At 41.3% G+C, this 72089-nt stretch overlaps 1 protein-coding gene across 3 annotated transcripts; it reads right to left on the minus strand.

Moving 5' to 3' along the window:
* Window positions 1-39531: 39531 nt before the first annotated feature.
* Window positions 39532-54997, minus strand: LOC148031528 (Inositol monophosphatase family protein). Of its 3 annotated transcripts, none has more exons than XM_087685060.1 (3): window positions 54395-54997; window positions 53719-54115; window positions 39532-40023 (listed from the first exon to the last, which is right to left on the minus strand). In XM_087685060.1, the coding sequence occupies exons 1-3, from the start codon at window positions 54806-54808 to the stop codon at window positions 39728-39730; spliced, it is 1107 nt and encodes a 368-aa protein (XP_087541186.1). In that variant the 5' UTR covers window positions 54809-54997; the 3' UTR covers window positions 39532-39727. The 3 variants fall into 3 exon arrangements, with proteins under 3 accessions (XP_087541186.1, XP_087541185.1, XP_087541187.1); XM_087685059.1 differs by lacking the exon at window positions 39532-40023 and adding an exon at window positions 41591-42315 and having other exon boundaries at window positions 54395-54943; XM_087685061.1 differs by lacking the exon at window positions 39532-40023 and adding an exon at window positions 41591-42315 and having other exon boundaries at window positions 53719-54168; window positions 54395-54532.
* Between the last annotated feature and the right edge of the window lie 17092 nt (window positions 54998-72089).

Below are 72089 nucleotides of genomic sequence, written 5' to 3' on the forward strand. Positions count from 1 at the left end.
AAGCTAAAATCTATGCAGCAAAATGAGATTGTGCTTGGACTACCTAAGTTCAAGTATCATGACTTTGGACATGTATGTGATGCATGTTACTTTGGAAATCAAGAAAGGTTTCCATTTATGAGACATGTACATAATAGCTCATGACCCTTGCAGTTGGTACATTCAAATGTATGGGGTCCATCTCATAATGCTTTGTTTGGTGGTGCTCATTACTATGTATCCTTCATTGATGATTTTAGCAACCAAGTATACTTGGCATTACATACTGAAACATAAGGATGATGTGTTTGATGCATTCAAGGACATTAAGAAGCATGCTGAAAATGAGTTGAGCTATTAAATTTCATGTCTTAGATCAGATGGAGGTGGATAATATGTCTCTAATTACTTTGATAAGTACCTTGCTAAATATGGGATCAAAAGATAGTTAACTTGCAGCTATACACTGCAGCAAAATGGTGTAGTAGAAAGGAAAAATAGGGTATTGATGGAATCGGCAAGAGCTGTGTTGAATGAGAAGAGTTTGCCAAATGGTTATTGGGCTAAAAGCAGTAGTGATTGTTGTCTATGTGCTAAATAAAACCCCTATAGCAGGGATTCATGATGTAACTCAGTATGAGAGGTTGTATGGTTATAAGCCTAACATTTCACACTTGAATATATTTGGCAACATTTCATATGTGCATGTTCCTGATGAAAAGAGGAAGAAATTGGATCCTAAAGCTATCAAGAGTGTGTTCGTTCGTTATGCACAAGACCGAAAAGCTTATAAGTGTTATGTATCGTCTACACATGAGACATTGATTAGCAAAGATATTGTTTTTTATGAGCTAGCATCGTGGTATGGTAATCCGGTTGCAGTGGGCTAGTGATGGATCAGCCAGCACTAGTAATGCTAAAAATACACCTACATTGAGTTCATCTATGAGAGTGGTCCTACAAGTGATGGGTCACCTACAGTAAGTCCTTGGTCAGGATGCTTGCGAAGTCGTACTCCTATGTCCATTGACACGGATATGTTAGTGAGGGGGAGATTGGTAAGGGAAAAGAAAATATGATTGAGGATGTGACAGGTCCACTTACAACAGGTTATGAGTCATCTAACAGTGATAGTTTGGATAATGAGTTGGGCATTCCATCTGTTATGATGCCTAGAGCAAGGTAGAGTCGTTATGTACCACCTCATTGAGAGGCAAGCTCAAAGTAAGCCACAGTTATAGAGATCTAAGAGATTCAAAAAACCAGTTGACAAGTTTACATACACTGGTTATTCAGCCCGCCATTATGCATATATGGCTAGTGCGATAGGTTACAAAGAACCTACAAAGTTTGATGATGTAGTTACAGATGATAATTAGTGTGCTGCCATGGATGAGGAGTATGTAGCCCTAGCTAAAAATGAGACATCGAAATTGGTTGAGTTGCCTGAAGGTAAAGTCCCCATTGGCTACAAATGGGTGTACAAGGTTAAGTGCAAGTCAAATGGTTCATTAGAATGCTATAAGGCCAGGCTGGTTGCAAAAGAGTATGCATAGCAATATGGCCTTGGCTATGAGGAGACTTTCAGTTCAGTGGCTAAAATGGCAATAGTTAGAACTGTCATTGCTTTGGCAGCATGCAAAGGCTGGAAATTATAGCAAATGAACATCAAGAATGCTTTCTTGAACCGTAATTTGGTTGAGGAAGTATATATGGAGCAGCCTGAAGGCTATGTTCATCCAACTTTCTACACATGTATGTAAGTTGAAAAAGGCTTTATATGGACTAAAACAAGCACCTAGAGCATGGAATGCTCGGATCAACAGTTATCTACAGCAACATGGATTTAGATTGGGTGATGCAGATCACAGTCTATTCACAAAGAAGACAAAACATGGATATGTATTTCTAGTGGTTTATGTAGATGATCTTATCATCACTGGAGATGATGAAGAGGGCATTGCTAAAATTAAATCATGTTTACAAGCTGAATTCAGAGTCAAATACCTTGGTGAGCTGAAGTACTTTCTTGGGATTGAGGTAGTCTTTACGCCTTAAGGTATGTGACTGTTACAGAAGCAGTATGCTCCTAACATGTTACAGAAGTATGATATAACTAAATGCAAGCCTATGGAGACACCTCTTGATCAAAATGTCAAGCTGCAGATTGATGTTGGGAATGACATAGAGAATGTGACTATGTATCGATAGATGGTGGGCAGCTTGATATACTTGACTATTATCCATCCTGACTTATGTTATTTAGTGGGGCTGATTAAACAGTGCATGCAGAAGCCTCGCAAACCACATTTAGATGCAGTCAGGAGAATCATGAGATATGTAAAAGCTACTACAAATTGTGGGTTGTTTTATGCATATGGAAAATCCCTTGACTTGACAGGGTTTACTGATGCTGATTGGGTTGGTTGTGCCCATGACAGGAGGTCAACCAATGGTTATGCATTTGGATTGGGTAGCAGTATGATCAGTTGGCAGAGTAAGAAATAGCCTATTGTTGCATTGTCTAGTACAAAAGCTGAGTATAGAGGAGTTGCCTTAGCGGCTTGCGAAGCAATTTGGTTGATGAAACTGCTGAAAGACTTGGGAATACAGCTGGAAAGTAGAGTGAGATTGCATTGTGATAACCTCAGCAATGTTATGTTGGCTAGCAATCTCGTCTACCATACTAGGTTCAAACATATTGAGGTCCACTACCATTTCATCAGAGAAATGGTTCTTACAGGACAGATTGACTTGATTCATGTGAAGACTGAAGACCAGATAGCAGATATATTTACCAAGTCTCTTGGTAAAGAAAATTTCATATACTTCAGGCAGCTACTTGGAGTTTATCAGATGGTTTGAGCTTGAGGGGAGTGTTAGAATATCAAGCTCCCGCTACTCTTCAATCAATCTATCTTTATGTGTGTGACCGACATTAGCTGGATACAATTATGCATGTGTGTGACACTTAATAAGTCGGTGTAGTCAGTGACTTAACTATAGTTTGTCTTGGTTAGTCATATCTATGTGTGTAAGTCTCTTTCAATTAGCATGATGGAAGAATAATGGAAGAAGAACAACAATGAGCTGAGGCTCATCTTCTACTCCACTCTATCTCTCTCCCTCTCTTCTAACAGCTATGGAGAATGGAGCTTGGAGGAAGAGGCTTGAAGATGCTTGAGCTTGCATCACGAATTATGGAGCTATCAGAGTGCTTGAGAGGGGAAGCAACTCAATCGAGCATCAAGGTAAGCTCACTACACTCATAGAGAGGGATAGCATGTTGGCTATGTGAGAGGTAGCCATTAGTGCTTGCTTGAAAGGCTTGAAGGAATAAGCAGTCCGTGGGTCTTGGCGGTTGAGCGAGAGAAGCCTCAACATTTTGGTTCCATTTTTGGGACCGACGAATTCAAACTTGAGCGCGTGCATGCTTCAAATCAAGCATCAATGTAAGGGTTTCATCCCCCGAACCAAAGCTTGAGATAGGTAGGGAGTTTTGGGTTTTTAATATTCACGACAAGTAAGTATTTGGGTTATTTTGATGGTTGGATGAGTAGGAGAGTAGGAGAAATTAGTTCAGTTCTTTGATTTTAATCTTGTTGCATTTAGAGTAGGTTAAGGTTAAGAGATCGATTGGAAAAGCATAGGGTTTACTATTGTAAAATAGGCCAAACAGGGCAGAAATTAGGGAAAAATAGGAAGAAGGAATGCTTAAGGGGGTTGAGGTCGACGAGTGAGGAGGTAGGAGTGGCAAGAACCTTGCGGGGAAGGGGTTTAATAGCCAAGAGGCCAAGGGAGAGCTCATTTGAAACCCTGGTATAGAGAGAGAGAGAGAGAGAGAGAGAGATCCATTGCATGGATCTGCTTCAATCGTGCCGCCGATAAGTTTGTTGCCCACTAGAGGTATACCCACACCTTCTCCTTCATGCATAGGTAGGATCTAGAAGTGCTTAGCAAGTGTGAAGCCCACAATCACTCGGCCCGACAATTTTTTCGTTGTTTCGAAAAAAATGTATCGCGTTCGACCCGTTCGAGTGATGACGATTCTAGGCCGAGTCCCAAAATCGGCCCTCGGCCCTCTTGTGTTCGACCGCTCAGCCCATCTTACTCGGACATGTGAAAATTCAGTCCTCATCCCGACTCGGCCCAACCCCACTCAAGCAAGCTAACATGGCCGACTTCACCATTCAGACCAACTTACATTCGGCGCCCAGGACACTTAGTACTCGACCCACCCAGACTCGTTCGGTCCTCGACCGAGTCATCCACTCGGCCAAATTAGGTACTCGGCCTTCAGCCACTCGGCCCGTTCGAATTCCGGCCTCAGCCCACTTGAGCCTTGTGATATTTGCCTCGGCCCAATTCAACCCAGTTCCACTCGGTCGCTCGGCCCGCCGTCCAAGTCAGCCACTCAGCCCCTATAATTCGAACATGTTGGGCCGAGTCTAATTTTTCCCAAATTTTTTAAAATTTGGACTAGACCCACCTAGACACCAGCCGTATGAACACCCAAAGACCATACAGACACTTGGGACGCCTTTCTAGCGGCATAAGGAACAAAGTAATAAGCAGGACACAGACGTAGAGGCGACACTAGTCGACCATCTAGCGACCGGATCTGTTAGCGACATCAAGCAAATTCATAGAACCCAAATAAATCTTGGCTGAGCGTAGGGCATAGTGGAGAACACTGTGAACTAGCGAGGACAGCCAAAAACTGAGCATATAAGCCTATCAGGCTAAACCCATGATGAGAGTGCTAGAGTTGCTTAGACACTTTGTTTTCTCACACTCTGATTTCTAGCCCTTGAGACACACTTGAGAAGAGCTAAAAGCCTAATTTTGCACAGTGCACAAAAAAGAACACACACACACATGCATAGAGTGAGGGTAAGTTGAGGATTGTTGTAATTAACAAGGAACTCACCCAGACATAAGAACTTGAAGGAACCCCCTAGTAAGAGAAGACCCCAAGGCATAGATGGGTAATCGAATCCCCAAGAGTAGGACCAGCCGAAGAACGTGACCAAAGAGCCGAATACAACAAGGACCGACACTATCGGGGAAGTGGATCTACGCAACCTCATCAACCTAATCGACAAGTTGGTACAATAGGAATTCTTAGACATGGAAGAGGGTAGTTCATGCCATAGAAGTAACAAGGAACTTGACCTAGGAGACTTTCTTGAGGCGATCCAGCAACAACTAGTGAGCGAATATGATACCCAAACCTGGGCTACAACACCACGGTAGACCTACACCAAAGGACATCATAGTAGATCTTGAGGAGAAGAGGATGCCTTAACAACCACGGCATCCCACAATAGTAGAAAGCATTATAATGTTGTTAGTGGGATGGGAGGAGTAGGAGATACTAATAGAGATTATCATAGGCACTAAATTTGGTTTGAATTTTTCTACAACTGAGTGCAATTAAAATGCCTCAATCTAGAGTTATTTTTCGTTTTGCTAAATGCCATATCAAGATGAGATTATTGAAGAAACCAAGGGGGATTCTCAATTCTTGTCAACTAATGAAGAACCAGTGGGATATAGGCTTAATCCCCAAAAAATTGAAATACAAGGAGCTAAGTTTAGCCAATTGACAACATGGTTAAGTGGTGGAGAGCAACCCAATCCTTAAACAACTCAGAAAGGAGTGTGGCTTATACCACTACATACAACTATTGAGAGGTAACATCAACCACAAAATTTGTATAAAGTTTCTAAAATCCTACAAAATAGAGATGAAGATTGGTATTATCAACATGGAGACACCACAACTCATGATGGAGCATCCTGTCACACTAATAGGATGGATAATAAAAACGACACTAGGTTTAAGCAAAAAGTCAAATCTTACATTAAAGATGGTCTAATTGATTGCCATAGAAGACAAAGAGTTGAAGCTTCACACCCAATTATTCCAAGCACTATTCTTTGAAACACGTAAAAATCCTCATGGAGGATATCTTAACACGAATTATCATTGAGCAAAACTTGAACAATCACTTAGATAGAAGTTGTCCACAAAGCAACTGCAAGACTACATGAGTACTTAGGGGATGTGGATAGTGCTTCACAAAGAAGAAGGGAAGCACATTAACTAAAATCATTAGAGGGATCCTTAATGATACTCATGCCCTATCTCCATTGCATGAAAGTCCTTATATAGCAAAAGAGTAGAGAACCACTTCATCAAGGGAGCTTAGGACTAAAAGAAGGAATGAACTATTAAGGAAGTGAACCCGAAGTGGAAGCACATGAGCAGAAGCAAGAGCTATGGTGCAAGAAGAGAGAGAGAGAGAGAGAGAGAGAGAGAGAGAATGTGGAAACTCTAAGATTCACAATGTGTGACCAACCTTCCCTTTATTCAAATGTCCCTAATAGAATAAAAAATAAAGTGTTAGTGCTAGATGCCCGCCACCTACAGTGTACATGTGTGGGAGTACTATTAGTGTAGTAATACATGGGTGGCTAAGCACATGTACCTTTTGCCCCCCCAACAATGTCCCACTTAAAGGTGAATGTGCCCCTAGTTATGAGGAGAGAACAAGAAAAAAGTGACAAAGTACAAATGTACATAAGTACAACATGATGAGAAAAGACGTCATCTCATCCTACATCCATCAACTCCCTAAGAAAGACAAAATGCTCCGCTAAGAGACTTTTCATGAGCAGATCTATAGGATTTTGGTGAGTTGAGATCTTAAGAAGTCAACAAACCTATCCTTAACAACATCTCTAATGAAGTAGTAATGCCCCTCAATATATTTCATCTTCACATGGAATATCGAATTCTTGGCTAACTAGATAGCACTCACAGAATCCAAATGCAGCGTAGGTACTACATCAGTAAAGCCAAGGTGGTCTAATTAGAAAGCCTCCTTGCAAGCCTCAATGGCTGCAACATACTTGGCCTTAGTAGTAGAGAGGTCCATGCATTTTTGCAAGAAATAGCACCTCCAACAAAGGTCAAGCCTATATGGACTTCCTACTACATCTACATGTCTTGCATAATTAGAGCCAGTGTACCCCACAACTCCTATATCATGACCACCATAACATATGCACATAGTTATTGTGCCCTTTAGGTACCTCATGATACCCTTGATGGCATCCCAATGCCATCTGCCAAGTGTAGCCATAAAGCACGCCACAACTCCCACTATAAATGCTATGTCAGAACGAATGGCTATCATGGCATACATCAAACTGTCCACTACACATGTATAAGGGATCTTTGCCATGTTAGCCTTTTGCTCATCAAACTATGGACAACTTGCCTAACTAACCTTCACATGAGAAGGTAGAGGACTTCCAATAGGCTTACCATCCCACATATGAAACCGCTTAAGAACTTTCTAAATATACTCTTGTGAGAAATAAATGAGCCCCTTAGAGCAATCATGTGTAATGCACATCCCAAGAATACGCAAGGTCTATTCAAGGCATCCAGCTCATCATGAGCACTTGCAACTAATAAGCATATCATCTACATAGAGTACCAAAATCATAAGGATGCCATCACGAGCGTTCTTCATATATAAACACGGATCCATATCACTACAACTATATCTCTAAGAATGCATAAAAGCATCAAACTTATGGTACCATTCCCTAGGTGCCTCCTTAGCACCATAAAAGTCGTCTTAGCATCCATCCAATAAAGGTCCTAAGCAACCAATGCTAGTACCAAGCATAACGTTGTTATTTTGACCACAAGAGAAAAGATTTCATCAAAGTCAACACCATATTCTTGCTTGAAACCCTTGCCCACTAATATGGCCTTATAAGCAAGCTTGGGACGTCTAGGTATACTTTTTAACTTGTATACCCACTTGCATGGCAATGCCTTCTTGCCACTAAGAAAAGGAATCAAATCTCACATATGGTTTTTCTGTAAGGAGTCAAAATTTGACTGAATAACCCTATCCCATGAGTGACTATCATCTCTATGCATGGCCTTGTCATAAGAGAAAGGCACATTTGCATCTATCACCATAATATAATCCATCGAGGGCATAAAGCACTCAAGTTGACATCCCTAGCTCTAGTACAGAAGCTCAAAACATGATGATCATGCACAATAGGCAAAGCCTAGGCCACTAGAGCATCAACTTCTACTGCAAGCTAACTAATTAGCTATACAGTAGCAAGAGGCTCCTCTTGAAAGATAACCCTACATACCTCAACCACTTGCTCAAGCCGCTTATGCATCTTTTCCTAATGGAAAACTACATCATGGCCATCTCACCTACATCCCTATAACCAAGAAAGATGCATTTCACAGACTTACCATCCTACTTATTACACTTGTCCTTGGGAACATGATAAAATGCCTCACAACCAAAGATGCACAAATGAGCATATGATGGAGGTTTTCCAATCCATACTTTGTCTACAATCTGGCAATCAAGAGCATTGCAAGGGGACTTGTTAATCAAATAGATGACAATAGTAACTGCCTCATCCCAAAAGTGCTATGGTAAAATTGCCTATCTAAGCATACTATGGACTTTCTCTTGAATCATCTAATTCATGCATTCGGCATTAACATTCTAGGAAGGGGTGTAAGGAGTGGTCAACTGATACTTAATAGCCTGCTCATTACAAAACTACTCAAAAGCTTTCAAGATATACTCACTCCCATTATCTAACCTTAGATATTTCAACCTATACCTAGATTGGTTCTCGACAAGAGCAAGCCAATGCTAAAAGGTAGACAATACATCCTATTTCTACTTAATAGGGTAAGCTCAAACCTTACATGATCAATCATCAATGAATGTGACAAAATACTTCACACCACCTAGATAATGATAAGGCATGGGACCACATACATCCAAATGAACAAGAGGTGAAGGCTCACCCATGCACTTCATGCTAGACTTCTTATGTGTACTACATCTCTACCTACCATATAAACAATGATCACAAGACTTAAAATACTTATAGTCTAGAGGCAGAAGATATTATAAACTAGTAAGAATTTTCATTCTTTCAACAAGGACATATGCCCAAAGTGACAATGCCAAAGAGATACATGTGGAACCATAGCCACTATCAAAACATGGTTAATTGACCCATGTACAAGCAAAGGATAGAGGATACTAGACTTGGCACTACATGTAATAACAATATGCCCACATGTAATCTTCCATGAGGAATCACCAAAAGAGACAACATAACATGCATCATCCAAGGTGCCAGAGATAAGACTCTTCGTGAGAGCCGATACATGATGTACATCATGAAGAGTGAACATGTTGCCTGAGCTAGCTGGACATCACTAATACTAACCATCTCCAATGCCAAGTCATCACCCAAATGGATAGATCGAGTCATATTGCAATAGGAGTGAAACCACTCTCTGTGAGAAGTCACATGAAAGGAAGCCTCTGAATCTATCAACCAACACTGAGTATATCTTGAGAAAGCATCAGTCAACTGTGAAGCATCCAAAGAATAGGCTACCAATATAAGATCATCAGGTACATTGGGATCCACCACATTAATCTCCTCAATCTTGATGCTAACTTGCTAGGAACAATGATGCGATCATCATTCTTGTCTTGCACTTTACCTTTTTCCCTTTCCTTGCACTTGTCTTCATGCATTTTATGGCACTATGGCTGAATATGACCGACTTTCCCACAATAATGACAAGTAAGACCAAACTGACGGCCACGGGACTAACTACAAGACTATTATCCATATATCCTAGACTAAGACCTGTTAGAGTCTCTACCAAAGCCATTTGCATCCTGTCGGCCTCTCATAGTCAATGCATGTGACGCATGTGAAGTATCCACATTCTTTCTATTCACCTCTTCTATCAAGAGGGCACTCTTAACATCATACAATTTCAGCCCATCCTTAGTACATAGAGCCATATGGAAAGTGTCCCATGACTTAGGTAGAGTACCAAGAAGAAATAAAGGATGCAAAGTATCCTTGAACTCAATCTCTTGCAAAGCTAAATGGCTAATGATGGAGTGAAAATTATTCAAGTGTGCAAACATAGAAGTCCCTTCCTTCATGCAAAGGTCCATCAACTATTTTAGCCAATACATTTGAGGTCCAAGACTCTGCTTATAAAAGGATTCTTAATCTGTGTCCAAATCTCATATGCAGTTTGATTTTTAGTTACAACATTGTAGTGAACCTACTTAGAGAGTGATAAAATGATTATGGACTTGCATAGCTTATCCAATTCATCCCAATCCTCGATCACACTATTTTCGAGTTTGGCACCCCCATTTTTGAGTGGTCTAACCTACAATTTCTACACTAAAACCTACCATATCTAGGTCTTCCAATAGTTGTAGTTGGTCCCATCCAGTTTCTCAATATTGAATATAGCAATCTCACTACAACCACTAGCCACCATAATGAGACCAAGCAAGTGCACAAAAGTGCAAAATAGACTACCATAATACCCTACAAATCAGCCCCAAAACCACTGCTAAATCAAGCAAGAGACAAGAGATACTACCAAAGGAATGAGTTGCCCACAAACTATAAGCAAAAGACTGTCAAGTCCAGTGATTGCCCTCAAATAGAATCCATAAACTGAAATGACAAGCTACTATAATAAATTGCAACAATATACCAACAACCAATTATGAGCAACCAAGAAGGAAGAAGGCAAGAACAACTAACACTGAAGATTTGTCACAACTACAATGTGTTAGTAACCATACATACAATAGGCATAGACATGGTAGGTCTCAAGGGCAAATGAAGATAGCTGTCAAATGCATAACCCATTGAGCAAAGCTCAATACATGACCTAGAAGAATATAAATACCACTGACAACACCCTGACATATGTAAGTACTAGGTCCAAGCCAAGAGATCAAATCAGCCCGTGATAAGGGAATGCATCCAATACATAACAAGAGAGCATGTACATGGCACAATGAGTCCCATTGTCTCACCATAATAAACTCAAGCTCAACTGATAAACCAAATGATTTGTAGTATATCCAAGTGCCAATGTGGCTTAATATATAAAGTTGAATAGCTCCTACTGGAGCATAAGTCAAATGCCAAAAGAGAAAATAAATCTCAAAACATCATGGTGATGACATACATACATCCAAGATCCATATAGCATACATTCAAATGCATAAAACCCAATATGTGCTTCAAGCCTCAACTGTATAGCCCACTGAAGCAACCAAGGCATGTAACCATAGTCAAGATGAATTTTGCCTAGCTTAAGAGCATCCAAGAGCATATTCGAGTACATAGACCAATGCTAGTATCAATAAATTTTTATGAAGCACCCAAATGACATCCAAGAGCAATAGGCATTTAGTGTTCCCTAAGAAAAGCTTACTATCCACTCTATATCATTGTTAACCCTAGTGCAAAGAAAGTAAAAAAGAAAATTAAAAAGACATAGGACAAAGCATAAAAAGGTAGCCCTACTAAAGAAGTAGAATGAAAAAAATGCCAAAAGTGTAATGATAACCTTAAAAATTCAGTGCAAGTGCAAAAGAGGAAAGGCGTACTGTAAATTTTTGTAAGAGAGTGTCACGATCCCTCCTATACAATTTGTAAATGTAAGTAGCATGGGTGAAGGTACAATGCAAATAGGAAGGAAATAGGAAAAGAGAACCTAGGCTAAATGGCTAGGCATGTAAAAAAGAGATGGGTGCCCAAAGGGGATTAGGGTTTTTTATAAAATGAAAAAAGTGAATGAAGAAGCTCATTCTTGTGTGTGGCCAAAACTAGCTCTCCTCTTCTTTTTCTCCCTGCTTTCTTGAGCTTGTGCTTGAGAGAGGGAGTGTGAGGGAGATAGGAAGTGAGTGTGTGAGGGTGAGGAACTGTGATGGAGCTCTCCATCTTCTCCTCTCTTCTTCTTTTCTCTTCTCTTCTCTTGTCTTGTGTACGGCAAAGAGCATGGAGCTTGGAGCTTGAGAATCAATCTTGCTTGAGCTTGCATCTTGGATAGTGGAGCTATCGGAGTGCTTGAGGGAGGAGGCAACTCAATCAAGCATGGAGGTAAGCTCACTACACTCGTAGGTGTGAGAACGCATATGGCTATGTGAGAGGTAGCCATTGCACTTCGCTTGAAATGCTTGAAGCAATAAGCGGTCCATGGATTTTGGCGATCACGAGTGATAATCTCCCACATTTTGGTTCCATTGTCAAGATCATTGGATTCGAGGTTTGAGTGCTTACGCACTTTGAATCAAGCATTGAGGTAGAGTTTGCCCCAGACTGATACTTGAGATAGGTAGAAGTGAGGGAGTTGATCTCCTTTGCAAGCCTTTTTGGTTTTTTGGATTTAGGTAAGTAGGTTGGATTATGTAAGTGGTTGCTTGTGATTTGGATGCATTTAGGTTTTTAAAAATTAGGAAAAACACAGAAACAAACAGTTTGGTTACTACTGTAAAAATAGGGCGGAACGTGAAGAAAAAGGAGCTTCAATGCATTGAGAGAGGAAAGAGAGAAAACGGGAAGTGGAATACTAAAGAACAAGGGTTTTAAGAGGCAGGGAGAGAAAAGGGGGATCTCATTTCTACATTCAACATTCCTGGACATATGCATCATATTGTGCCAACCCTGGCATGGTCGAGGATATGGACATGGTTAAGGCTTCCACCTTGGCCTTCTTTGGGTCCTTCCTAAACTCAACATCCATAGTGGCAGGCCTCTTAGTTCTTGGTATAAGGGCTCCTTCACTTGGTGCTGGTCCAAGTTGTTGCACCATGTTGACTAGGTATTGCACCTAAGCCATCATGTTGCTTTGGTCCACTCTAACATCGATGGTTTCTTGGGTGGTAGTGGCGGTTGGGACCATGACAGGTGGGGGCGGTTCCAATGGGGCCTTCCCTTTTCCTTCCACCATGGATCCTCTTGCCGCTTCTATTGCTATGGAGTTGGTTCCAAGCACATCATCTAGGCTCTTTCTTGCTAGCTCTTCAACACAGGAGGGTTACTCGACCTTCAATCTAATGGCATGAGCCATTTGCTCATCCTCTTCTCTCCTTAGCCTTTCCTCCTCCTCTTGTCACTTCTTCCTTCATTCTTCCTCCATCCTTTGTGATTCTTCTTCTACCTTCCATAGGTGTTCCTCCTCTTCTTCCTACTTCTTCTTCTTGCTTGGAATTTTTAGCAAGATTTTATTCTGCTTCCCTTGGCTTGATGGGACCGAACCCTCCTCACCTTGCTCACTCATGGTCCTTTCACTGGACTCCTCCTACTACTGTTGAGCCACTTGGGGTTGAGCTCCCTTCTTTCTTGAGGCTCACTCTACTTTCTCTTTCTATGGCGGCTTGCTCGCTTCTTTGTTGCCCAGCTTTCTTTCTTTCGAAGATGTTGATGGGCTCTATGGGATTGGGGAGAGGTGCTGCTCTTGGGATGGGAGTTCTCTCTAGAGTCTCCCCTACTTCCTCTTCCCTTCTCATCTCTCCCACAACTTCTTGGATGATGGCGGCCAGCACCCCTCCAAACCCTAATCAGGGATGCTTTTGATGCATGTGTTTTTTGGTCCAATCCAGTTGTGGTGGCTGGTGACTCCCCTCCTACAAATCTATGGTCTCTAACTTAATGACAATGCCTTGGCTAATGATTCAATCATCTTGTATACATAGGCATTCAAGTTTACTTCATCTAGGGCCCCTACTACAATACTTTCAAGCATCGGCACTGGAATCCTAGCCATGAGGGTATTGTATCAATGACTGTAGGATAGGACAAGTGCCATCTTGGCCGGTAACTAGATGGCAAGTTCAACGATGTCTACTAGCCTCACCCTATCATTGATATAAACCTTTGTCTTTAGCATCTTCAACATGCTATAAATGTCCTCTTTATCGTTACTAACCTCCTTTAGGTTTATTCTAGCAACCTTTCCCCTCACATCTTGGCTTTGTCCCGTGAAACTGACCTTGGCCAAGCTTCGAGCACTACCTCTTGAAATGTCCTAGTTCCTTGCAATAGAAGCACCTTGGATTCTCATTGATCCTCCTGGTGGGTATAAAGTTTCCCACTGTATTTGATTTGGCTTTCTTCGTCCTATTTGGTTGGTACTGCCCTTGGGCTCTTTTTGCATAGCCTTGGAAATTGCCCTTATTTTGACTATTTCTATTCCAAACTTTTGCATTCCTTGGACTTTGTTTGATCTCTTGAACTATTGGAGCTACTCAAATCAATGCATCTTGTAAATTCGATGGTCTCATTGATTCGAGACACATGTTCAGGGGCGGATTTAGACCATTATAAAATTTGGATACTTGTTGTGAAACATCCATCATAGGTGCATATTTTAAAAGTGTTACGAATTTGTAGTAAGCTTCTAGGCTTAGGCTCAACTACTTTAGATTGAAGAACCCATCATCTTCTGGGCTTGATATGTGGGCAAAAGATATCTCCCATGTGTAGCGTCTTTAATCTTGTTCCAAGTGATAGCGCTTTCAGACGTTCTTTGGTCCTTGCACCACTGTTTCCACTAAAGATGGGTATCTCCTATGAGTTTTAATTTGGCAATCATGGCTTGATTTGACAGTACAGTCCTTGTAGCAATGAAATAGTCTTTTATAGATTCTATCCATGTTTCTACTTCAGTTGGAATGTCCCTCTCTTTATTATCAAACTCTGGTGGCTTGTACTGCTTGAGAAGAAATTTCTTCTCTTGAACTTCTATAATATTGAGATTCGGGGTGATGTTTTGGGAAATTATGCAATTTTATGATCAATTTTCTCTCCAACCATAATAATAATAAAGATGTTTACTTGCTTAATCTACCTCATTATTATGTACTACTTGTCCTTTTAATAATGATCAAGATTTACACTTTTAAGAGAGAGTTTTAATTTTTTATCAAAAAAAAGATGTTTACTTGCTTAATCTACCTCATTATTATGTACTACTTGTCCTTCTAATAATGATCAAGATTTACACTTTCAAGAGAGAGTTTTAATTTTTAATCAAAAAAATCAAATGGATAATATATTCCACTATTTTTTATTATTAAGGATAGAAACATATGAAAAAAATAATTATTTACGTCAATAGGAAGAGAATACATTATTCAAGTAGTTTGTGAGCTCATATTATTCTTGGAAAATGTTTGTCTACCATAATCTAGGCATGGCATTGTGATACATCCATCGCATAGTAATTAGGATTCTGGGAATGGATATCTAGAAATCTATATTTTAAGGGAAGATTGGGTAATCCATCTTTCTTATAGTTGCGGCAATTGGAGCATCCTACAACCATGACACGATCAGCCAGTATAACCTTTGTAACTTCCTCATAGATGTACTGGTTTAATTTGATATGTCGCCCTCCACTGAACATGTTTGAGTTTACTATGGCCTCATAGAAGAGTAAAAAATTGGCAACCTTAAGGGCTTCCATCCACCTTAGCCTCTTTAAATTATTATGGAGGTAAGCAAGACGATTTGCATCAATGTAACAATACCCTCCACTTAACATCCACCGTCTTTCGTAACACAAGAGTGAAGGATTATATATCTGATCTAATTTTTGCATCATTTGGTTTCTCCAACTGAAACTAGAGGAGTGCATTGCTGACATAAACATAACTTGAAAAATCAAGAATCGTTCCCAAGGTTCATCTTTCTGCCACAAATCAAGAACATATATTAACAAGAGAATATTTTTCCTATTTAAGAAAAATATATTTTATGATGTAAATATAACTAGTTTTATTTACTTGCGGTGTGTCATATATCAATGTGTGCTCTGATACCAACTGTAATGTGCTCACCCAAGCTTTCCTTGTTGGCGGTACATTCTTAGTAGCCCATCAAGAGATGTCCTAGAAAGCGTCATCCAGGATTTTAATGAAAACTCATGGAGTTTGCTAACTAGGCTCGCTTGAGTCTACCCCACAGTGGAAGTTTCAGTCATTCCCATGAGGATCGACCTTGGTCTTTTTTGTCAAATAGACTACTAATGGTTGATTAGTGTTAGCAATTCGAGTTACCATCCCTTATAGAAATTACTGACTGAAATGGGTTTACATTGTGGTAGCTTCAAAGAGAATGGAAAACAAAGGGAAGTATGGGACCTTGATCCCATATGCCCATGGTTCTAAAGTGATGCAAGTCAAGCTTTCTGATTTCTAGTGATCCATCAAAAATGTAATTTTTATTCCTTCTTAGGAAATCTCTCGGCCTACCAAGACCTCCCAACTATAGGTCTGGATCCATGGGGAGTCCATCCTCCCACTTTCCTCAAGAGAGTATTTTTAATTACCTAATTACCTACCACTTTATGTTTAACATATAAAAATAGCTTCTTTGAATTATCTCGTGATACAAATTTGTTACACACCTTTAATTCACGACACAAAAATAGAGTAAAGCAATCCCTTCTCAATAGGTTCCTTTAAGAAAAATAATTTTTTTACAATGATTTGTGTTCTAACTAGAATGAGTCAACCCAAAGGTATTATTCTTTCCAAGTTCAGTTCCTCAACTAGTATTGGAACTTCTAGGAAACTGTCTAGAAATCGAAGGGTAGTTGGTAGTTCGTAAGAGCCTAAGGAGTTTATGACCAAAGCCCCCTGGTATCCTCACCTCGTCGTGCCAACTAGAGTTTCCTACGACACGACCTTTCACGTCATGATTGGTCTATAGTCACTAATGCAAAAAAAAAAAAGAGAAAACCCCTTAGAGTAGGTTTTATTCACTCTGGTCTAGCGGAGCTCTAGCACCATCAAGAACACTACCTCAGTCTTGGTGTTCTGTGCTCACCGGAATAGTGCCTCAATCGGTGATCTGTACTCAGTTATTCATCTTTTAGCCTAACGATTTCACGAAAGATCAATACTTAACTTACAATCACAAACATCTTATTTCAAATGCATTATGCATAAACTTTCCAAGATAAATCTTTTCTTTCCAAAAATAATAACATCAAGGAAAAACTTAGCGTAAGTGAAAATACCTTCCAATAGTCTTCTCGGATTTTTCCTTCCTCGAAATCTAGTTTGGACTAAACAATAAGTCTATTCTTGAGAATAACTCCCTGGAGTTTTGTGGGTCCTTACTCATGACAAAAGAAAATCTTGGTTAGTTTAATAACAAACAATATTCTTCAACAATTCCATCTCCACGTCTTTTATATACCGAGAATTAGCACCTGTGATTATCCATCGAAGGTTTCAATAGATCAATTAAAAATATTAAGTCTCTTAGGAATGCAAAATCTTCCTTGTACTCACTTAGGTTCATATTGTACAAACCCAAGTTACCCCTTGGAATTTGTGATTAAGAATTCCTTTAAAAGATGAATAAAATCCTATTTTATGAATACAGCTTTTGTTGCCAATTCATGGGATAATGACCTACTAGCTACTTTATTATAGAAATATATTACCTAGGGATCCATGATGGGTGCTTGATCGATGGTATTCACAGCTTTGTTTGTAATCGCAGTACTCACCATTTCTTTTGTAGTAATGGTATCCACAGTGTTATTGGTAGCTCCTACCTCCACGACCTTCATAACTTTCTTCTTTGGAGCCATAGTCTTCAATCACAAGATCATAGAGGGGATTTTTGGCAGAATAGATTGGGGTTGTCGAAATTGGATTGATGAAATTTTATTGATGGTGATTGGCGATCACTAAGAATTTAGAAAAATCGAGAAGAGTCTTGATTCCACAAGGAAGTAGGATAGAAGGGATGGAGGATTTGATTCCCATCCTCGTGCTCCTTTTGCCCCACTCCCTCTTTCTCTATACTCCTGAGAAGGGCCTCTCCTCTCTTGCTCAGGCTGCCCCCCAGTGGCTCCTCATACCTTGTATTTATAGCTAAATTGAAGAAGAAGGGTTGTGGCCAAGAAGAAGAGCTCTTTATGGAGGTTATCTTAGCAAATCAGCAATCTAGAAGCTTTCAAGATGCAATCTGATGCTGGAAATTTGATCTTTTAGGCCAAGAGAGGCTACCAGAGATGCATGACTTATTCGCTTGGCTCTCGAATGATGTTGCTTCAATCCAAGCCTCTTGTCAAATTGAGGGGGAGATTGCTTGAGTTAATTGCTAGAATACATAAGGAGAATTCAGGTTTTTTCATCAATAAACAAAAACTCCAAATTTGGGAGTTTACAACGTCATTTTTTTCCCGAATAAAATGGGGGATGGGGGGGCAGCCTATCATCGTTGTTTTCCTCCTCTTCTTCTTTTTCTTCATGAGCTTTTTTAAGCTTTAATGCTTAAAGCTTTGTGACTTGTCTTAGTTTGCCAAGTTTTAAATGTGTTTGAACAATTTTGACTTATGGCCCATGACTCACATTCGCGTAGTAACTTCCATGATGGATGGCTCTCTACAGTCCCTATCAATCCGAGAAAATGTTAGGTCACGATCCTTGTACTATTTTGCTCGAGACTTCCTCTATTTAATGGTTTAGAATTCTTCAAGTCCAATTTGCAAGAAATTGGGAAGATTGAAAATAAAATCGGGATATCACATATATTAAGCCTTTTGTATATCTTTTACCTTCTCATGTGAAGGTTAGTTAGGCCCATTGTCCGTAGTCTAATGAGCAAAAATCTTCAACTAATGAGAATATATTAGGGTTCCATCAAGGTGGAAAATTCTAAAGAAACGAAGCGATATGTTGTGGTGTGATGAGAATGCTTTTGATGACGAGGTTCCAAGTGATGACTCTGTAAATTTAGGGAGACACTAACATTACTAACTCTCCAAGACCCAAAAGCTGAGATGGCCAAGATCCCTTATGCATATGCAGTGGGTAGTTTGATGTATACTATGATAGCCACTCATCCTAATATACCATTTGCAAGGGGAGTTGTAGCAAGCTATATGGCTACACTTGGTAAGTGGCATTGGGATGCCATGAAGGGTATCATGAGGTACCCTAAGGGCACTCTAAATGTGTGCATATGTTATGGTGTTTAGGCTATATGAGTCATGGGATACACTAACTTTAACTATTCAAGACATGTAGATAGTAGAAAGTCTATCTTTGGCTATATCTTCATCTTTGCTAGAGGTGCTATTTCTTGGATGTCTCAGGTGCAAAAATGCATGGTCCTTTCCACTACATAGATAAAGTACGTTGCACCCATTGAGGCTTGCAAGAAGGCTCTCTAGTTAGGCCATTTAGTCCCAGACCTTGGTATTACTATTGTGGTCCCTACACCAACTCAAATTCTATGAGTGCCATTTAGTTAGCCAAGAATCCAAACTTCAATGTGAAGATAAATCACATTGAGGTATACTATCACTTCATCAAGGATGTGGTAGAGGACAAGTTTGTTGAGCTCATTAAGATCTTACAGAAGAGAATCTTGCAAATTTGCTCAAAAGTCTCTCAATAGAACATTTTGCCTTACTTAGGAAGACGATGTGTGAAGGATGAGATGAGGCCTATTTCTTATTGTGTTGTACTTTATGTACATTTATACTTTATCACTTTTATCTCATTGTCTCCTCACTAGGGGCACATTCATGTGGGAGGTTATTGGGGGTAAAGGCACATGTGTCTAGTTGCCTGTGTATTCATTGTATTGACAATACTTGCACACCTATACATTGTAGGTAGTAGAGGTGCCCATCACTATCACTCAATTCTTTATTTTTTTAGTGACATTTGAATAAGGGAAGGTTGGTTACACATTGTGACTATTAGAGTTTCCACATATGGTGTCCTGCTCTCTTGGTCCACCCCCATAGCTCTTACTTTGCTCTTGCTTCCACTTGTGTCCTTCTCTACCTTTTGAAAGGTGAGAAGGATCGAAGCTTGCACGCAAGCTATGGCGGGAGAGCAAGAGCAAGAAAGAGAGAGACAAGAAATGGGAACTCCAGTAGTCACAATGTGTGACCGAGCCTTCCTTTATTTACTAGTCACTAAAATAAATGTAAAGAATAAAGTGACGTGACGGGCACCCGCCACCTGCAGTGTGCAGTGGCGAGTACTGTCAGTGTAGTAATACACGGCGCGGCATGGCGAAGGCGCCTTTACCCCAACAACCTCCCACTTAAAGGCGAATCTACCCTAGTGAGAGAGAAAAGGAAAGAAAAAAGACAGTACAACTGTACATAGGTACAAGGGATGAGGAAAGGCAACATCTCATCCAACGCCCATCAATCGCCTGAGGAAGGCAAAGCGCTCAGTAGTGAGGCTTTTTGTGAGTAGATCTGCAGGATTCTCATCAGTGGAGATCTTGACAAGGTCAACAGACTTATCCTCCACAACACCACCATGAAGTGATACCTCACCTCAATGTGTTTCGTCTTCGCATGGAAGACCAGATTCTTAGCCAACTGAATGGCACTCATAGAATCCGAATGCAGTGTAGGTATAGCATCAATCCCAAGGTCAGTAACTAGATGGCCTAGCCATATGGCCTCCTTGAAAGCCTCAGGGCTGCAACATACTCGGCCTCAGTCGTAGACAAAGTCATACACTTCTAAACCGGGGACATCCAAGAGACAGCACCTCCAGCATAGGTGAATACATAGCCAGAAGTGGACTTCCTACTATCTGCATGTCCTGCATAATCGGAGTCAGTGTACCCCACGACCCCTGTATCCTGGCTGCCATAGCAAATACACATATCTGTTGTGCCCTTCAGGTACCTCATGATACCCTTCACGGCATCCCAATGTTTCTTGCCAGGTGTAGCCATATAGCGTGCCACAACACCAACTGCAAAGGCAATATCTGGACGAGTGGCTATCATGGCATACATCAAACTACCCACGGCTGAAGCATAAGGGATCTAGGCCATCTCGGCCCTCTGCTCATCTGTTTGCGGACAATCGGCCTGTGATATCTTCACATAAGAAGGCAATGGACAGCCAATAGGCTTTACGTCCTGCATGCGGAAGCGCTCAAGGACTTTATGAATATACTCCATCTGTGACAAGTAGAGAAGTCCCTAATGCCTGACGCGTCTAATGCGCATACCAAGGATGTGAGAGGCATGTCCCAAATCCTTCATCTCAAAGCTCTTCTTCAGCTGAGATTTAAGAGCATCTAGCTCATCATGAGCTTTCCCTGCTATCAACATATCATCCACATAGAGTACCAAAATAAGCAATGAACCATCACGGGCTTTCTTCGTGTAAAGACATGGGTCCATAGCACTCCTGCTGTAGCCCTGTGACTACTTAAAGGCATCAAACTTATGATACCATTCCCTAGGTGCCTGCTTCAAGCCATAAAGACTTTTCTTCAACTTGCACACTAGGTGCTCCCTGCCAGGTTCTGCAAAGCCCTTAGGTTGCTCCATATAGATCTCATCATGCAAGTCCCCATGTAAGAAAGCCATCTTGACATCCATCTGATATAGATCTAAGTCAAGCTGAGCAACCAAAGCCAAGACCAAGCGCAAGGTGGTCATCTTAACCACAGGAGAAAAGACCTCATCAAAGTCTACACCATGCTCCTCCTTAAAACCCTTTGCTACCAATCTAGCCTTGTATGCCGGCTTGGGGTGTCCAAGGGTACTTTTCAGCTTGTACACCCACTTGCATGGCAAAGCCTTCTTGCCCTTAGGCAAGGCAACCAAATCCCAAGTCTCATTTTTATGCAAGGAGTCAATCTCAGACTGCATAGCCCTCTCCCAAGAGTGACTGTCACCCCTACGCATAGCCTCATCATAAGTGAAAGGCTCTCCTGCATTTGTAACCAAAACGTAATGCATAGAGGGCTGAAATCTATCAGGTGGATGTCTGTCTCTAGCAGACCGTCTCACTGCAGGCTCTGTTGCCTGCCCAGCTGCTTGTCCAACACCCTGACCATGAGCATTTGCTACAGTTGTAGGCTGTCCAACTAGCTGTGCATGAGCTCTAGGCTCCTCCTGAAAGATCACTCTGCGGATCTCAACCACCTTCTCAGGCTGCCTATGCATCTTGTCTTCATGGAAGACTACATCATGGCTACGTACTATTTTCCGCGCCTACGGATCCCATAGGTGATAGCCCATCTCTCCTGAATCACCATAACCAAGAAAGATGCATTTAATGCTCTTTGGATCCAACTTACTCCTCTTGTCCTTGGGCACATGGCAGAATGCCTCACATCCAAAGACATGGAGATGCGCATAAGAGGGTGGCTTACCAGCCCAAACTTCCTCTGCAACCTGGAAATTTAATCCACTTGAAGGTGATCGATTTATGACATGCACTGCCGTACTAACTGCCTCAGCCCAAAAGCTCTGTGGTAGGCCTGCATGGCTAAGCATAGAGCGGACACGCTCCTAAATAGTCCTGTTCATACGCTCAGCCAAACCATTCTGGGGTGGGGTGTAAGGGGCGGTCAACTAACACTTAATACCCCTGTCATCACAAAACTGCTCAAAAGCATGTGAGACATATTCTCCCCCATTGTCAATCCTAAGGCATTTCAGCCTATACCCAGTCTGGTTCTCAACAAGAGCAAGCCAATGCTGAAAGACTTCCAAGATATCGGACTTTTGCTTTATGGGATAAGCCCACACTTTCCTAGAAAAATCATCAATGAAGGTAACAAAGTACTTCACGCCACCCATAGATATACACGGCATGGGCCCACAAACATCTGAATGCACCAAAGCCAAGGGCTCACTCATGCATGGCCTACCCGATTTCTTATGTGTAGACCTATTCTGCTTATCATAAAGTCAATGATCACACGAGTCAAAATGTGCATAGTCCAAAGGCGAAAGATACTGCAAACCAGATAACATTTCATTCCCTTCAAAGACATATGCCCCAAACGGGCATGCCAAAGTGATACATGTGGAATAGAACCCACTGCCAAAACATGGTCTACAGAAGACCCAAATACAACAAGAGGATAGAGGCTGCCAGCCTTGGCGCCTCTAGCAAGCACAAGTCTGTCTCTGGTAATCTTCCAGGCAACATCCCCAAAACAGACATGAAACCCTGCATCATCCAACTGTCCTGCAGACATAAGACTGCGCGTAAGCGTAGGTACATGACGTATATCCCTGAGCAAAAAGGAACTGCCAGTGGAAAACTGCAAGTGAATATCTCCATAGCCCACAATATCAAGAGATCTGTCATCTCCAAGTCTGATTGATCCAGATACAGTATGGTAAGAGTGAAACCACTCACGGTAAAGCATCACATGGAAGGACGCACCTGAATCCAATAACCAACACTGTGCATACATACTAGGTGTCTCAGTCAAGTGTGAGGCATCAGAAGAACTAGCTGCAAGTATGAATTCATCACCACCATCGGAATCCTCGGTCTGCGTGACATTAATTTCCTCAATCTTGACGCTGGACTTCGCAGGTACTATGTTGCGATCAGAGGACTTCTCCTGCACTTTCTCTTTCCCCTTATCCTTGCGCTTCTCATTGCGCAACTCATGACACTGTGGTCTAATATGGCCCTTTTTCCCACAATGATGACACGTGACATTAGCGTTGCGCCCACACGACTTTCCACAAGATTTAGATCGACCCTTCTGCGAGTCACGACCACGGCCATGACCACAATCATTCCTGTCATTCCTGCCTCTAACTGTCAAAGCATGTGAAACACGAGAGGCATCCAGGTTTTTGCGATTAACCTCTTCCTGCAGAAGAGCACTCTCAACATCATTCAGTTTCAGAGTAGCACTAGAGGCACATAGGGCAGTGCGGAATACATCCCATGACTCATTCAGAGTCCCAAGCAAGAAAAGAGGAGTTACTTCCTCTTTAAAGGTGATATCCTGCGAAGTCAGGTTCTTCAATATAGCATGGAACTGGCTCAAGTGAGCAGACATAATCGCATTATCCTTCGTGCGTAGATCCATAAGCTACTTCAACTAGTACATCTGACTCGCCGGACTTTGCTTATCATAAAGATTCTTGATCTTATTCCATAGATCCCATGCACTCTATGCTTTCTCAAATACATTATAATGTACCTGTTCAGTGAGAGACAATATAATCGTGGACTTGCATAGCTCATCAAGTTCAAGCCAGTCATCATTGTTCATAGTTTCAGGCTACTCCCCGCTCAACCGAAGTGGCTTAATCTGAGATTTCTGCACCAAGACCTGCCAAATTTGACTCTTCCAATAAGAGTAGTTGGTACCATCCAACTTTGTGATGTTAAATATGGCATTATCAGTTGAAGAGGACGCCATAATGCAAGCTGGAAATGCACAGACAATGTAAAACTGCTTGTTGTTTTACTGCAAAAAATGCCCAAAATCCACTGAAATGAGCTCCAAATGGCGAGAAAAGTGTTCCAAAAGATGCTGCCCACTTAGTACTAGGTGCGGTACACTAAATCAGGATATTTCAGCATAAAAAATATTGCTCAGTCCACCAATAAATGCTTGCTGTAATAAATTTTAGAACTGCAATAATGAGAGCAAACTGTCCCAAAACTAGAGCTAATGTCAACTAAACAATGCTAGGTCCAAATCCGGCATAAAGAGGACAAAGCAAAGCCAAATGACAGTGAAAATACATGAGCATAACACCGAGAGATGTCAAATAGCATCTGCCAGTAAGAGGCACACCCCCAAACAATCTAGGCAAAATGTACCTGCAACTGCCAAAACCTAACACAAATAGGTGTCTGCTCAAAAGAAAGCGGATCCAAAACTGAGACTCAGCTCATAAGCATCCTGCGAACCAAGACATATACTCAATGCAACATCCAATTGTCAGAGTATAATCCCAAAGTCTCAATACATCTGTAACTGCTCAATGACATAGACTGCTCCAATAGCATGTAATCCCTGCTCAAGGTCAAGTAAGCATGCAAGATGCTCCCACTGGCACAAAAGGCGTACAAACGAGCTCAAGGGCTCAAGCAACCCAAGACAAAGTACCAGTGACAAGTGACCAAGTCAATGTGTCATACGCATCCCAAGAGCATGACATACATGAAGCAATTGATGGAAGCAACCAACGAGCAATATATAATTCCAAAATAAGATCTATGTCAACTCAATGAATCAAACTGAGTCGGAGATGCTCAAATACATCCAAGGCAAAGCTCCCAATGTCGGTAAAGCATAGACGAACCAAGCGGCATATATCACGAACCAAAGCATGTAATGTATGAAGCCTAACTGTCAAGCATAGACATGAGGCATAAGCGGTCCAAGAGCATGCCAAGTCGGTCCAAATGCCAGTGAATACCAATCAAGATGGAGCTTATGCGTAGCTCAAATACATTCCATAGATTCAAACATGAGCTCAAAATCATCCCCAAATGTCAGATACATGATGGCAAATCCCAAAGCATACATCCGGTACCAATAGGTAAGTGACAAAGCATCCAAAGTACCTTCATCCCACTGTTATTACAACCAAGTTTGACTGTCAAAAGTGAGAAATTTCATCCAATATTTCAAGCCAAAATCATGGCATAATCATGCGCATACATTCCCAAGGCACTAGGCATCATGTAGGCCGCATACGGGCATCAAACAAGGTAACCGGAGTAGAGTATAAGCATCAAATGCCAATGCCAAGTGTGGCTGCCCTGTTTCCAGCACTGTATAATAGTAAAAATCTGATCAAACAAGGGCTCAATCCAGCTCCAAAATCCTATCCAAACAATGGCACATCATCCCAACCATATAGGCATTTACCGAGCACAAAAGGGGCATCATCAGACCATCACCACTTATCTCAGGCATGAGAAGCAGGGGGCTGCCCTGTATTACAGCATGTAGACCTGTGATTTTTAACCTATCTAAAAATGTGGAGCTCAAAGCTCAAAGGCTAAGTTCCATAGATCAGTATCAAAGGGCATAGAGCAAGGCCAAGGTGGTTATTGAGTGCCCAATGAGCTCCAGGAGGAAGTGGGAGCTTGAGGAAGAGGAATGCCACGTGTGTAAAGTGTTGCCACAACAAGGCGCAGCCTGCATGATCTCTGAACAGGCTTGGACTGCCACTGTGCTGGGGAAGACAAATGGGGAGGGTAGGTAGGCACTAGTAGTGCTCCAAGAAGCCTTGAGTGGGCTCAAACCACATGGAGCACAAGGGGGAACTGCTGACGGGCTACCCGGGGAAGCTTCAAATGATGGCTGCCCCTCTTCTTCCACCTATTTAAAACTGAGAACTGAAGTAAAACCCTTCAAAATTTGATGCAATACCTCAAGGGCAAGGCCTTGAAGAAGCCCAACAATGCCGGGAGGGAGTTCGGGAAGCCAGGGAGTGTCGGAAGCTCGGGAGATCGGCTATGGCTGCCAGGATGGAGACCCAATGCGTGAAGGGAGTCGATGCGAAGGTAGAGAAGCACCGATTCGAGCTCGAGCAAGAGGAAGCCAAGCTTTGATACCAGTTGAAAGGTGAGAAGGATCGAAGCTTGCACGCAAGCTATGGCGGGAGAGCAAGAGCAAGAAAGAGAGAGACAAGAAATGGGAACTCCAACAGTCACAATGTGTGATCGGGCCTTCCTTTATTTACTAGTCACTAAAATGAATGTAAAGAATAAAGTGACGTGACAGGCGCCCGCCACCTGCAGTGTGTAGTGGCGGGTACTGTCAGTGTAGTAATACACGGGGCGGCATGGTGGAGGCGCCTTTACCCCAACACCTTTCACTAGGTAGGTTATTTCCAAAATTTGATTCTCTCCCTTAGCTTGATGACCACCCATTTAAAACTCATTTGTTCACTAATATCTATAACAACTAGAAAGCCAAGGTATCTAAATAAATTGGTCATATTAATTATTTGGCCTAAGCAACCAAGGTTGTATAGTGCATATTTTACAACATTAAGGAGCTTGCAGTTTGGATTAATCTTTAGGCTTTCTACTTCTTCATATGTCATTGGAACCTACAAATGTGTTTCAAGGTTTTATCTACTTGTCATCAATGAGAATTAGGTCATCTACAAAATCTTGGCCAATGAGTTACTTTATTTTATACTTCATTCCTTCCATTTTCCCATCCATTGCTAATTTGTCAAGAAGACAAAATGAGTGTTGAATAGGAAGTGTGAAAAGCATAGGACTAAGGGGGAAGCCTTGATAGGCATCTCTCTTGATAATGATTGGTTCCATAAGGAAACTATTAGTCAAGATGTATGCCTACGAGCCTTGGGCTAGAAACATAGGAGACTTGCAATTTTGTCATGAAAAGCTAGTTTGATCGTGGTTTACATAATAAATTTCCAATCCACCTTTTCAAAAGCCTTTTCAATGTCAATTTGCAATAGAACAACTTTTTGCCCATCCAATGGTTGCATCCCACTCTATAGCAATCATTACATTCAACACATTGTTGACACATTATCCATGATCAAACATCCCTTCACAAACGCATATGATGAGGGTTTGTGTATCTTATTAAAATTGGAGTAAGTATGTTTGCTAGTACTTTTTGAGAACATTAGGTCATCTACAAAATATTGGCCAAGGATTTTCTTTCTTTTATACTTCATTCCCTCCAATTGCCCATCCATTATCAAGAAGATAGAATAAGGGGTGAGTATCAAGTGCAAAAAATAGGACTAAGGAGCGAGCCTTTACGGACATCTCTCTTGATAATGATTGAGTCTAGAAGGATTCCATGAGCAAGATGTATGCATGCAAGCCTTAGGCTAGAAACATAGGAGGACTTGTAATTTTGTCATGAAAACCTAGTTTTACCTAAATAAATATCCAATCTAGCTTGTCAAAAGCCTTTTCAATGTGAATTTGCAATAGAGCAACTTTTTGCCTAGTGATTGTAGCCCACTCCATGTCAATCATTACATTCAGCACATTATTGAGGCATTATCCATGATTGAACATCCCTTCATAAACCCATATTGATGAGGGCTTATGCATCTCATTAAGATTGGAGAAGTCTATTGGTTAGTGCTTCTTCTAACACTTTGTATACCACTCCTAACAAGGAGGTATGTATCCAATACTGAAGGATTGTGTGTTGTTTCTGTTTTGGCATTAGAGCTATGGTGCATCTATTCCATGACTAGGCATAACTCCTTCATCCCATATTCTATTGATAAGTTGTACAAGCAATACTAACGTGTGGCCAGATGTGGAGCATAAATTCTATAGTTAGACCATCGAATCTAGGAGATTTCTTGTCACTACAAGAGCTCCTAAGTCCCTTGATAATGAGGTCACATAGTTTCTAAATAAGGTACCTAGAAAATATTTTCATTTTGTGTAGTAGGTGATCTCACAACCCACCATGCCTATGTTCTATAAATTTGAGTGTCAACTACTACATTACGCTTGGCTGTTCGATCAAAACGGGCTCTTGTTGTCTCTTCTCAAATTGGGTACCAACAAGCACAAGGTAAGAAACCTCAAAATCAGAACCAAAGACAACCAAAATCAAAAGTAAAACCAAATCCAAACAAGTGAGACACAAGGGAACTCCCAGTCATCCTTGAAACATGGGTAGTAGAACATACCAAAGAAAAATTGGTATTGCCAACACTATCAAAAGACTAGCCATTTTGATGAGGATGATCAAAGGCAAGAGGTGCACAACCAAAACAAAAGACTCATGCCCCCACTCCTTAGTTGAGTAACCCCTAGCATGAGAGGTAGGGTGGTAGCAACCAAAATCAAGGACAATGGAGAGACCAAACCCACATTTCCACTAATCCGCCATCATAGAAAATATTGGTCTTAATGTCCAATGTGGAAACAACTCTTCAATCAAGTTCCATGGTCTAGGTCACATCAAGTTTCATACTAAGGGACAAGGGTTGGGATCTCGCTTTGCTAGACAATGTATACTATGTCCCCTAGAACTTATAGTCTATTTAGTAACTTTCCTGATTGGGGCAAGCAATTTTCTTTATATCAACCACAATTGAGGTCATAGAATCTCAGACTAGTTTTGTGATTGCTTACAGTGCAGCACATCCTAATAGCCTCTACATGATGACCCAGTTTCTTTCTGAGCCTCAACAACCAAGGACTCAGAGTTCCACTACTTCCAAGACTTAGCCACCACACAAGAGCCTATAAACAATGAGCACCTTGTTGCATTATTGCTTAGGACACTTTGGGTATGACTTTCTCTATGAGTTGTCTCATCGTCACATGGTTAGCTTGTTAGCTTAGGAAGCAGCACCACAATCCGTTTTGTCAATAGACCATGCATAGAGCTAACTCACCTCTTAGATTGTTCCATGTTGATCTTTGTGGGCTAACATCCATTGCACCATTAATGATACATTGTACTTTTTTTGATAATGGATGACTATTTTAGATACATGTGGGTGTACTTTCTAAAGTATAAATCTAATGCATTCATCTACTTCTCATGATGTGTACTACTTGTACCTAATCAAACTAGTGGTTGAGTAGGATGTACGAGGAGTGATTGTGCTGGTGAGTTTATCCCCCACAAGTTCACACCAAGTTTCTACAAGAACATGACATCTCTCACCAACTCCCCCTCTCAAAATAGATTCATAGAGCATAGGAACCAGATTGTGATGAATATGGCATGCTCTACGATGTTTGCAGGAGAGCTTCTTGAGTGCCTTTGGGTCAATGCTATTAATAGTTCAATGTACATCTTCGACTAATTATTGATTGCAACAATTCCTCAAAAGACTCCCTTCGAAGTATTTTTTTGGCACTCATAATAGGGATATTGTACATAGCACTACACTAGCATCTGAGCTGATCCCTCCTCCTTCCATATCGGAGATAATGACATCTGAGCTAGGTCTCTACCCACTCCTAGCTCACCTATAGAGTCTTCAACAACTAAGCCTCCTCCACAAGACCTATTATATCATTGGTACCAACAAATCATGTGAGATTCAGGGTTCCTTCCACGGAATTCCACTCTCAAGGGTCCTAGAAGATCTACTTGACTTGCACCTAGTGTCTCATTTGTGTTTGTCTTCATGGTGTATTTTATAGTGCACTCTGAGCAAGAGAGAGGCTCTAAAGCATCCCCATTGGTGAGACGCCATGGAAAAGTTAGTAGGCCACTTTCCTTTATGTTGTATCTTATCTATACTTTGTGTACATTGTATAGTGTGTGGAAGAAGAAGAAGAAACCAGCAAGAAAACATTTTGGCCTCCATCTCTCTTCTTGTGTTCTTGAGTGACCTTCCTCTTGTATATATAGTGTGTGTTTGGCATAGCAGCTCAAGCAAGTCCCCCCACCACGCGATTCTTGAAAGTTGTGTGGTTAAAGTTACTACAGATAGAGGAGAGGCGAGCGAGTGCAAAAATAGGGGGTGAATCTACTCATGGCTTAGCTCTTTATAGCCTTGAGTATTGCACATGTGGCGATTACATGTGCATTCACTACTGTGGCATGTGCAAGGAGCCTCCTTGGTGGACACGTGGTGTCTCACTCATTTGTTCACATACAAAGGGACCATTGTGGCAAACACATGGCATGCACTTTTAATTCTGACATGTATGGGTGCATGTTCTTGCTGACGTGGCATCAAGTGACATTGGCACATGTTAGCATTATATATAGCACAAAATTTGATAGTCGATTGATTTTTCACTTTGCACGTTGCAAGCCTCTCGAACCTCTATAGCATGTTGCAAGCCTCTCGAACCTCCATAGCTCTCAATGCTCATCTACTGTGGTCAGTCTCTCCCCTTGTGAAACCCACACACAATGCAATATGGCCTTAATAACGAGCTGCATGAGCACCCTCCCCTTGCATTGTGTCGGCCTAGGTCTTGCACAATAATGTGAAGAGGTGTGTGGAAAAATCTCGACTTGCCCCCCTCGTATTGTCATCCCCCTTGGGTTGGTGGCGGGCAATAGCCGCATAATGCAAGGGGGGGACCTCTCAATCTTGTGACCCCCTGCCCTCACATTGTGTCGGCCCACGTCTTGCACAATAATGTGAAGGGGTGTGTGGAAAAATCTTGACTTGCCCCCCTCGTATCGTGTCATCCCCCTTGGGTTGGTGGTGGGCAATAACCGCATAATGCAAGGGGCGGGGACCTCTCAATCATGTGACCCCCTGCCCTCACATTGTGCAGTCCTCCCCCAACCTGTTAAGAGCTGCACAATGCGAGGGGGAGGCCTCCTATGTTGTGACCCTACCCTCGTGTTGTGTGGTTCCCTTCGCCCTTGTGTTGTGTGCAGTTTCCTCCAGTCTCGTACACTGCGAGGGGGTGCTCCTAATTTTGGGACCCCCCTTGTGTTCTACTATCACAGGGGGTCCCAATATTAGCCGCCATGCCCCTCGCGTTGTGCAGTCTCGGGGACCGTAGAATGAGAGGGGGGGTTCCCAATATTAGTAACCCTACCCCTTGCATTGTGCGCTTCCCAGGACCGCATAATGTGAGGGGGGGGGGGGGGGGGGTCCTAATATTAGTAGCCCCGCCCCTCACGTTGTGTGGTCCTTAGGAACTGCACAACACGAGGGGGGTCCTAATTTTTGGACCCCTCCTCGCATTTTGTGTTCTAGGCCTCCTAATTTGGGGACCCCCCTACCCCCGTGTTTTGTAGTTCAGCTTGCCCTGCACAATGCGAGGTGGGTGGATTTTAATTTTGAGACCCCGCTCTCTTGCGTTGTGCAGGTTCGATCTCTTTTATCCCATTTCTCTAGCTTTTCACCCTTTCCTCATTGGGACTTCTAATATTGTGTTCTCCAAAGACTCAACCATTGTGCAATAGGGAGCATCCTCTAGGTAGAATGTGTAGATGATGCATTGCCCTTGGCCCAAGCTCGCAACATGGATCCAGTTTTGAGAAGATGACCCCCTTGCTGCAAACTAGAGCTCGCCGTAAGCAGTACTAGGAACATGCCTTAGTCCTTAAAGAGGTAAGGAGGATCATGAACTGCCACGAGCCTGCAATTGCAAATATGCCATTTACGAGGATTGTTAAAGATATATGTGAAATAAACAACCTGGACTTCCACTGGCATGCCTCAACATCACTGGATTGCATGCATGAAGTTGCCAAGGACTTCATGGTAGAATTTTTTTAGGACTTCTGCATTTTGGCAGCTCATGCCCATAGGGTGATAGTGATGCCTAGGGACTTCACATCCCTAAGGTTACTCATGTTCAGATACGACAAGTTGCTGGTCCCATAAGATATTATAGACAGGAAGATGAAGGGAATTTTAGAGACCCCTCCTCTCAAAAAGAGCAAGGAGGTGAGGGTGATTGATATCACACCCTCACATTCCTGCAACACAAGGCTAAATGCCAAAAAGGTTGCCTAGGAAGAAAGGGAGGCTCGTGAGATAGAGGCTGAGAGAGAGACCATGCACAAAAGAGAGAGGCATGTTAGCATACATGAGGACAATCGTGAGGCGTTGAGATGTTGGGTCCATTTTTTGATGTCGTGTTGCCTCTAAGAAGGCCACAACAGCAATAGCTCAGTGCCATCTACTTTTTCCAGGAGGATATTTGAGTCCTCTCAGACCTTCAAAAGGAGGTCAATGATCATGTAATTACCGCAGTCTTAAGGTATCATGAAACTCTAAAAATTTTGCATGTTTTCCTCGTATGCATATGGCCTAAATCTTACTATTTATTTGTTTTTGTGGCTTAATTCTTGTGAAACTCCTCTCTAATGTTCAAGAGAAGGTTTTTGTTATAGATTCTCTCCTATTGACAGTTTTGACCCAAGAGAGAACATCGTATCTGGACATGTGACCGTGGTACCAATATTGCAATTTGGATATTGTACAACACCTGGTTATGGCATACCATGAAAGGAAAGGCCTTTTTGGTATGTTTCTTTTAAGTGATCTCAAATCTTTCTTTTATTGCCAAACTTTATTGTTCTCCTTGCCTTATAGATCTCATTGGAGCCTGATTGTTTATGATGTTCCCACACGCAGATGCTTTCTAGCCAACTCAACACAAGGATACCATGACAATGTGAAATGACTTCCATTAAAATGGCAAGATTTCCAAAGTGTTTAAGGCATACACAACAAGAAAGCAGAGAATACGTAAACACACCAAGTATGCGCAAATCCCTCCAAATACAAGGAAGCAAAATGAATATTCATATCATCAGTTCTAGGGAAAATATCAAAGTAAGATTCCAATTTGGAAATCCATTCCTCTAGATCGGATGGTGAAGATGATTGACCATTGAACTTGGCCAAGATGATTGACCATTGAACTTGGCCAAGATGATCTTATCTTTCAGCTCTCTTTCATGGAAGGGTTGTTGTCCCAAAATAGACTAGTCATGAGTACTAGGCATTGAGCCCCCAAAATGAGATGGAACTCTCCCAATAGGTAATTGAGAACCAGTATGAAACCTTCCCGTTGGTAGGACCTCTAGGAAGTTTGGTATTCAACCCAAAAGCTTGAGAGTTGGCACCATTCAAACTGCCCAAATAGTCATCATGTCTTTGTGAAGTCTCACCTACTTCATATTGGCTATTTGGGATACCCTTTCATCCAATGATTCCATGACCTTGACCATTTTGTTTAGATGGCTGAAGTGGGACTGAGAGTTCACTGTTTGAATAAGCTTTCTCCTTTGCTTCTTTGGATCCCATTTGATTTGCATCCATTGGGAGAATTGAGCCATTATTTGAGCATTAGATTCTACTAACTTGTCAATGAAATCCTTTTTTTGGATAGTTCAATCCACTAACTTCTCAATGGAAGATTTCATTTGACTAGTAGACAAGACCATCTACTCCACTATTGATAATAGCTCAATATGACGTTGGGCATTCCTATTTTCATGTTCACACATGGTATTGTTAAGTGCTCTGATTTTTCCATGCACTTGAGGCTCTTCAAGGCTCTCTTTAGGTATATTATCCAGCCTATAATCTCTCATTTGCTGAGCATACTCATCCTGGGCCTTATTTTTTCCTTTATGCCCTATCATAATAGTGCAGTCCAACAGTACCCCCTATCGAAAAATTGGCTATAACTTGAGCTAGAAAGCTCTGATTCCCAAAAAAGTTTATTCAAATCAAAGCAAAAAATTCCCTCTTTAAGATAAGCTATAGCATGTCATAACAAGTTTAGGACAAAAAATTGTACAATTCAATCTTTGTGTCTAAACTGTCCAGGCATGCACCTTGTTTCAACCTGTAAATGCCCTATTTCCACTTGTAAGGGTAAAATTATGGTTCCAAATGGCTACCAAACCCTATGGGAGGCTGAATAGGACCTATGGGCACCTTGTAGTACCTACACCTATACTTCAATAATAAAGTTTGTACTTGTAAGGACCTGTAAATACCCTGCGGTGTCTTGTAAAGTCCTTGTTTTACCCTATTTTTCTCTTGAAGGTACTTGAGTCTTTGAAGGCAACTTCAATCTTCAAATCTCCACTCGTTGTACTTGTGTGATGGATAAAATGGCAGGACATGCTCCCTATACGGGCTCTGAATCACCGAGAGGTGGGCAAAGTTCCCCCCGAGTCGATTGGTTGCACCGCTTTGGGATCTTCAATAGTGAGGGAGGGTCACCTCTCTTTTGTCCCACTATCTCCCCCGGAATCCACCTTTTTGCTCGGTGGGTATATTAACATGGCAGTAGCATACTACTCTAATCAATTAGCATGAAATGTATTTCTAAAATATTCATTCAACCCCTTTCATGGAATGCAATAGGATAGAAATTTTGAAAGATTGGATGGGAAGAGGGTCTTACCAATGCAATTTAGTGACTCATTGATTACTAGTACTTACCCTTTATAGTATTTCAAGCTTGGGTAAAAGAAATCGCCCTATCAATGGATTAGAGTGAGCAAACTTATCAATCAATAGGCTTAATCAATCAGATTAAATGTAATGCTGGAAATTTTAGTTTGAAGCCTCTAATTCATTGATTAGAATCGATATGCATCAAGCAAACATTGCATTACATAAATGGATTGATTCAAGCAATGGTTGGCTGAGATTTGATGGAATTTATTCAATTATTTAATCTCTCAATCAAGTGGATTAAGCTCAATAAATGGATTAACGAGAGAGGTTAAAATTTGAAAAAGAGTACCTTTGACACAATTATGATGACTTGATTAATCCCCAAATGCTTGATGAAGCCTCCGATGGTCCAATTTTGCCAAAAAAATCTTCAAGGTTTTTGTATTTAATGCTTGGGAGCAATCTTGAAGCTTCACATGCTTAAGATTGAAGCATTAAATTTGTTTCCCCCAAATTTTGACTCCATGGAAGCTCTTGAGCTTCAATCTTTGACCATTTGTGCTTAATCCTTGCAATTTCTTCAAGAATCCTTACTGAAATGATCCCATGGGCTAAAATGATAAAGAATATTCAAGAAATTTATGAGAATTGAAAGCTTGGGCTGAAGCTTTCATGGCTACCATGAAAGCTTGGGCTGAAGCTTTCATGGACTACACATTTAGGATTTACAAGAAGGTTGAAGATTCAAAAATGGAGTACAATCTTTGGAGTTTGTTAAAGGATTTCACTTGCAAAGCTCTAAAGGAGTGCCAAGAGTGGAGGAATCAAAATAAACAACAAGGGGCAGGCTGAAATCAGCCCAAAAAATGTGCCACATTTTTCGGGGTTGTTCCTGGCTCCATAATTGAGCTTCTCTCTAGCAAATAGGTTGTCATCCTAAAGATCTTGAATCAAGGAAGTCAGTTCATGTGTTGTTTGGTCAAGAGAAGCAAGGATTTGAGAGATACGAAGAGATCTTGATGGTAGACTCCATAAAACCTGCAAGAAGCTCCAAGAAAGGGGAAAGAGAACGCTCTCTTTTCAACAACCCCAATTCATTTCCCAACTAAGAGCCCCGATCAACTTCCATTTGACCTAGTTACCTCCAAATTGTATAAAAGTTTGATGATAACTTGTTATTTTGGCCTTCCACTACCATATCTACCCTTGAAGATCTCCAAATATAGTCTCCTACTAACTATAGGTGTCATGCAAACCTCTACTAGTCAATGTCTATGTCAAGTACTTGTAATACTTGTCTGGAATTGGGTTTTATGGTGAAAATTTGGACTAAAATAGAAGGAAAAATGGATCAAAGACCAATGCTCTGATACCACTTGTCAAGAAGTGAACTGGAGAGAGAGAGAGAGAGAGAGAGAGAGAGAGAGAAGACTGTAGAAGAGAGAAGAAGTGCAGAAGAGAAAGAAAGAGTGTCGATGAGAGAGAAAGACTAGAATAGGTGAGAGAAAGACAAGAAAGAGAAAGAAGCCATTGAAGCTGAGAGCAAGGTAATGAGAAGGACAATAATGTATTAATGTGTCAAAAGATGAGAAAAATTACATGTCCCCTCCTTTTATACAAATGTCAATGTGGCATGGCATCAATATTATTTACACACTAAATCCTTATTCTTCCGAGCTTCTTACATTTTTTTTTGGATAATGTGTTCTCTTTGCCATTTCTTTGCTAACTATTATATCTGTTGATTACATAATTTTATTTAAGAGAGACCATCTTTTTTAAGAGTTGAATATAGTGTATCTCTGCTAGATAATATATTCTATTCTTTTCAAATAGACAGAAAAAGATGAAAGAAATGTTGAATGATTATATATATTATCAATGGATTTCTTGTATTTTTGTCAAAATTTGACTGTTAATGACTCATTTATTCAACTCCATTCAATTTATTTATCTGACTTTATTGACTTGTCAAAAGTTCATGTCATTTCATGTAGAGAACTTTGTATAACATCTTACAATACTCTTTAAACCATTTTCAAAAATTGAATAAGGTCATGAATGCTATAGAGTAAAGGAGATCTATAATCACAAGGATTGTGATAGATTTTTTTTTGTAAAATGTGAGATATTACATTTAAAGAAAGATATACAAGGATAAAGCATCAATAGTGTACTAATGCTTTCAATCCTAAAATCCGTGTGCATTAAAATCAAAGTTCTACAAGGTAAAAATAGAGTTCATGTCCTTTCTATTTCTTCTTACAAATCAAGGGGAGAGATCTTAAGGGATTGCTAAGGATAGAATAATGTAGCTAGCATCATCCAATGATATCAAGCCACCATTTAGGTACTGAAATTCGATAGTGCTACTAAGAATCATGATTGAGGGTATGATAAGAAAAGGACTCCCAAAAGCTAATATCAAGCAAAAGGTTGTACCTTTCATATTCTTTGAAACATCTTGCACACATGAGATCTTCTCAATCTTGAAGTAGATTTAACATACAATGTCACTAATACTTTTATTTATTGCTGGATTATTCTTTTTTATATTCTAATAAATTAAAAATTGACATTAAAAAATAAAAGAGATTTACCAATAGCAACATGATTGTTTGAATCAATATTTCTATCTACCAAAAATCAAAGTACTTCCTCTCTTCCAATCATAAGAGGTTACCCTTGTCTTATCTATCAAAAAGTTTAATATTACAATAAAGTATAATGAAGATCTTATATTTTCAAATGCCAAGATCAAGGTGAATCCTTTTCATTGCTATTTTATAAACTTAAGGTTCATCCTTAATATATCTATCCCTACCAGTTTGTGCCAATACCATGAGTCTCTCTTAATCATTTTCTTATGAATCAAATTGAAAATATGAAAGAAAAAGCTTGGATTCGGTTGAATCAAAACCTTGGGATACAAAGTAAAGATATGGCTTGGATGTCGTGACCTAGTCAAGTCCTGAAACTAATAAGCTGATCTTGTTTCAGCTCCATGGAGGGCCATCACTTTGTAGTTAAGTTGACAATCAAGCTAGGCAGAGACTCTTTTGATCGTTGATCACCTTCTCAAAGGATTTATGAAAGGAGATAAAGGGAGATCAAAGCGAACTAGTGATAAGAAATAGATATAATTTTGATATGAAAATATATGGCAAAGCACGATCTGTTATGAGAACTAAGAAACACAAGAAAAAAGGAGACCACAATGCTTCCATTTGTTGTAGACTAGAAAAAATGTGATTTTGATAGGAAAATGTAATAGTAGAATGTTTAACCATTCAAAAAGAAAGAGTAATGGTCAAAAAGTAACCCTAACATGAGTTAAGAACCTTAGGTATTTAATGGTCGACCTCTTAAATGAATAATACATTCTCTCATTAATCACATCTAAATGCCCAAACTTAGAGGGTTCATTCTTCTAAGACCTCAGCTAATTAGCAACTTAATCATTTTCTTACAAGTGTCTTTTTTGAAGTGTTTTAATCCTAATGTAGTCTGAATAATGGGTTATTTACAAATAATATGCCATTATTCAACTTTTTAAAAATAATGCATGTATGCTTAAATAAAAGTCTTTTTTATTGAAAAGACTTTGATCCAAAGCTTTTAGATTTTAAAAAAAACACATACACACACACATATACACATACATACGACTTCAAAATTATTTTGATCATTCTAGAAACTCTAACATTTCTATATTTAATTATTGCTTTATTTAAGTAATTCATTGTATTTAATTATTTTAATTAATTTTTTTATTTTGTTGATTTAGTTATATAACTTTTATTATTTATTTAAAATAATTTGATCATTTTAAATCATTTAGTTTATCTTATTATTTTAACTATTTAACTTTTTTCCTAAAGTGTTAAATAGCTTATAACACCCTTTTAAAAATCCATTTTGAATTTTTCAATTTTAATAAACCTTGCAAGATTCGTGCCAGTTCTAGCTAGATGCTAAAACATAAGTGCTTGCAAAGCTTGTGACAATAGGAGGATTTCTTGGATAAATAAACATAGTTTTTTAATGGAAAAGCTTTAGATCTAAAATATTTCAAGCAAAAACTATTTCCATCGAAATGTAACTAGTATTCAAGTGTTTCCTCAAATATTGCCTTGTCACCAAGTAATACACCTGACTTTTTGGGGCTAACATAAAATTCAGCCATTGTTTCCATTAAAAATGCTATTTGAATAATGTAAAATACCACCTAGGTTATCATGTCTTAATTCACGCTATCTTTGGTGCCATGATCTAGCTATAGATGAGTGGATTAACAAGTAAACGTATTTTTTAGGATTGGATGCATGAGACCATAACTAGATTATAGTTGCTTGAGATTTTATTTGTGTGACATTTGTGCAAATATACTCTCTTTTGGAAAGTGATCCTTATAAACCTTGATATTGGTCGTGCTCTAAAAATATATCAATGTATAAACATTTTCCAACAATGGTAGAGAGAGAACCTCAATGGCAAATAATGAGGGAACCCTAAAGTGACATAAGCTATCCCTTTAGATAGCCTTCAAATCAAGCTTACCCACTTCTTGACTTATTAGGCCATTGCAATTATGAAGGAATTTGACAACATCAAATTGGCAATTCTTGCAAATGCAAGCAATGCCAAAGTTGCAAACATGCTCCTTCTATGTTGTCGAATGTGACATGGCCAACCTGAGCAAAAAGTCATGATACAACATTCTACACAAGTGACGAGAGAGAGAGTGTGTGTGTGTGAGTGAGTGAGTGAGTGAGTGAGGGTGGTGTAACATGAATAAAATACTTTAAAAAGTATACATGTATCTATCCATCTCTTCCCTATTACATGCTAAGAAGAGGTTTTTTATATTTTTACATGTGGGAGCATAAAAGGAGAGAGAGTGTGTGTGTGTGTGTGCGCGCGCGCACGCACGCACACGAGCGTGTGCGCATGGTTTCCAAGTGAAATTTCAAATCAAGTCACTCAATTAATTGATCGTCTGCAAGAGAAAGTGCTGAATTTCATTTGTTTGTTCAATTTTGTTGTATAAACGTTTGAAGTGGGATCAAAATATAAACAACTACATGTATGCATACATGTGTTCACCATCATTCAAATTTGACAAATTCCATGAGTAGAATGGAGAAATAGCACTTTTCATGCAAGTCGCCATTAATGATTCCTCATTCTTTACTAGGCGTACAAGAGGCGCTTCTCAGATACTCCATGCTATGGATGGGAGAGGGAGGGCATGTGAACGGGGGTCCTCTGGAGGGATGAACCAGTGCACAGTATTGGAGCGGGTAGTAGGGCAATGGCAGCACATGTTGGAAGTGTGAGAGGAATAACGCAGTGGTTGGTTTAGTGGGTGGCCAGGCATTTGCATGCTAGTGACCTTTGGGTAAGACCAAGGACAGATGACTGTTGTTGATAGAAGCATTTGTTGATAGAAGCCTTTGCCAAGTATAGGCGATCTGCTTGGGACACGCGGAGTATCATCTGATAAAGCAACTGCAGGTGAATTCTTTGTTTCTTTAGATGGCACTTCTCAAAACACCTTGGCAAACACAGAAAACATCACGTCGCAATCCAATAACCCACTTGTCTATACTTGAAACAGGCCATCAAGGTGTTGTGTGATCATAATCACACCCTCAGCGTTTGATGCATTGCTTGTTATGATGGAACTACCCCATGCACCACACTACATCATTGGACAATCATAGCATTGGAGGAGTATGGATTATCTTCAAAGATTATAGGCTTTGCTACAGACCTTTGTCTTTTTCCATTGCAACATACAGCTTAGAAAACTACAGATGAAAATATCTTATGGGAATTTGACACATTCAATTGTTATCATTTAGTCTTCTCATACCTTTTACATGAAGAGCATCCATTGCATTCTCAACCTATTATTATTACTGACCTGAAGAAAGTTTGCTTAGCTTTATTAAGCCTACATAATAAGATGAGAAGCAAATAATTTGCACAAGAAGAAGATAAAACACTTATACATAGCTTTCACTTATCTTCTACATGCCCTTTACACCCACTATCTTAAGGAATCATCCTAATAACCATGTTGTGTATAATAATGAACCTTCTTCAAGGACTGATGACAACTCTCGATGATTTCTGCTGGGCTAGTGCATCTGAATCAGGTCTGCTAGGCTAATTCTGGTGATAGAGTAATCCTTATCACATCAGCCATTCAAGATGACAATTTTTTCTTCCTGTTGTTGCCAAGCGTGTGCCTCATGAACTTGAGGCAACTTATCAATTAGTAACCACATTCTTCATAGCTTGAATCGAACAACCATGGATCAATCTGGACTAGCCATAGGACTCAATGTACCAGCTACAAGCTGCACATTGGGTGGGTCTTTTGACATACTCCAAGCAGATTAAGATCATAAAAGAATTGTGCTGCAGGTGGATAAAGTTGGCAAAAAGCAAACGTGTTTGTGTGACATTAAGCAGCATCAAGTACACAAACATATCTATCAGCTGTCCTTAAGAGATATGGTAAAAGGCGGAAGAAAACATGTCCCACAAATTGGAATATCAATTGTGAATAGATGCAGGACGATATTCATCATTTTAAAAAGCTTTAATTCATAGATCAGCTACAGATTAATAGACTATAACCACCTAACAGATTTAGTTTGCTTGTGGTCAGTTCCATACGGGGCTTAAAAATAGTGGATAATTGCATTACAGTTAGGGACAGATCTGCTATATAGTTATGTACTTGAAACGTGGCATTATGAAAGCCCATGTTCAGTGCCATGCCAACAGTAGAACTCCCTTGGATTTGAGTTCACTTGCAAAGATTTTGGCATTAGGCTTACTTTAACCTGCAAATTTGGCTACAATACATTTTTCTAGTGAAAAAAATTCATGTGATGATTGATGTTTCAATGGTCAGTTTACACAGTCAGCTAGTAGTCTGGATATTATTGAAGCTGTATTATTTCTTTGTAAAGCTTTAGTTCCTACAGCACATGTTGAGCATGATACAGTATAAGTGATTCCTGTCAAGCAAGGAACATATTTGGACTAGAAGGATCGAGAATGCTCACTGAAATTCAATGCTGTAGCCAGCTTCCACAGCTTAACATCACACATCTATTCCAATCAATTATAAACAAACCTTACAAATTCAATGATATATTCAGGACAGTACCAGGTTTTCGTAATCAGCGGCATTCTGTCTCAAATTTACAATCATGAGGAATCATGCATACTGCAGGTGTCTTGCAGTTCTTGTTTGATATGGCAAAAGGGTCTCCAGTAACAGCAATGCATTACCACCATGTGCTTCCTTTTAGCCAGGGAAGCTTGGCAAGCACAAATAGGATGTTATGTACAGGCTTTGGTAGAACCAACCATCTCTGATCTATACTTCATACCCTGGATTTACAAGTTGTTGCACGTCTCCATAACTCACAAGTTCTGAGATATCCTCAGGGCTACCAAGAAAAAGGGGAAGTCGCTGATGCAGTGCAACAGGTTGGATATCAAGTATGCGACGAGCACCATCAGAACCCGTCCCACCTGCTTTCTCTGCAATGAAGCTTAATGGATTCGCTTCATAAACCAGTCTTAAATGTGCCCTTGGATTCATTGCCACACCACCATACAAAATGGTACGATGGAAATCTGCCACAAGTGAGCAGATATATCTAGCAGAGTATTTCTTTGGGTATTTTCCCTTTCCTTGCCTAACAGTATCTATATATTTTCGCAGACCTTGGGGCCAATCGAAGTACCTTGCATCATTCACCGAATAGATTTGACCTGTAACAATTTCCATAATCATTTAGTTTGTTCAACAACTGATGTGTCTACAACCTGTTAAGCAGTCAGAAAATGCCCCTGAAGAACTATGACAGTCCTCAATCTTAGAAAACTTAAAGAATCGCTCACATTTCCCTGGTTTTACCATTGTTGTGACAACTACTCCCTGAGTTGTTATCCTTGACAACTAGGTTCTCTATGGCCAAAGTCGGGTATCTTTTTTTAAGAGTCGTTCCAAAGAGCCTTCTTCTGGTCTATCCTTCCACTTAGCCAGATATTCTATGATGATCGTATGCTTCAATATGCAATCTCTAAAATCAAATATTTCCATTGGTTCGTGCAGTTGGATAGGAGGCTCAATATAATCCACCAGCACTTGCTCGTCAATGAGATTACCACTGGTGTTAAGACTTTTCTTCGGTCTATTCACACGGAAGATCGGATGGACTTGTGAAGTTTCAAACAACTTACATTTCTAGACCACACATCTCTTTGAGTATTGTGAATAGACCACAATATCTAGGGGGGTAACTTAGGCCCTGCACTTGTCTATCTTCAAAGATTCAAAGTGATTCAAAGTGTCCTAAGACTTTAAGGTAAACTTTTTCACCTTTCCTTATCTACATAATGCTTTCCTTGATCCTGCCCTCTTCACACATTATCATTAGCAATCATAGGCATAGTATTCATATCTTGCAAAAAACCTTCTAATGCTTTGAATCTTTTCTTTTGCAAATCCTAAGGCCACAGGAGCTCTAGGCTAAAACTCATACACCAACATGAATGGACCAAAGTCTGTACTAGAATGCTTTAAGCAAATTATAAGCCATTTCTAGTGAGGGTAAATACTCTTCCCAATTAGCCTGCTTTTTACTTGCATAAGCTCTAAGCCTATCTTCAAGAACTTGACTGAACTGCTCAGTCTAACCATCCATCTCTTTCCAAGTAGATCTTCTCAACAAACAGCCTAGCCACCTCTAGGCTTTTTACATCAGTCTTAGCAGAAATAAACGAACAAACATTGCTCAATCTACCCACGTTGATCAAGACTTAGTCATGGACACAATTAGTCCTTAAGTAAGCCTACTATGACTCTACTATGAGATCCTTAGAAACACTCCCATTTACCATTTTGAATTTCCAGAGATTGAAGTAAACAGCCTACTTTTAGGCACCCAGCTTTATTGACTTGGCACTTCTGACATTTAAATAGATAATCTTGTATGTCCTTACTTAATTAACCAAGAAAATTGTCCCTAAACTAGTGCGTAAGTCTTTACAAAATGGACTCGAGAGTCAAAACAAAGAATGCACTTACTATACAAATGGAATATGAGAGCTATGAGATGCAACAGGCACTCAAGGAGCCCACTCAAGCCTCTCTTTCTTGGGGAGCACGCTAAGCATTGGCAGAGGAGTGTGGCATCCTTTGATGGATCCCAAAAACAAGTAGGCAGCCATCACTCAATGCCTACATTTAGGAGCATGGTGTTTGCCAACAGCTACAATGTTCCAAGAGCACATGACAACTTCAGGGGTCAAAATCTTTCTCTGTGGTAGTGTGCTAATAGGTTGGCATGAATGAACCTATTGACCAACAAAATTCAAGTTGGATTTTAATTGCATTGATTTTATTGCATGGCAGGAAATATTGAGCTCCGCATCAGTATATGTAACCAGCCTTCCTCCTCGGATAGGGTGGTAAATAACTTGATTAAGCACTATTTACAGCAATTAACAAATTCACAAAACTGAAATGCACACTTTACCATATAATCTTGGACATTGGACACCTTGTTGGCCCCAAAACCGGTGCCCCCTTCGGTATTTATTTAACTTAATTGAAGAAGATGTTGATGTACAATGGGATTCTCCCAATCCCTTTTGGTATTCCAACTCCCCTTGCTATCCAAGATGACCAACAAATCTTCAATCTGATTTGCCCCTTAATTCGGCCAGTCAATTGGCCTTCGCCCGCTTTGATGGAGATGGAAAATGCCCCAAATTCAATGATTCGCTGGTCCCTCCACTTGAATAGGCTAAAAACAGCTTCAGCCCTGTTGAATCCAAGTCTTGGAGCTTCCAATTTTTGGCACGCTTCCCTATGCTACTACTATACTCTAATCTTGTTGAGAGTCATCTCTTGCCATGTGGCAGTTTTGCCACGTGGCTGCAATTGGACAGTCCGACTGCAATCGGCTGCATTAAATGCAGTCGACCTGGTTATTTTGGGTATTTTTCAGGTATTCTTTTCAGCCTTTATAAGGCTAAGTTTCCAGCAGACTTCAACAATTGTATCTGACAGATTTCAGCCTGCTGGTGCTGGTGGCGGAGATCGAGGTCCTCAAGGTGGAGACATACGCAGATAATCTCTCTACACCCGTGTATAATTCTACATCCTTATACAGCATTCTTCACTGCAAATTTTCTGCATTTCACTATCTCTTTCTCTCTCTCTTTGTTCACTCTCTGTCACGGTCATTCGCTTCCGCATTGCTTCACTCTGACGTAGTATCAGAGCATTGAAGGACCTAGGGTGGATCTAACTAAAGAGGAGTTTTCAGCACGACACAAGGCTGCATTTTTCAGCGTTCAAGTGTGAGCAGGTGGGCTGTGCATCAGAACAAGGCTGAGGCGACCGTGGGTGTGTGAGAAAAGAGAAGATTTGCTGAAGCAACTACTGTTTTTTTGCTGTTAGAGAAGGAAGAAGGCTGTGTTTTTGGCCTTCAAGTGCAGATTTTACCTTTTCATCGCCTCCGATGATTGAAGAAGGTTCGAGACGCGGATACAAGAGCCCTAGCAAGCTGCGTTTTCACAATCAGAGGGGGTTTCTTTTGCGTTTATGCAAGCATTGCACGTGAAGATGTCTACAAAGACTGACGTGGAGTTCCAAGAGATCATGGACCAAAAGGTGCCTGTTCCGGCTTGTCTTACCGGCTCTTCCATCAGATCAAAAGCTCGATGGCGACAATTACCGCATATGGTGTGTGATGATGTTGCCCATATTGGAGTCTTATGATTTAGCAGAGCTTGTGATGGAGGAGATCAACCGGCCCTCGATGAGATAAGTCCAAATTCTCTTCAAATGCTCGTGAGGAGTTGACCAAGGCCCAGTCTCATTGGGACAAGCTGAATGCTAGGATTCGTTCTTTTCTTTTTCTCTCTTGTACAACAGCTGTGATAGCCCATATAGAGCACTTGACAGTGGCTTGGGAGATATGGCTAGAGCTTGACCAGATGTACCACCGGATGACCCTTATGAAGAGGGTTTCTTTGGAGGTGCAAATGCAAACCTTGTCTGTGAATAAGTCTTCTTCGCTTCAAGAACACATCAACAAGCTTCGGCAACCTTACATACAGGTTCAAAATGCGGGAAAGCCCATTTCCTCCAAAGACATGGAGATCACTTTATTGTCCCAGTTGCCACCACAATTCAATACTTTTTAGTCCGCTCTTATTACTTCAGGACGAGAGTCGACTCTGCGTTGGGAAGAGTTAGTTCCTATGGTCTTGGACCAAGAGGAACATTTGAAGGGACAAAATGCTTCCAAATCGGAGGCATTGATTGGTCGAGCCTCTCAAAAGAAAGGGAAGGACCAAAAGAAGAAGGAGGAGGACAACAAATCCAAGAAAGACAATGAGAAAGAATCGACATGCCATATTTGTGGAAAAACCAGCCATTGGAAGAAGGATTGCCCCGACAAGGACAAGCAGGACACCAGGAAGGACACGAAGGATTCTAGAGCGGTGGCTACACCCTCATCAACTGCTTTTCTACACTTAGCCATCATTGAGGACTCCTTCGACAATTGGTGTTGCCCATCAGCGACCCTCGCGTAGCCAGATACTCATAGGAGACAGCTCTTCTGTGTCTATTGCTGTACAGGGTGAGATGCACCTGATTCCAAATGGACGTGGTGGTACCCACACTTCCAAGGTGTTGCATGTGCCAAGTTTAGGGTATCATATGGTTTCGGTACATAAGATTTGTTCTCTTGGCCTCTTGGTGAAGTTTAACAATGATGCCATTTGAGTTCTTGATCGTGGATCGAGGAAGGTTCTCTCTTCAGGGTATGAGGAGAATGGCATCTGTAACTAAAAATCTTCTTTCGCTTTTACCTCTCTTCTTCTTACCTCTCAGGCACAGTCCGAGCTATGGCATGCTTGGTTTGGCCACCTGAACTATAAGTATCTTCGGAAGGTGTCGCAAGGCTCGCTTATTCGAGGTTTGCCGGACATAGTGGTAAGCCAACAGCCATGCGTCTCCTACATTCGTGGGAATCAGCATAGGGATGTGATTCCCAACAAAGCTTTGAGACGGTCTACTTCACCTATGGAGCTTGTATCCACAGATCTTTGTGACCCGATGAGAAATGAGTCCTTGAAGAGCTTGTACTTCATGTTGATCGTAGATGACTACAGCAAGATGACATGGGCCTATTTCTTAGCACTAAAGTCGAAGGCTTTCTCCCACTTCAAGGATTGGCTTCTCTTCAAGGAGAACCCATCAGGCCGAAGATTGAAGACCTTGCGATCAAACAAGGGTGGTGAATTTGTTCCTAATGAGTTAGCTCGTTTTTGTACAGATAAAGGCATTTACCAGGAGTTTGCTAATACCCACACTTCTTTAGAGAGTGGCATTTTGGAGCGGAAGAACCGAAGTGTGATTGAGATGGTACGCACCATGATGGGGCACCGACAGTCACCTCAGTTTCTATGGACCGAGGTAGTGGCAACTGCAGTCCACATCCTAAATCGATCCTCTACTTCGGCCATTGACAGGATGACACCTTTTGAGGCTTACTTAGGGACTAAGCTTGATATCTCTTATTTCAGGATCTTTGGGTCTGCTACCTATGTACACATCCCGAAAACACGTGACAAATTTGAGGCAACTTCCCAACAACAAGTATTTGTTGGCTACAGCTCTAAGTCCCAAGGTTATCGCTCGTATGATCCAGTAGAGCGAGATGTCTACATGAGCCAAGATGTGCAATTCGTGGAAGTTCCAACCACAAAGGGAAGTGAGATGCACCCCGTACTTGGAGATCCAAGGGAGAGTTTGGCTCCTGAGACAATCTTTGGAGCCAGAGTCTCTTGATGTAGATTCTTCTTCAAATACCGAGTCTTCTCTTCCACCAACTACCCTAGTGGAGATCCCGCCGGTGGATGTACCCAAGCCTTCAGTAGATGTGAAGCGCCAAGGAGAGATCCAGCCTCCTCCTCGTTAGGCCCGTGACACAATCCGTGATTCAGGGATCGAGGTGGTCCTTCAGGAGTGGGAACCGCAGAATGGAACGCGGAGGTTACGAAGCCACCACATTCTATAAAGCTTGTTTGCACTAACTACTGTTTGATGTCCCGTGTTATGCAGGATAGAGAGGTTACATCAGTGAAGGAGGCTTTATAGTCTGATCATTGGCGAAAGGCGATGGAAGCCGAGTTGGAGGCTATTGAGTGGAATGGCACTTGGTTCCTTGTGCCTCGTCCCTCTCACAAGAAGGTGATTGGTATCAAATGGGTCTTCAAGACCAAGTATCATAGTGATGGCTCTTTGGACAAGCACAAGGCTCGCCTTGTTGCTAAAGGTTTTGCACAACGCCCAAGTATTGACTTCCATGATACTTTTGCCCCTACAGCTCACATGGCGACTATTCGTGCTGTTCTTGCCTTGGCTAGTCATATGGGATGGCCTGTTTTTCAATTGGGTGCGAAGTCAGCCTTCTTGAATGGTGATTTGAAGAAGGAGATCTATGTAGAGCAGCCTCCTGGCTTAAGTTCCTCAGATGGGAAGGTTTACAGGTTAAAGAAGGCCTTGTATGGCTTGAAGCAGGCTCCACATACTTGGAACGAGAAGATTAATTCATTTCTCCAAGCCAAGTTGGGATATTGGCGCTCTAGGGCTGATCCGCAGCTTTATGTGCACACTTCCGATGGAGGTCGTATGTTGTTTGTTTTGTATGTTGATGACTTGATTGTTGCAGGTGCTCATACCCAAAAGGTCGACGAGACAAAGGCAACCCTACATCAAAAGTTTGAGATAACGGATTTAGGACTTCTCCATTTCTTTTTGGGGCCATGAGATTTATCAGTCTCAGAGGGGGATTTTCATCTCTCAGCAAAGATATGTACAAGAGCTCTTGGTGTCTTTTGAGATGGAGGATTGTTGGTCCATTTCTACTCTTATGGATCTAAACTAGAAGACTACTTCACACACAGATTCTCCTTTGGCGGATGCTACTCGCTACCATCAACTGATTGGCTCATTGATTTGGCTCTTCAACACACGGGTTGATCTTTATTTTGTTGTAGGTCTCTTGGATGGGTTCATGAGTGCACCTCAACATGTGCATTGGCAAGCTGCTCAGAGGATACTTTGGTTTCTGAGAAGAACCTCCGACCTCGGGATTTTCTATGTAGCAAGTCTAGGTGCTTCTGATCTTGTCCTTGCAAGTTGGAGTGATTCAGATTGGGCTAGCAATGTGGATCAAAGGCGGTCTACCACAAGTTATTGTTTTACCTTGGGTGTTGATGCTATCTCTTGGAGTAGCAAGAAGCAGCCCATCGTAGCCCTATCTTTGACTGAAGCAGAGTATCGGGCTGCAACTTCTACCACATGTGAGACTGTGTGGCTTCGACGGTTGTTGGAAGAGCTTGGCTGCCCCCCGACTCATCCTACTATTTTGCAGTGCGACAATGAGAGTTGCATTGCCTTGGCACGAAATCCCGTATTCTATGCCCGAACGAAGCACATAGAGATCCGGTATCACTTCATCAAGGAGAAGCTTCTGGATGTGACCATTGATGTGGAGTACTATAAGACTGAAGACAATCTTGCAGATTTGTTTATGAAGACACTTCCCCAAGCTTTACTTCATTGACATTCCAGATCCCTACTGTTACCTTGTCCACGATCTGAGAGGGGATGTTGAGAGTCATCTCCTACCTTGTCAACAATGCCACGTGGTAGTTTGGCCACGTGGCTGCACTCGGACTGTTCGACTGCAGTCCGCTGCATTAAATGCAGTCGACCTAGTTATTTCGGGTATTTTTCACGCATTCTTTTCAGCCTTTATAAGGCTGATTTTCCAGTAAACTTCAACACTTGTATCTAACAAAATTCAGCCTGCTGGTGATAAAGATAGCACTCCGGGCTGACGGAGATCAAGATCCTCAAGGTGAAGACATACGGAGATATTCTCTTTGCACTCGTGTATAATTCTGCATCCTTATACAACATTCTTCACTACAGATTTTCTACGTTTCACTGTCTCTTTCTCTCTCTCTCTTCTCTCTCAGTTCACTCTTTGTCACGGTCATTCACTTCTGCATTGCTTCACTCTGACAAATTTCTGCTGCAAATTAGGGTTCATAGCAAAGAAATCTGAAATTTCTCAGCCTCTAGTGATCTCAATGTTGAAATCTTTGGAGCAAGGCTATAGAAGGTTGGGAGATGAGAGAGAATGCTGAGGAGAGAGAAAATTCAGACTTTCTTCGCAAAGAATTGAAGAAAATCTGTCATTTACTGCTGCTGCCCTGTCCCAACAGCTTGTAAATGCTGTTACCTACTGTTGATTGGTCTTCTCCTACCCCTAACTACCTCAAAAGGTCCTCCAATGGCTGCAAATCAGACCACAACTTCTCCTCCCTCTCTCTTGCAAGCTGAATACACTAAAATGCCTCTCTCCAACCTCTAAAGACGTTTTTCAGTCTTGCATGGGCATTTTTTATAAGTGGCAGTCTTTCCAAATGGTTTTTCCAGTATTATCCATAATTAAATATTAATTTTCAGCCTTTAAATACTGAAAATTAATCTAATAATTATTTCGGTGCCCTGAAAAATAATTTGACTTGCCAATAATTAAATTGGCTAGGCAATTTCCATTCCCGAGTGTCTCTGCGCCATCTTTGACCATCAGATTGTTATTAGGTACCATTAAACGCCACTCCCCTAGCGTTACTAACTGACACTTATGGCCAAATGAATGACCTAGGCCAACAACTAGCACCAGATACCACCAAGTACCTATGCGACATAACTTATAGCAACTTTTGTTGCTGGCATCCCGTGATTTCCTCAGGTCCCGAGCCCGTAAATTTACTCTAACCCCAATTACACCTCACATGTGCAACATTTACTTAACCATGTGATTGTTAAGTGAGGTTTCAAAAATACATGTCCTCATGACAGTACAAACCCCTCTAAATATACCACTATGGCACACTATCTTGCCCATATGCTAAGGGCATGAGAGATATAGATCCAGTCCACCCAATGATCCAAAGACTTAAGGTTGTTTTGGATGTTCAAAACTCGGCAACATAGAAACCAATAACATGACTTTAAGCCTGTTAGACAGAAAGTATGTTACAATCGTAACAAAGACGGAGGAGAGGTGTGTGAATGGATGAGACAACAGCCTGGAAAAGGCTGCAACAGGCTGTAGATGTGCTGGAATCACCAGAAAATGTCCCCCCAGGTCAGGAACAGCAAAGCAGGAGTTGTACCCAAGGCTACCATCTTTGTTGCCAGCTGAGAGAAGGGGTTTGACACTCTTAAACACAGGCCGTCACAGCTTGATGAGATGCATGATAGGAGGGATATAACCGAAGGAATGTCTACGTAGCAAGGTACTACAGCAAATGCAAAGCTACTGTAAAGGGAGATAGGCAGCCAAAGAATGAATGAAAACATGAACTTAGAAGCTGAAGAATCTCCATTGATGGCAGAAGCAATGTACAAGATACAAGATGGGAGCCCCAAGTAAGTCAAATGCGCAAGGGTGCTGTTGAGAGGGGTCTATCCCACAAGGGTGCTGTTGAGAGAGGGATGGACCAACAATGTGGTGTCCATGCCAAAAGGCAAGAAAGAGGAGCACAATCATAGGGCTCGCAACTAGGAGATGATGTAGAAAATGTATAGCATCAAAATTGTGAGAGTTGGGCAGGTCATTTCAAAGTTTGGGTAGCCCAATATGTTATTTACTGCTGGCTGATTATTAAATAATAAACAAATCAGTGTGAAATTTTGGCATGATGGTTGGGATCCAGGAAAGTGAAAATTGCTGCCAACTGTTTCTTCCTACCAATCGTTGCATGAAAGCCATTTTGGGCTGCACACAAGTCGAGAGAGCATTCTGAGGTAGGGAAGGTCAATCTTGCTATGTAGGTTCAAGGATCTGTTAGCATTGTACATATCATGGCTGTTCGGAACTTCAGGCACATGCTTTTAGTGCCAACTTTCTATGCACATCATTGTGCTATGGTCTAATTGCTTGTTCCTTTAGGCCCATTGTGGCGTTTACCCAGTCCACTCTCAGTGACCCATTCCAGGCTTGACAGTTATGAGGCTATCCCTTGTTGGAGGCCTGCCTTGGCACATTACATCTCCAAAATGGAGGATTTGATTCTTCATCTTCAGGACCCTTGATTACTTTTATGTGATTGACAATTATTGTTATTTGTCCTCAAAAGGTTTTTGAAGGTGGTCGGTTGTCCATGAGCAGCAGAAAACACAAACTGCGGCACCTCCAAAACAAAGATCACAAAACTGAAAGAAGATAGCAACATCTAATGAACCTCTAGATGAGAGGGTAATGATGCAGAATGGCTAAGCAACTGGGCAAAGTAGGTTGAAGGCTGGCGACAGCAAGGCAGACCTCTATAATGGCTAGCGACTAATAGGAGGCTGGTGTTGAGCCAATAATATTAGGGTTTGCATTCAGGCATAATTATGGTGTTTTAATCTCTAATCAACAGCCCCAAAAAGTGATTAATGCAAATTTACCAAAAATAAATTGCTTTATTTTTTATGCTAGGACAAATGCCCCTCTGAAGGACATCAATGGTTCATGGAGCATCATTGACTGCTGGCATAGCTGTTCAGGAGTTGTCCACTGCTGACAACCTGTTCTCAGATGTCACCTGCCTGATCTAAGCATACCAGAAACTAGGCATCATCATGCATACCTGCATTTACAGCTGCCTGCTGCCGCATGCCTGCCAATGCAATTCTGTAGCTGTTCCTGACCAGTTTGACCTGCATTTTCTCCAGTCTAATGCCACCCAGCACCTATCATCACCAGCAGCTGTCGCCTACACCAAGAGATCTGTGTTTCAGTTTTCTGCAGACTCATTAAAGCTGCTATACTAGCATTCACAGTCTAGACAGGCCGACCTACTGGTTGCCTGCCTGTTGGCGCAATTTCAAGCATTGACATCATGACCATCTTCTAGGAGATTTGCATTTTGTTGCCTCCACTGCCTACATCATCGTCATCATGCTCAAGTAGATTTTAGAATGTTGCTACCTGTTTGGGGTCTGTTTGAGTATGGCAAACTCCGACACCCCTTCCTTCAACGGCCACTACTCCGGTCCTAGAGACACAGAGGTTAAGGGTCCACTGATCGTATCATCTTCATATTCATTATTAATTGATTAGCATTCAGCATTCTATACATTGTGTTCTCCATACTGTCATACACTTTTGTGTTTCTATGTTAGCCATACCATTTCTTTATGGCTGGGGCAGACTTCCTTGGACCTTCACACTAGTGATGACCTCCAATGGGCCTGGACAACACCAGGATGATGACTAGCTGGTGGGGATGATCAAGGATGATCAAAGAATATGTTTTGGGGGACCCTCCCAGTTAGACAAAAAATAGATTAAGCATTACTCAAATAGTTATGGGCAAGTGTGTGAGAACAGAGTTAAGTGAAACATAAGCCACATAACTGCATTGGGCATCCAAGGGCCATGCTCTATTGCTATGCTTAAATAGCTGATTGGTAGACCAAAGATACTCCTTTTCCCATGTTTTCTAGTGTCATAACAATTGAATGGGCCACTGGATGGGCCTTAACCCTACAGTCCAATGCATATTCTTCCCCACTCATTTGAAGGATGAGCACACTACAGTACCTCAGAGGCAACTCATAATTTATTGGAAATCTGCTTTTGACGATTACTATTTTCAATTTTTGTGAAAGAAAAATGCCTTGAAGCTTTAGAGTGCCTCGTCCTAACAGAAGTTAACTCCTAGATGCATTGTAAGAAAGGGCCTCTCTCCCACTCATTAGTAGGGCCCTTTATAAGCCCCATTTTATAAGACTCTAAAGTTTGATTTCTAAAACATTCTTTTTCAGGTTTATGCCCTTGTTTATTTTAAAAAATATGCGACCAGCATTGGATCATGACACATCTTCCATATTTTCAGCCATTTTAGGCTTAGTTAACAACCACGTTCAATTAGTAATAGACACAAGCCAACCTATGGTAAATAGTTTTTGTTCATACACACACCTATCCACCCATCTCCCTCCCTCCCTCTCTCCACGCATACATGCATGAGTGTGAGAGTGAGTGCAAGGGAGAGCAAGCGGAAGGGTGAATGCAGTACCTCTTTCAGGAATGGTCAAATTTGGATGTGTAAGCACAAATTCTCCAGTTGAGCGGTCCAGTGTGAAAGCATGAGTCCCTGATCCAACAGAAATGCAAAGCACAGTAGCAGATGAGTACAGAGAATATGCAGCACCCACCAGCCTTTCTCCTCTTTGCAGAACGTTCAGTTGTGCCTTTTCATCCACAGGTAAAGCATCAGTTTCTTCCAGCCTCCTGTATATGCCAAATATGCTTCCAGTTGGAATCGAGGCATCAATGTTGCGTGAGCCATCAAGAGGGTCAAAAACCACCACATAAGGTCCATTGTCATTGAACCAGACTGGCAAGTCCTCCTCTTCTGATGCTACAACGGCCACCTTGTTTGAGTTCTGGAGTGAAGTCTTGATAATTTCATTCTGCATCCGGGAATTCTATCCAGACTAAGTACGAGGTCGAACAAGGCTCTTAACTACACATTGCCAGAAATTCACATGCATGTCTGAGACTCGCAGTGCAAGGGAGCAATATGTGAATTACCATTAAGTTTACTGACAGCAACAAATCCATTCCTATCTTAAATGCTGCACTTCTCACGCAGCTATGGAAATCCTATTGGCGACTTAGATTGTTTATCAAAGGTTAAGAACTTCAAAATAGCGAAGCCAAATCAAGTCTAACATATTTTCGCAACCTACCGAAAGGATGTCCAAGGGTTTAGGGGTATCTCTGCCATTGCTGGCGGCCGAAGAGGCAGGAAGCTGCTTTGATAGAGCTGCCTTTACACTGGACGGAGATGCAAGCAGAGAAGCAATCTGCTTACAAGCCGCTTGAAGGTGACTGAGAAGGATCACCATGTCATTGTCCACGGAAGGGCCGCCACCGCTTGCGAAAGAGAGCAGGGTGAGGTCCCCGTGCGCGTCTGCCATGGGGAAGTGCTTGGAACGGCTCGGCTCGTGCACGGAAGAAGTGATGGAGGCGGCGAGGCGGGGGGGGGCGCATCGACGGCGTGCCGCGGCACGAGTACTCTGCGAGGAAGGAAGGAGAAGGGCCAGCGATGGAGGAGGGAAGAGGGAAGGAGAGGCAGCCTGCCGCACCTGAGCAGATTGCATTTCTGACACCAGCTTTTCCGTCGTTAGTCCCGCGTGTCATCCATTTCGACTGCCTTTACATCAGTGTGGTTCTAAGCAGTGCTCACAAAAACACGGATTACACAAGCGACCTTTGATAACCCACGCACATGACCTTGCACAAGATCCTACGTGTCTTGGATATTCCTGGGCATCTCCGTTCACCATGCCTCTCTCCGATCACCACGGGGAGAGCCCGAGTTCCACCACACAACTGCAGTTTCACTATGCCTGCATCTCCACGCGTCAAAGCCCCATGCACAGTTCATAAAGGTGGTTTCGTTCATTCCTCCGCCGCTCCATCTCCGTCAAGAGGAGCGAGGCCGCTGCAGCTTCCATTCTGAGATATGATAAGAGGGTCGGTGTTTGCCATCATCTCCCTTGCCTACTCGTCCTCAATCATCAACGGGTAGGATCCCCTTCCCTCTCTCCCTCTCTCCCTCTCTCTCTCTGTGACATGCACGCAATCGTTGGGTACAATCTCTATGTCTCTCTCTCGTGCAAGACTTTGCATTCGCTATGAAGAGGAATTATTGTTAGTGTCATTGCTTTTGCAAGAAAAACGTCTTGTGTGTCCTCATCAATAGGTATGCCTCTCTCTCTCTCTCTCTCTCTCTCTCTCTCTCTCTCTCTCTCTCTCAAAATGATCGAAAGCTTGCACGCGAGAGCTGTGGCGGGAGAGCAAGAGCAAGAAATGGGAACTCCAACAGTCACAATGTGTGACCGGGCCTTCCTTTTTTCAAACTGTCACTAAAAGAATAAAGAATAAAGTGACGGTGATGGGCGCTCAGCACCTGCAATGTGCAATGGCGGTGACTGTTAGTGTAATAATACACGGGCGGCTAGGCGGAGGCGCCTTTACCCCCAACAACCTCCCACTTAAAGGCGAATCTGCCCTAGTGAGGAGTGAAAAGAAAAAGAAAAGAACAGTACAACATGTACACATGTACAACAGGATGAGGAAAGACGTCATCTCATCCCACGCCCCTCAACCTCCTAAGGAAGGCAAAGCGCTCAGAGGCTTTTCGTGAGCAGATCTGCAGGATTCTGGTCAGTCGAGATCTTGACAAGATCAACAGACTTGTTCTCAATGACCCCACGTATGAAGTGATACCTCACCTCAATGTGTTTCGTTTTCGCATGGAAGACCGGATTCTTGGCTAACTGAATAGCACTCATAGAATCCGAATGCAGTGTACGGATAGCATCAATACCAAGGTCAGCAACCAAACGACCCAACCAAATGGCCTCCTTGCAAGCCTCAGTAGCTGCAACATACTCGGCCTCTATAGTAGAAAGGGCCATGCATTTCTGCACCCTGGACATCCAAGAAACGGCACCTCCAGAATATGTGAATACATAGCCGGAAGTGGACTTCCTACTATCTGCATATCCTACATAATCAGAGTCAGTATACCCCACGACTCCTGTATCCTAACTGCCATAGCATATACACATATCTGCAGTGCCCTTCAGGTACCTCATGATACCCTTCACGGCATCCCAATGCTTCTTGCCATGTGTAGCCATATAACGTGCCACAACACCAACTGCAAAGGCAATATCTGGACGAGTGGCTATCATGGCATACATAAGACTGCCCACTCTAGATGCATAGATAATCTTGGCCATCTCGGCCCTCTACTCATCTATCTGCGGACAATCAGCCTGTAATACCTTCACATAAGAAGGCAATGGACAACCAATAGGCTTTACATCTTGCATGCGGAAGCGCTCAAGGACTTTATGAATGTACTCCCTCTGTGACAAGTAGAGGAGTCCCTGATGCCTGTCGTGTCTAATGTGCATACCAAGTATGTTAGCGGCATGTCCCAGATCTTTCATCTCAAAGCTCTTCTTGAGCTGAGCCTTAAGAGCATCTAGCTCATCATGAGCTTTCCCTACTATTAGCATATCATCCACATAGAGTATCAAAATCAATAAAGAACCATCACAAGCTTTCTTTGTGTAAAGACATGGATCCATAGCACTCCTATTGTAGCTTTGTGACTGCATAAAGGCGTCAAACTTATGTATCACTCCCTAGGTGCCTGCTTCAAGCCATAAAGACTTTTCTTCAAATTGCACACTAGGTGCTCCCTGCCAGCTTCTACAAAGCCCTTAGGCTGCTCCATATAAATCTCATCATGCAAGTCCCCATGTAAGAAAGCTGTCTTGATATCCATCTGGTATAAATCCAAGTTAAGCTGAGCAACCAAAGCTAAGACTAAGCGCAAGGTGGTCATCTTAACCACAGGAGAAAAGACCTCATCAAAGTCCACACCATGCTCATGCTTAAAACCCTTTGCTACCAATCTAGCCTTGTATGCCGGCTTGGGGTGTCCAGGGTGTTTTTCAGCTTGTACACCCACTTGCATGGCAAAGCCTTCTTGCCCGTAGGCAAGGAAACCAAATCCCAAGTCTCATTCTTATGCAAGGAGTCTATCTTAGACTGCATGGCCCTCTCCCAGGAGTAACTGTCACCCCTGCCCATAGCCTTATCATAAGTGAAAGGCTCTCATGCATCTGTAACCAAGACATAATGCATCGAGGGCTGAAATCTATCAGGTGGACATCTGTCTCTAGTAGACTGTCTCACGGCAGGCTCTGCTGCCTGCCCAGCTACCTGTCCAACACCCTGACCATGAGCATCTGCTGCAGCTGTAGCCTGTCCAACTAGCTGTGCGGAAGCTCTCGGCTCCTCCTGAAATATGACCCTGCAGATCTCAACAACTCTCTCAAGCTGCCTATGCATCTTGTCTTCATGGAAGACTACATCATGACTGCGGATGACTTTCCGCACCTGCGGATCCCAGAGACGGTAACCCATCTCGCATGCATCCCCATAACCAAGGAAAATGCATTTGACACTCTTAGGATCCAACTTACTTTTCTTGTCCCTCGGCACATGGCAAAATGCCTCATATCCAAAGACACGGAGATGCACATAAAAGGGAGGTTTTTGAGTCCATACCTCCTCGGCAACCTGGAAATCCAAACCACTAGAAGGTGATCTGTTTATGATATGCACAGCTGTACTAACTGCCTCAACCCAAAAGCTCTATGGTAGGCCTGCGTGGCTAAGTATACTACATACACACTCCTGGATGGTTCTATTTATCTGCTCAGCCAAACCATTCTGGGAGGGGGGGGTGTAGGGGGCGGTCAAATGATGTTTAATACCCCTCTCATCACATAACTGCTCAAAAGCACGTGAGACATATGTCAAGATTGTGGGAGAGAAGGAAGGAGTCTCACTTGTAGCTTTCCTGCTTGCACAATGGGGGAAAACACAAAAAGATGGAGGCTGAAAACAGTTTTCCTCTTCTTAGTTGTGTAAGCCAAAAGAACTCTCATACAAAGAAATAGAAGAACCCTATATATGGGTCTCAAACCAAACTCAACTAACTAAGGTGGCATACTAACTGAACCACGAACTAGAGTAGATAAGGATAACTATCATCTAGCTATTATTCATGGGCGGTGTACCAACCGCATCTGCAACTAACAAGTCGGTGACATAAATACACAACGGTCACCCTGGCATATCACGAGTGGAGCTCGATATCTCAACAACATACTCACTCCCATTATCTGTCCTTAGGCATTTTAGCCTATACCCAAACTGGTTCTCAACCAATGCAAGCCATCTCTGAAACACAACCAAGACATCGGATTTCAGCTTAATGGGATAAGCCCAAACTTTTCGTGAAAAATCATCTATGAAAGTAACAAAATACTTGGCACCACCCGTAGACTAACAAGGCATGGGCCCACAGACATCCGAATGTACCAATGCCAAGGGCTCACTCATGCGTGGCCTACCAGACTTTTTATGCATAGACCTAGTATGCCTGCCATAAAGACAATGCTCACATGAATCAAAACATGTATAATTAAGGGGCGGTAAGTACTACAAACCAAAAAGCATTTTCATTCCCTTCAAAGACATATGGCCCAAACGGACATGCCAAAATGATATATGTGGGATAGAACCCACAGACAAAACATGATCAAGGGAAGAAGTTGATACAATCAAGGGATAGAGGCTACCAGCCTTGGCACCTCTCGCAATCACAAGTCTGCCACAAGTGATCTTCCATGCGGAGTCTCCAAAAGATACATGATAACCTGCGTCATCAAGCTGTCCAGCTGACATGAGACTGCGTGTCAAAGCAGGTACATGACGTACATCCTGCATAACAAAACTGCTGCCAGAAGAAAACTACAGCCTAACATCACCAATGCCCACAATATCAAGAGAGCTGTCATCACCCAAGTGCACAGAACCCGAAACAGAATGGTATGAATGAAACCACTCTCTGCAAGGTGTCACATGAAAGGATGCACCTGAGTCCAAGAGCCAACATTGTGCATACATAGAGTGTATCTCTGTCATCTACGAAGCACTAGAAGAAGCTGCAAGGATATAATCATCATCATCAACATCCTCAAGCTGCATAACATTGATCTCTTCAATTTTAACACTGGACTTTGCAGGCACTATGCTGCGATCAGAAGACTTATCCTGTACTTTGTCTTTCCCCTTATCTTTGCGCCTTTCATTGCGCAGTTCATGGCATTGTGGCCTAACATGGCCCTTTTTCCTACAATGGTGACAAGTAACATTTGCATTCCTGCCACAGGATTTGTTACGTGACTTCCCACGAGACTTGGACCGAGATTTCTGAGAATCCCATCCAGGGCCACTACCACTGCCACTGCCATGCTTTCCATATCCATCATTCCTGCCTCTAACTGTTATAGCATGTGACACACTAGAGGCATCCAAATTCCTATGGTTAACCTCTTCCTGCAGAAGAGCACTCTCAACATTAGATCATTTCAAGGTAGCAGTAGAGGCACATAATGCAGTGCGGAATACATCCCATGACTCATTAAGAGTACCAAGCAAGAAAAGAGGAGTGACATCCTCTACAAAAGTGATGTCTTGCGAAGTCAAGTTCTTGAGTATAGCATGGAACTAGCTCAAGTGAGCAGACATAGTCACATTCTCCTTCATGCGCAGATCCATAAGCTGCTTCAGCCAATACATCTGACTCGCTGGACTTTTCTTGTCATAAAGATTCTTGATTTTATCCCACAACTGCCATGCACTCTGTTTTTCCTCAAATACATTGTAATGAACCTGTTCTGTGAGAGATAATACAATAGTGGACTTGCATAACTCATCAAGCTCAAGCCATTCCTCATCTGGCATAGTTACAAGCGGATGCCCGCTCAACCTCAAAGGTTTGATCTGCGATTTCTGCACCGACACCTGTCAAATCTGGCTCTTCCAATAAGAGTAATTCATACCATCAAGCTTAGTGATGTTGAAAATAGCATGTTTAGTGGACGAACTCGCCATAATGTAGGCTGGAAAGCTGTAGACAGCTCAAAACTGCTTGCTGTTTACTGCAGAAAATGACAAAAAATCACCAAAATCGAGAGAAAATAGCGGAAAAAGTGTAACCGAAGCTGCTGCCCACCAAGTACTAGTGACAGTACATCATTTCAAAATTTTTTAGCATGAAAAATCCATGTCAGTCCATACATAGATGCTTGTTGTAATAAATTACATATTTCAGTAAATGAGAGCTAACAATGCCAAAATCGAATCCCAAGTCAATCAGATACTGCCAAGACCAAAGTCGGCATCATACGGGCATAACATAGGCATATGATAGTCGATAAGCACGAATCCAATACCCAAACATGTCATACAAACATCTGCCAGTGAGTAGGCACACCCCCTAGTCAACGGGGTAAAGTGTTCCTACCACTACCAAGACTTGACACAAGTAGACGTTAGCTCACAAAGAGAGGGACCCAAAGCAAAGAGTCAGCTCATAAGCATCAGAGGAACCAAGACATATGAACCATGCATCATCCTGAAGGGTAAAAGATCCCAAATAGTCTCAAAAGCTCAAAGAGCATAGACTGCCTGCTCAATGGCTGTTAAGCATCCAAAGACGCTCCCACTGGCACAAAATCCGTAAATATCAAGCAACAAAGCTCGAACAAAGCATGTACAAGCACCAGTGAGACAAGTGTCCAAGATCAAGCATCAATGGTACATCTCAAACATGTAGGCGGTAGAGCATCCGTATGTAGCATCCATAAGCATGTAAGACATCAAGTACATCCCAAGATACAACTTTGGCAAGCCAATAAATAGCTCAAGTAAGCTCCGGGAATCCAAGGTCAAGCCAAGATCGAGCTCCAGTAGCAAAGGCTCCAAACAATGTAACTAGCATGTAGTAATGGCATAGGCTAAGCATGTCAAGACCGTGACATAAGCAACATATATGCCATAAGTACATCCAAGACAAAGCATCCAAATGCTTTCCAAAGTGAGCTCAAGCTCAACCAACGATCCCGAATCAAAACCAAGCTCTATGTCGAGCCCCAAGTGTCAATACATCACCATATATGCCTGAAACATAGCCCGAAAAGCATAGGCATAAGCATACATGAGTAAAATAACTTCAGCCCAACTGTGTATAGCAATGATTTACTGTTCAAAACTGAGCATTTCAGCACAAAAATCAGCTCCAAATGGTTTCCAAACAATAGGCATACATTCTCCTAACATCCGAGCATCCAATGGGACCAACCGGGCATCAAATGACAATGCCAAACAAGCTGTAGCATCAAATGTCAGTGTAACACTATCATAAACTACTTGTGGACTGTTATGACAGTCCCAAAACAGTGTTAAATCAGTCCAAATGCTATGTCAACACATCAACCATCAAAACCAAGCATCAAAGCATGTTCATATGCCCGAAATGGAGCCTTTCCAAGTGCCAATGGCTACCCAAGAAGTGGTAGATTGTTGGAGTGTGTGTGCAATCCAAAACATGCCAAAAATGGCACAAATTTGTTGATGTTAAAAGGCCTTCATGTTGATCAACGTTTTGTAGATTGAGGCCAAAGAGAGCTCAAGGAGGGCCTGTGGAAGGCACTTAAGAAGCCTCAAGTAGCCACAAGAGGTCTATGCCAAGATATGAAGCAAAGAAGCTTCAAGGGTTTTGGGCTATGGCTGCCCCTGTTTCAAGAGACCTGAAAACTGAGGTAAACCCTGTAAAGAGTGAAGCAATACCTCTGTGTGAATGCATTGAGGATGCACAAAGGGGCCGGGAAGGTGCTCGGGAAGTTGGGGAGTGACAGGAGCTCAAAGGAGTCGGATATGGCTGCCGGGAAGGAGACCCAATGCGAGTGGGGAGTCGATGGGAAGTTGAGAATGCCGCGAGCCAAGCTCAAGAGTCGAGAAGCCGAGCTCTGATACCAGTTAAAAGGTGAGAAGGATCGAAGCTTTCACGTGAGAGCTATGGCGGGAGAGTAAGAGCAAGAAAGAGAGAGACAAGAAATGGGAACTCCAACAGTCACAATGTGTGATCGGGCCTTCCTTTATTCAAACTGTCACTAAAAGAATAAAGAATAAAGTGATGGTGATGGGCGCCCGCCACTTGCAATGTGCAGTGGCGGTGACTGTCTCAGTGTAATAATACACGGGCGGCTAGGCGGAGGTCCCTTTACCCCCAACATCTCTGATATGCACACAATCGTTGGGTACAATCTCTCTCTCTCTCTCTCTCTCTCGTGTAGGACTTTGCACAAGACTGCATTCACTATGAAGAGGAATTATTGTTCATCGTCATTGCTTTTGCAAGAAAAACATCCAGTGTGTCCTCGTCAATAGGTATGCCCCTCCTGTCTCTCTCTCTCTCTCTCTCTCTCTCGCATTGCTCATCCCTTTCCTCTTGTGCACATTTTTGTGGCAGCAGCATCTCAGTGAAATTGTGCTATGTCTCTGTAAAGTTGTGCAAATTGTAACCATGCAAATCAAAGAGCCCGATCTGTTGCATCATTGTTTTTAGCATAATTGTGCTTTGCACAACATAATTATGCAAATTTACGAGATGTGCACCACATACATCTCTAACCAAAAAATTATAATTGTTTTGATGGATTTAAAGCACCTGAGACATTGTTCATCTCTGTTCCATGTACAACAGAGAGGTGCACATTAATCTCTCCTACATGAATTGTATAGGTAATGCCTTCTATAGTCTACAATCGTGCTTACCACAACAAATTTATGCAAATTTATGGGACACATAAAGCATGAACATCTCTGTCCAAAAATTTATAATTGTTTTGATGGATTTAAAGCACTCAAGACTTTGTTCATCTCTATTCCATGTGCAGCATAGAGGCAAACATTAATCTATGTTGCATGATTTGAAGCACTTGGGACACTATTCACAACTTCATCAATCATCATTGAAATAATGACTTTATTTGCTTCAGCTCTTCTTATAGGATTGCTCAGAAATGGAAGGGCAGAACCCTTTCTTTCGTCCCCGTGCCTTTGCTCCATTTCGTCCCCTGCTTCCTATGATGTCTAGACCGCTCCTCCCTGGTGCAAGCATGTCAAATGGTATGACAAGCAATGGGACCCAATTGTCTACCTCATGCTTTGGCAATGATATTGTGAAGAGCACCTAGGCATCCTCTGGTGGAGTATTGCCATTTGGCTCGACCTTCCAGACCCTGATGCAAGAGGCACTATTAGAGCAACCTCCTTCTTCCCCTTCTTCGGTGCATCCCATGGGTGGTGCAAGCCCCTCCATCACCCAAAGAGCATTCTCACCCTTACCATCAAGCCCTATGCAACCCATGATGTCACAAGCTCCCACTACTAGGGCTATGGAAGCAACCCCTCCCGCTCATGTAACTAGTGCAACGCAAGTGGCAACATCTGAGGAGGCAGGTACAGCTTGAAGGAGAAAAAGCACAGAAATTTGGACACCAGCCCTCATCAAGGTGTTGTTTGATCGGTACAAGGACAAGTGGTTTTCCCTTGACAGGGGCATGAGACCTCAATTCGAGGTGCATTTCCATATCTTCTTCTTGTATTGTTGTTTTGCATACATCATAATGGACCCTACTAAAATAATTGTGATGTTCCCATGGCAGGTGCGACACAGACTTCTCAGATAGTCAATACAAATACAAGCAGGAAAACCTACAGGAAACATTCGTGAAAGAAAATCAAAAAGAGAAGTAGTCGGGAGGGAGCCTTCTAGGTGGGAGTTCTTCAATAGGATGGAAGAACTTCTTGGAGGAACGCCAAAGGCTAGAGGTTTGAATGATGGTTTCTCAAGCCAAGACTGCATTCCTCTCGAAGTGGTTTCTCTTGCTGTGGATGAGGACAATGCACAAGGAGATGAAGATGTTGTTGTGCCTCCCCTTCCAATTGAGGGAGCTTATGAGGACCAAGACACACCAATGGCAAACAACAACAACAATGAGCTAGTTTTGGGGCCAGTTGTCACACACATGGTAAGGGGTCAGAAGACAAAGAAGTGGAAGACGGCACTAGCATTGGAAAGGTTTGGGAATGTCCATGGAGGATTCTATTAGTGCTTTGGCATTGGCTTTGGAGTCGACACATTGAATTGGAGGAGAAAAGGTTGGAGATGCAACTTAGGATGGCAGAACTCCTAGCTCCTCGTCATCCATCCACATCAAGTGATCAACACGAGTAGATAGAGGACACACCTTAAGGTGGAAATAAGCACACTTGTTGTGCAACGTGTTTGTGTTTCCCAAACTTAGCTTTTGTCACTTCATTGTGCCTTACTGAATTGAAAGATGGTAATCGTAGATGTTAAATTTAAATGTTTGCTAATCGTATGTGATTGCTAGTATCATTGTTCATTACTTCGAGCTTTTATTGTGTTGATCATGAACGAATGTAGAGAGGGTTACAAGCAAAGCCACTTATGGAATTACAACAATCAAGTTACACCATGAAAAAAGAAAAATGAAACTAGTTGCACTTCTACTGTTCCATAAAAAAAGAATGCAATAGCAACAATTGCTTCAAAATGTAAGTTGGAACAACAAATGTGAGGATGTAAAATGTGTTGTATTGTAAGGCCATGCCAAGTATCAGGATATCTACATGAGGTAGGTCCATTCTTGGTACACAACTTGCTGCAAGGCGGCCTGACCCTGCACACGCTTTGGTGCACAAATCGGTCACCGTATGCGCGCGTAGTGAGCGTCAGAAGGTCCCCAAGAACAAAAGAACTCTACTTTTTGCACACAAATCAATGTAGAAAGCTTGCACGACATGAACAAGAGACCAATTGGGTGCAATCTCCCCCATGCCTTGTGTGAGCGCTCCACAAAGCATGTATTTCATATATTATTCATCTTCAAGCTCAAATAATAGCCCAAATTACAAAATAATATGCTTTAGCTTTTGAGTTTGCTTTTGTGCCAAGTAGAATTAAAGCTAATGCCCAAGAAGTCAGGCGTATCCAAATACAATGTCCAATATAAATATCTAAATCGTGCGCCCATGCGCATACAAAAATAATGAATAAATATCAAGCGCTTTAATAAATAAGCGCGACAAAATATAGGCGCCATGCCTAAGATACGCGCCCATCAAAATATTGATGATAATTTGAATACACACTATCCTCCAATGCTTTCCACTGCCACCGCTGCTCGCTCTACACATCAACTGAAGCATTCACAATTGTTAGAAAAATAATACAATTAAACCGACAAAAGTGAATACCTAGCAGTCTTCAGCTGCATAAATAAATTGGTTAGAAATCAATCCTAACCTTAGTTTATCACGAGTGCGCACTCTAAACTCATAAACGTTTATTAATTTAAATATGTATTTTGCAGAATCACCCGCTATGGAATCACCCATATACACATAAAATTAACAAAACACCCGAAAAGGATAGGCGTCCCCATCGACTTCTCGCACAAAGAATCCACTTTGTGTATGAGCCCCGGTAATAAAATTTTACGGAATCCACCGCAAAACCTCACGGAATCCACCGTGGAATATGCCTCCTGGCATCATACCCCCGGGGTGGGATAGCAATTGTCCTCAATTGCTATTAGCTCAATGTGGAGCTAACAGAGTGGGGAAAGCATTTAAGTCTCTAGCGTGCATCCATTGGGCCTCTTCAACAGGATGGTTTTTAAACTTGGCCAAATATCTAGAATATCTACGGCCAGTTAAAGTTAGTATCTATAATAGTTTCAGGCTCAAGGATTTCAGTTTCATCATCTAGTAAAGGAGGGTTTTCATAGACAGGGTGTACAGGTAATTAGCCTCTAAAGGGTCGTAATAAACTGATATGGAAGGTGTTGTGGATTTTCCAATGTTGTGGTAGTTCTAGTTTAAATGCATTGTCATTGATTTTGTGTATGATCTTGAATGGTCCATAGAATCTAGGTGCTAATTTCACAACTAGGTGTTTATCTACACTTTGTAATCTACATTTTTCTATTCGTAACCAAACATAATCATCAACTTTAAAATTCATAGCTTGTCTTTTCTTATTTACTTGTTTTGTGTATGATTGCTGGGCTTTGGCAATCATGTCTTTAACTTCATCAAAAATAGTGGCATGCATGTTAGCAATATCATCAGCAGTCTGGATTTTGTTTGATAATGATGCAACACACGTAGGCAATCGATATCCATAAATAACTTCAAATGGTGCTTTCTTTGTAGCTGTATGTGGTGTCTTATTATATGCAAACTGAAGTAAATGTAGATGTATATCCCATGTATGTGGTTTTGAAATGGTGTAAGCACGTAAAAGATCTAAAATAGTACTGTTAGTAGCTTTTGTTTGACCATTTGTTTCAGGATGAAATGCAGATGAAAAAACAATCTTTGTTCCTAAGTTAGCAAACAAAGTAATCCAAAAATTATTACAGAATCTAGAATCACGATCAGAAATAATAACTTTTGGTAAACCATGATTAATGAAAACAGTTTTCAAAAACAATTGAGCAGCTTGAGATGCAGTTAAAGTTTATGCTTGTTTGCTAAACCTGTCTACAACAGTCCAAATTATATCATGGTTAGCTTTAGTGTTAGGTAAACCAGTGATAAAATCCATTGAAATCTGTTCCCATGGTCGTGATGGAATAGATAATGGCATTAGTAAACCATATTGTTTACCATGGTGTCTTTTAACTCGTTGACAAACTAAACATTCAGATACAAAGTTAGATACATCAGTGTCGATATGTGGCCAATAAAAATCTTCAGTCAATGTACGCAAAGTAGATATAATTCCTCTATGACCTTGATATGGAGGACAATGAATTTCATTCAAAACAAATGATCTAAATGGAACTGTCACACATAATCTCTTTTCATAAAACATGAATCCATTATTGTAAGATAGTGAATCAATAGGAATCCAATTATTTTCAACTAATTTATTCCAATCAGCTTGAAAAGTAGAATCCTGATGATAAGTATCTTTCATAGGGATAAGAGAGTCAAATGATAACACAGAAATATTATGAATTGTTGGTCTTCTACTCAAAGCGTCAGCTACAACATTCTCTTTTCCTGGTTGATATTGTATGAGGGGATGAAAACTTTGAATAAAGGCTGCCCATTTAATGTGTCGGTCAGATATTTGTGGTTGACTAAGGAGATGTCTAATGCTTTGTTGGTCAGTTTTGATCATAAATTCAAAACCCTTTAAATAATGTTTCCATTGATGTAAGGCTTGTACTACGGCTAGCAATTCTTTATCATAGGTAGAATATTTAAGTTCAGATGGTTTGAGTTTACAGCTAGAATAGGCTATGGGATGATTATCTTGCATAAGTACTGCTCTTATGCTAGATCCACTAGCATCAGTAACTACTAAAAAGAATGGTCTGTTGAAATCACGTAGTTGTAATATAGGAGCATGGGTTAATGCATGTTTCAATAAATCAAAGGATTTTTGTTGATTATCAGACCAGTTATACACAATACCCTTCTTTAAAAGTTTAGTCAAAGGTAATGCAAGTAATGAGAAATTTCGCACAAACTTTCTGTAAAAACTAGCAAGACCTAGAAAAGAACGTAACTCATGCACATTTTTGGGTATGGGCCAATTTAAAATTGCTTCTATCTTTTTAGGGTCAACCTTAGTACCTTCTGATGAAACAATATGCCCTAGATATTCAATTTCTATTTGGAAGAATTCACTCTTTTCGGGATTAGCATATAATTGATTGTCTTTTAACAACTTGAAAACTAAAGACAGATGTTCATAATGCTCATTCTCATTTTTACTGAATACTAATATATCATCAAAAAATACTATGACACAATACTGATGTTTCAGAAATATGCGATTCATCATGCGACTAAATGTGGCTGGTGCATTAGTTAAACCAAAAGGCATAACTAAAAATTCATAGTGTCCAAATTGTGTTCTAAATGCAGTTTTGAATATATCAGATTTATCCAATCTTACTTGATGATAACCAGATTTAAGATCTATCTTACTGAATATGGCAGATCCTTGTAGTTTATCCATAAGATCATCTACCCTAGGAATTGGATATCTATTCTTAATAGTAATTTTATTTAGGGCACGATAATCAATGCACATACGATAGGTATTATTTTTCTTCTTCACCAATAAAACAGGTGCACCAAATGGAGAACTACTAGGTCTAATTAATCCTTTGTTAAGTAATTCCTCTATTTGATTTTGAATTTCTTTCTATTCAATTTGGTTATGTCTATATGGTGCTTTACATGGTGGTTGTGTTCTAGGAATTAAATCTATTTTGTGATCTTTAAGACGTGAAGGTGGTAGTCTAGGTGGTAAATCATCAGCAAAACAGTCTTGAAATTGGGCAAGAAATTGTGTATGCCTAGGATGCATTTGTTTTTCTTTAGCTTGAAGTTCATTTACCCATATTAAATAAGATTTGCTACTTTTACGTAATGCACGTTTAGCCTGAGTATGAGTAAGCAGTGGAAAATTATTGGAAGCGTGCATACCGTGCAATGTGATTTATTTTCCTTGAAAATAAATTTTAATTGAATGCGTAGAATAATCTATGTCAAGATTATACTGATGACACCAAGGCATTCCTAAGATAATGTCACTAGACTGCAAAGGTACAACTAGGAAATTTCTTCTTCAGTATATTCACCAATTTTAATTTCTAAATTATGCACCTCTTGTGTTCCATTATATCTTGTTCCTAGGAATGCAGCTTTAATGCGATAATTTGTAGAAACAGTTTGTAAATTCAATTCTCTGACTAACTTTGCAGAAATAAAATCATGTGTGCTCCCATTATCATGTAAAATAGTCTTTTCTTTACCATGCACAAAATATTTCATTGTTAACAAAGAATGGGGAGTTGGCATACCTGGCAAAGTATCCGAAGTAGTACCAATGTCGTCATCATCTTCCGTAAAGTCAGGCATTTCCTCACGTTCTTCTTCTTTGATTGCTCCCAGATAATTGATATGGACAGGTGGCTTTTTGGATTGACAATTGACTGCTAGATGTCCAGGTTGATAGCATTTGTAACAAACTATGGGTTTGGCTTTAGATACATTATTGGTAATGGCAGGAAGTTTAGGAATGTTGGGATTTGACTGTGAGGATGGCTTAGGGTTTGGATTGGTGTTTGATGGCAAAGCAAGGGGTCGCGTCCAAGACTTACGGAATGAAGATGGAAGAAAACGACTTTGATTGAATCTTCAAAAATTTGAATTGAATTGTTTGGAACCATAGTTACCATTAGTTGGAAATTGTTGTGGCCACTTGTCTCTTCCACGAATCTTGTCTTCAGTGTCATGAGCCAAGGAAATTGCATCTTCAAGGGTTATTGGCTTGAACATATTGACTTCAGCATAGTAATGTCCAAGTAGGCCAGACATAAACTTGTGTTTGTGAGTTGCTTCAAGTACATCTTCAAGCATGCATATTTGCAGTAGGGCATTCCAGAAATGTTCAGTGTATTGGGAAATAGGTTCGCAATCTCTTTGCTGTAGAAGATCCCATTGCTTAGTGGCTTTTTCATGGAATTGAGGAGGAAGGAAATTCTGCAAAAACTTCTTTTGGAAACTCTCCCATGTAGTGGGGCAATCAATGCTCTTGCAGACTACAGTCCACCATAAGGATGCTCGATCAACTAAATGGTTAGTGACACATTTAATTTTGTCTTTCTCAACATATGTTTCTTCATGGAAGTAATCATCAAATTGACTGATAAATGCAAATACAGTCTTTCCATCTCATGATGCATTGAAAGTATGAAATTTGAAGTTTCTTTTACTTATCTTTGTTTCTTTGCGAATAGATTGGGCTTCAAGTGTCGCATCGATGGTATGTCGTATTAGATCTTCGGGTTGCAATCCATCTTGGTCGGTGGTAGATCGTTAGAGATTGGCCAATTGAACTTGCAAAGCTTGTCGGGCTCTTCGTTCTTCTTCGAGTTGCATCATAATTAAATCCAACTTTTGCTCCATCGTTGGTTCGGGAAGATCACCTTTAGCCATAAAATCATCCATGTTTTGTTTAGTCATCCTGTAAAATCCAAAAGACCTCACACTCTCGAAATCTTATTAGCGGGATGAGCGTAGCTCAAAGGCGGGTATACAAGGCTTGTATATTTTTGTTTGGCTTTTATAGTCTTTCTCCTTTGTGATTGCGGTATTCGTTGTCACAACCATCTTCATAGAAACTGCATATAATCTTCGTATGGCCTGCGTATGAACTTCTGCGTTTGCTGAAACTGGTTCAGCAAGTCTGCAGGTGTGAACAGAGTCTACCAAGGAGCAATAAACTGATTCTGTGCTTCTACGTGTGAACTGCCTTTATGGGAGTTGTTGAGTAAGTCTTTTATGGACCTTTATGACTTGTAGAGTTAAGAAGACTTGGAAGACTTGGTAGACTTAGGAGCTTAAGGACTAAATTGGATTTTTCAGGACGTCAGGATGTTGGCAACGAATTCGATGGCAGCGAAAATATACTCTCGCCACAGTCGCGTTAATTCGAAGAGATAATCTTTTAAATAAGCTTAATACTAAGCTTACTATTAAGCTTTTTAACCTTTGAGATAAAGCTTTTTAGCTTTTTAGCTATGGAGGCTTATCTGTCTGTTTGAAGACGAATTGAAGAAGGAGATATCCACGTGGTCCTCCGCCTCCACAAGCTGGTCCTTCGCGATCAGAGGGTGCAGATGGGGGTTCTTGACCGTCAGGAACATGCTGGTATCGACTGTTCGCGATGAAACTGACTATAGATCTTGATCGTTCTAGGAGCTCCGCCTTCGCGCAAGATGGTAAGTGATTGGAAGCTCTCGATCTTAGCTTCGCTCTAATACCACTGATGCGCAGATCGGTCGCCGTATGCGCGCGTAGTGAGCGTCAGAAGATCCCCAAGAACAAAAGAACTTTACTTTTTGCACACAAATCAATATAGAAAGCTTGCACGACATGAACAAGAGACCAATTGGGTGCAATCTCCCCCCATGCCTTGTGTGAGCGCTCCACAAAGCATGTATTTCATATATTATTCATCTTCAAGCTCAAATAATAGCCCAAATTACAAAATAGCACGCTTTAGCTTTTGAGTTTGCTTTTGTGCCAAATAGAATTAAAGCTAATGGGCGTCCAAGAAGTCAGGCATACCCAAATACAATGTCTAATACAAATATTTAAATCGTGCGCCCATACGCATACAAAAATAATGAATAAATATCAAGCGCTTTAATAAATAAGTGCGACAAAATATAGGCGCCATGCCTAAGATACGTGCCCATCAAAATATTGACGATAATTTGAATACACGCTATCCTCCAATGCTTTCCATTGCCACCGTTGCTCGCTCTACACATCAACTGAAGCATTCAAATTGTTAGAAAAATAATACAATTAAACCGAAAAAAGTGAATACCTAGCAGTCTTTAGCTACATAAATAAATTGGTTAGAAATCAATCCTAACCGTAATTTATCACGAGTGCGCACTCTAAACTCATAAACATTTATTAATTTAAATATGTATTTTGCGGAATCACCCGCTATGGAATCACCCATGTACACATAAAATTAACAAAATGCCCGAAAATGATAGGCGTCCCCATCGACTTCTCGCACAAAGAATCCACTTTGTGTATGAGCCTCGGTAATAAAATTTTATGGAATCCACCGCAAAACCTCACGGAATCCACCGTGGAATATGCCTCTTAGCATCACGCTCAGACCTTGTGACATTGCACGCAAAACCGCCATCATTCAAATGAGGATCGAAGTCATCCTCTTGATGCTCATCTCTCATGTCCTTCATAAGAAGATTGTGAAGAACACAACAAGCAACAATGTACTTGGGGACATGATTCAGGTCCACGTTGATGTCCCTAAGGATGAGCCACTGATTTTTAAGC

This window comes from Lygodium microphyllum, chromosome 9, assembly GCF_053477565.2.
Source record: "Lygodium microphyllum isolate KBCC chromosome 9, Lygodium_microphyllum_v1.1.10, whole genome shotgun sequence".
Lineage (NCBI taxonomy): Eukaryota > Viridiplantae > Streptophyta > Polypodiopsida > Schizaeales > Lygodiaceae > Lygodium > Lygodium microphyllum.

Bases quoted from the DNA above. Each gene is read 5' to 3' on its own strand.
- LOC148031528 (XM_087685059.1), bottom strand. From the start codon at position 54,808: ATGCAATCTGCTCAGGTGCGGCAGGCTGCCTCTCCTTCCCTCTTCCCT. The intron at 54,116-54,394 runs GTAGGTTGCGAA...TCCCGGATGCAG, and splicing joins AACCCTTGGACATCCTTTCG to AATGAAATTATCAAGACTTC. The intron at 42,316-53,718 runs GTACTGCATTCA...AAATTGTTACAG, and splicing joins TTTGACCATTCCTGAAAGAG to GTCAAATCTATTCGGTGAAT.